General features: G+C 41.0%; 3 protein-coding genes across 4 annotated transcripts in view; 1 reads left to right on the top strand and 2 right to left on the bottom strand.

The window, feature by feature from the left end:
- Positions 1–2,059: 2,059 nt before the first annotated feature.
- On the bottom strand, positions 2,060–7,498 carry zbtb32 (zinc finger and BTB domain containing 32). The gene is made up of 3 exons (XM_070911865.1): positions 6,888–7,498; positions 5,402–5,499; positions 2,060–2,289 (listed from the first exon to the last, which is right to left on the bottom strand). Exons 1-3 carry the CDS (start codon positions 7,496–7,498, stop codon positions 2,060–2,062), a joined length of 939 nt encoding a protein of 312 aa, XP_070767966.1.
- An 11,259-nt stretch (positions 7,499–18,757) lies between these two features.
- Positions 18,758–48,577, bottom strand: aplp1 (amyloid beta (A4) precursor-like protein 1). 2 transcript variants are annotated; one of them, XM_070911368.1, is made up of 17 exons: positions 48,389–48,577; positions 29,514–29,693; positions 28,341–28,470; positions 26,438–26,550; positions 25,777–25,961; positions 25,371–25,681; positions 23,886–24,013; positions 22,578–22,652; positions 22,299–22,457; positions 22,009–22,137; positions 21,575–21,674; positions 21,302–21,469; positions 21,153–21,173; positions 20,985–21,052; positions 20,751–20,816; positions 20,461–20,604; positions 18,758–18,874 (listed from the first exon to the last, which is right to left on the bottom strand). In XM_070911368.1, exons 1-17 carry the CDS (start codon positions 48,452–48,454, stop codon positions 18,776–18,778), a joined length of 2,142 nt encoding a protein of 713 aa, XP_070767469.1. In that variant the 5' UTR covers positions 48,455–48,577; the 3' UTR covers positions 18,758–18,775. The 2 variants fall into 2 exon arrangements, with proteins under 2 accessions (XP_070767469.1, XP_070767468.1); XM_070911367.1 differs by having other exon boundaries at positions 18,776–18,877.
- A 2,212-nt stretch (positions 48,578–50,789) lies between these two features.
- st14 (ST14 transmembrane serine protease matriptase) overlaps positions 50,790–51,204 on the top strand; it is an 18,024-nt gene continuing 17,609 nt past the window's right edge. The window contains exon 1 of the mRNA XM_070911366.1: positions 50,790–50,933. Within this exon, the coding sequence (XP_070767467.1) occupies positions 50,907–50,933 (27 nt within the window). The 5' untranslated portion in view covers positions 50,790–50,906. The remainder of the gene's footprint in view (positions 50,934–51,204) is intronic.

The following is a 51,204-nucleotide window of genomic DNA, read 5'->3' as shown; positions in this document are numbered from 1 at the left end:
GGCCCCTTAAATCATCAAAGGTGCTGCATCAGTGTCTAAATGGATTATCTGTAAACGTGGATTATCAGTCTCTGTGAGATGTAGCCTACTGTACATGTGTAGACACAGGGACCCCAACACAGCCTGCTGAACAAAAAACACTGATCACAATATTACAATTGCTGATGGGCCAGTGCAATGAGAAGGATTTTTGAGGGATAGGCCTACCAGTATATACTGTAGGGTATATTGTCTGAGAGTGCACAAACTCCCTTTTTACAATGTGTCAGTTTACAAATACTATTATTACTCATGTTAGCCACACTCAGAAGTCTTTGAGTCAAGCATAAAGCATTACCATACACGGGACATATGCCAGACTCCGCTTCAGGTTCACTGAGAACAAAATGTTCAGTTCTGTTAAGTGATCACACATTACAGAAGTTATAAAATGTTTAAAGAATGATACATCTGGTGTCCCACTAAACTGCTGCATAAGTGTCTTAATTCTCCTCTATTTAAAGTCTGTTTGTCTGTAATTTGTTTTACCAGCGAAGTGATAACAGAAAATGTTTAACTATGTGGTTGTGGTCAGCTGCTCTCTGTTACCCCAGCACTTCCTTTAACATTTGTGTCTACACGTCTTTTATTAGCTGTACAAATTACAAAAAATTGCCAATATAGCAGCTCTGTATACGCTTGTTTATTTGATGCATTAGTAGTCTAAAACATGGCATATTGATCCAATAAATCCAATAAATGAAAAATGAGGTAAACGTTTATTTGTTTATTTTCCACCCCATACACACTAAGATAATGCTGTACAAATCAACAAATAGCTTTCAGTGGAAATGGCCCAAAAGCTCCACTAAAAGCTCCTTCTAGGAAGCAATGTGCATGGTTACATACTGAATACATACATATGAGGACTTCAGTGATAACTTCACAGTCATATAACTGTGTGGTGCTTGTAGAGATGTATGGCAGTTGCTAAATACCACTAGGTATTTACTTTGGAGACACATTTTCTCACTATATCCACGCTTGTAAAACTGCAACCAGTAAGTAAGGCAGCCCGGTATCAGTGACTGACAATGAAGAAAATCCACTAATGGATGAATAAAAACTAAGAAAATGCTGGACTATTGTTTGTCACTAGCTAGACAGACATAGCTGCTCTGTTATTCTCATCTCAATGAACCAGAGCAGATTAATGATGTCCAGTGACATTTTTAGTCGCCCGTGACATTCCTTATTATGAGTGTTACGTAAATCCAGTCTGCCTTCTCAACTTTTTAATGTTACCATATATAGGATTTGGCTGACTTTTGTCTCACAAGCAGTGCCAAGGCTCAAGGTCGTGCTGGCTGACCCTTTCTGCTTTTCTCTGAGTAAAATAACACAGGACCAGAAAAAGTTCACTGTTCTAAAGGATGACATAGATACAATTTTGATTGAAGGGCTAAATCTTGATGAATGAATGTAGACTCTCTATATGTTCCAGCACTTATAAAAACCATCTTTTATACAGCTGTACACTTAATATCTCCCATTTTGAAATGGTGATGCATTTATTAGCACCTTATACAGAAAAAAAAGATTTTTACAGTGGTTGCCCTCATGAGGGCACTCTAAACCTAGGTCAAACTTACAAAGTTTACACAAGCAGTCCAATAATTATGAGTATAAGTAAGAAGGAAGATACCTGCATCATTTGATGAGAATGAGCTGTTGATGTGGCTTTAATGCACGTACATGACCTAATGTAAAATGGAAAATCAGTACCTTTTCTGATGTCATTGGAAATTAGTGCTGTTCTATAGTTGTGAATGTGAATACAGAGCAGTCTCAGTTTGTACAGAAGTTATTGCAACATATAGCCCCAGTCTGTGCCTCTCTTGCATAATTATAACTTCAAAACAGTTGTAAGCGTTGTTTCAAACACCATCTGGGATTTATCCTTCAGAAAAACAGATGCTTAGCTCTGTGACTCAAATGTAATGATAGCACATGAGAGGTACAAACTAAAGCTACACCTATGAGAACTTTGTGTAGACAGATCTGTGTTGTGAAGCCTGGCTCAGATGTGTGACTTGTACAGGTAGGTGCTGTTGATGCTCCAGTCAGGGGGGAAGTCCTGCTCTGCGTGGCTCTTGACGTGTCTCTGCATGGCGACCAAGCTGCTGCAGAACTCCAGGCATGCCGAGCACCGGTAGGGTGCTGCCCCGCCGTGAGTCCGCAGGTGCTTGATCATGGCTGAGTAGTCCCGTGAACGCTGACCACAGAGACGACACTCGAAGGGTTTTTCTCCTTGAAGCAGAGAGAAGAGGGAACAGGAGGGCCTTTATGTCTAAGTGTAGTGTATGTTTATGTTTAAGTGTATTAATTACCAGTGTTCTACCAATTGTTCATTTTATATATACTGCTACATTACTTGACTGTGTCCAGGTCATTTTTCTGTTTAGGTGATTTAGCATTGACCAATTTACAACAAATGATCTTGCATGCTTTATATTGTTGCTAATCATTATTTATTTTTACATTTTTTACATGCTGTAGTGATTTGGTCACTCCATTACTTACTCAGCGTTTTTTTTTTTTGTCTTAATCCATCACAGGAAATATTTTGCTTGATGCTACTATTGTCAAAGCCATCACTGCATGGCAATACAGTTGTAAGGGGCACATTTTGAATTGCATTACCCTACAGAAATAATAATGTTTTAAAAGTGGTTAGGCAAACATGTTCACCATGATCGATGGATTTTCTATCTCACACAAGTTTCAAGTTTCTGTAAGAGTTTCGTAGTAGTAAAATGAGTGGAAACCTGCCTGGAAGATGTTCAGAAATCTAAAAACACAACAGTGTGCTTTGGAAGATGTTCAGCAGTAATGTAATGCATATGTGCTTCGTAGTGAATTGATTAACATGCAAAAGTGCTGGCCCAGTCCTATATGCTAAAAAAACCCAAACATAAAACAGTGGCTACAAATAATAAAGAGTACTTTTTCAAACATCTGTGAGATCTGTGAGAGTAAGAGACAAGTCCCACTAAGCTAAGCAACCTCAGACGAATCCTACTACTGTTACTTATCAGACATCTAATGCACTTTTTAAAGTCAAAGTACACAAATGCTTTTGTACTGCTCTCGCTTTTTACCTGATGGCCGAGTTTATCTGACTTAACTTTGTAACTGGATTATGGACAAAAATAAATATATTGAATACTGAAATTCCCTAGGGGGTTATTTGTAGTTTTTGCTCTAATGCCCCACAATATGAATATATATATAATATAATGTAAGCTTATTAGCCAACATTGTGGGTAGGCATAGTCTTACATTCTAATGTGTAACCAGTGGGTACTCAGCTGCACCATAGTGTGCTTACCAGTGTGAACTCTGTGGTGTGTGTCCAGTTGATGTTTCAGACTAAACTTCTTGGGACAGTATTGGCACTGGTAGGGTTTTTCTCCCCTGTTTTCTTGTCGATGGGATTGTGGTTCATGCTGCACCACATCTCCTTTTCTGCAAAACCGACACCCTGCACAGGCTTCACCTGTGAAAACAGCAAGATGGGAAAACAAGTGGAGGTGTGAACATTGATGTGACTCCTGCAATGATCTGTGGCTTTTCACAAAAACACCATATTTCAATTTAAAGGTATGGTGGTTCAGTTACTGCAACAGAGTACGATATGGAACCCCCATGTGTTCTTTCATGTTTGCTATGATCAAAAACATTAATAAATGTGAGTTGATTAGAAGTCCACTTATGTGTAAATTATTTTCTATGTGCATCCTACTTTAGTCTTTAACCAAAATGATCAATCACTTGCAATAAAGTGAATTAGTCGTTTAATCGATTTTCAGAAAATTCATTTGATAATTGATTAATCGTTTGAGTCCCTAGTTTCATCTTTCTAGAATTTTCTAGCCCAAACCATCAATCAATTAATTGAGAAAATAATCAGCAGCTTAATCAATAATGAAACAGTGCAATTTTTCAACCCTGCTAAAGGCAACAGTAGCAGTCATACTCAAGATTATAATTCTCACTGACCTCCTTAACATAATATTCTCAAAAAGGAAATTACAGTTTATTGCATTAACTTTAGAATAAAGAGATACATTATTTTAACCACCTTTCAGGGAGTCTATTATTTGTCAGCATCCTGTCAATAGACAATAAATGCAGTTTGTATAAGCTTACTTTCCTGTCGCTCTGCACATGTCTTATTTGCAGCTTCCTATAGTGATTCTTTAAAAATGACAAAGGTGTGATTTTGAGGTTAGGTTAACAACTCTGAAGACTTTCAACACCTTATTTTTCTTTTTAACAAGGGAAAATTTGGGCCTCGTAGTAAAGACAGGATGCTGAAATAAGAAGGGGGTGCTCTAGGGGAAATTGAGAGAATGAGAATAAACCACAACAATTGAACACTCACCACTCAAAACACAGCCTCCTGAGACCTGTTGTCATTAGTATGTTTCCTGTCCAATATTTCTTCAGTTCTCACTTTAAAAGACCTAACATCTTATACAGATGATGCTTTAATTTGCATTGCCATTATTAGTATACAGTAATATAATTTCTGTGGAAAGAAAAAGCAATAAAAGGAGAATGAAACATCACATAGCAGCACGGAACACAGGTGCCTAAATGCTTCGTTTATACTCTTTAAGGTTATGTGCTGTTGTACATTTTATGTATCTATATATTAGAGAGGCAGATTTTCAAGAAGTGGTGTTATTATGTACTTCTAACTTTTAAGTTGTCACACTGCTAACTGCACTGAAGTCACGTGTAAAGCACTGTTCTACCATGGCCTAATCTCTTGAAGCATGAACATAATGTTCCATTGAGCAGAGATATTAAACATCAGATAAACCATGTTTATCAGCTTGATTGTACAACACAAACTATCATACTCTCGTATGCATGTACACACATACACGCATATGCACACACGCACACAAACACACACACACACGCTGTTGGTTTAGCTCGTTTTTTTTGTTATTGCAATGGCTTACATTGATATTACGGTATTATATTGTACTATATTATACATTTATTATAATAAGTCAACATGCATGATTTTTTTTGGCATAGGACAAACCACTGTTTCCATGCAGTACATACTGTACTGCATGTATCTAGCTGTATCTCGTAACCACACTACTGCTCTTGCTGCACCATGCTCTCAAAACCACAACTCTCTTTATCACTTTCCATTGCGTAGCTACATAGCTGAAGTCTGCCAAGGTTAGGGGTCATGGCAAGAACTGTCTTACAATAACCTACAGAGGATAAGCGTTGCTGCAGCCTTGATCTCACTGTATGGTTATAATAGTATGTTCAGTGTGTTGTGATCATTAAAAAACAGTATGTTTTCTGTTTGTCATAATCATGTCATTACCTGATGTTGTGGAGGCTGACTCCCGCAGCACTGGATCGTCACTGCACTGTCGGCAGTCTTTAACTCTCTCTGTGCTGGCTTTGGATACGTCATGGTAACTGCGGAAAAGAAATGATTCTGATACCACAGTTGCAAAAAATTAAACAAATTGTGCTTTTAACAATAATAAAGAAAGTGCTTTTATTTGAGAGATACTTCACTGGATAAATATACAGCAAGTAAAATGTCAGTCTGCATATATGTTACAACGTTATCACAGATTACATCCTTAAACACCCTTTCCTTCCCCTCCATCCCCAACCACAAGATATTTATAGCGCTCGTTCAGGGTAAAAGCTCAATTAACTTGTGTTGAGTTGAGAGTAGTAGGAACAGGATAATGCATAATGACACTGAAGAATAGTTTTTTTTTCCATAAAGACACAAAAATGTTTTGAACAATTTCTTGTGGTGGAGACGAGACCGGTCAAAACACTGAAACACACGGTTTCAGTGGGTGGAAAATCTTGAGTTCTGCAAAGGAGGGGAGAAATTTAGGGGGCTCCCCTTTATACACTGTTTGATTACACTGGAACACTGTACAATACGTGTAAAAAAAAAAGGAGGTGAATCACCCAAAAACAAAGTCAAGTGGGTTTCACACTATTTAGTATCACAAAAGGACAGTGGTAAATACATTCAGAATTAGAACAAGGTATGATTTGTTTTAATCCAACAAAAAAAGTTAAAACTTCTATTTAGATTTATTGGAAAATTAACATGTATGTCTTTTGCTCTTTTGTGCCGTAATTGATCTGAAAACTAGGATTAGGATTTGTCAAAAACAAGAGCTTGACTGACTTGGACTGGCAAGGAAGGGTTAACAGCTGAAACTGCTCTACTTGGAAAGTGCAGGAGGCTCGATCACACACACATCTACCCAAAGTGAGATGTGTGTGTGAGTCAGGCGCTGTAGCTGTCGCAAGGGAACAACTGAGCAAATTAGGGGATTCTAAATGACTCTGTGAGTGGAAAAATAGGGAGACAATGACTGAAAATAAAAAACAGCATTTTCCAAAATCATGTCCGAGTGCTGACTTACCTCGGCTCACTGGTTTGAACGGTCCTAGTAAATACTCTCTGGCTGTTTTTTTTTCTTTTTAACAGGCCTTGCTTGGTTATGCTCCCCATCCCTGTAGACCCAGCGTAAAGGTTTTGTGTATAAGGTGGATGAAAGCCGGAGTAGCCAATCACAGAGCTTGGAAAATGGGAGCCAAGTAGGGGGAACATGTGGGGAGTGGAGAGGGAGAATGGGTACGCTACAGAGGACTGGTTTGGGGACTGAAGGGGGTGAGCTGCAACTAAGTTTGAATAATTCTCTGCTATCTGCCTCAGGGTGTTCACCGAGTTCCACATGTTTGTAGGGAAAGTCCAGGGAGAAGAGAAAGAGGAGCTGCTGCTGGCAGGCCTGCTAATAATACTGTCTCTGTTGTAGGGTGTTGCTGACACAGGGGACAGTCTAGCCTTCTTTCTTGGGGATAGTGGACTTTTGCGGTTCTTAGCGGGATCAGAGGGTGAAAGGTTTTCCATGACAATGCTGTCGCTTGCGTTGTCCCCTGGGGAAGAAGTCTCTTGGAGGTTCTCCTCTCGAACTGGACTTCCTTTTTGCTTTTGATCCGTCTCCTCTGCACTTTTTTCTTCTTCTTTGATATCTGCGATTTCTCTTCCTTTGCTCTTCTCTCTGGCTCTGTAGTGGAGATTGTCCAGATGCTGCCGGCACTGGTCCTCCAGCGGCTGCATCTCCAGCAGCTGAGCAGCTCTCAGCAGCAGGTGCAGGTCGTCCACAGACACCTCAATAGTCTGTGTGTAGGTGAAGTCCAGAACTTGCTGGAAGGTGCGGGGTGAGAAGTACTCCAGAGTGCACTGGACTGGGCTGTCTATATCTTCTCGTGCTAGCTGCTGTGCTAGTCTTCTGCTAGCACAAGCCAGTACTAGCCGATGGGCCCTAAAAGTTTGACTCTTTACAGAGATGATGGCATCGCAGAGCGACCCTGAGCGACGCAAGGCATCTGCCTGCTGCAGGAAGTGGAAGTACTGCGTGTTGTTGATCTGGATCATTTCTGACGTTTGTAGAAATGTAATCAAAAGTCTGAGAAGAGAAAATCAGAGGAGGAAAAATCAATGAGAGCTCCTATCAGATAATGCCCACACTGTGTTAAAATTAGTTCCAGTTACCATGTATGTCACATTTCTAGAAATGCTAAATTGTAAGTAGGAAAACAACTTTGCAAATCAACAGCAGGGATTGGCTTGTGATTAACAGATAATATGTTTCTCTGTGGTTTGTTCTGTTTTTTTTCCCCATCCTTTCCGGACAGCATTACCTGTAGTGAGAGTTGAGTGGGAAGAATGTGCCTGTGAGTTGATTAAATTATTTGTTTATATAGTGACGAGCTGGTGTTGATTAGTTAGATCAGACTAGCTTGCAGAACAGTTAATAAAATGGGTTTTTTTTTATTTTGAAGCAAATAACCCACCAAAGTATTCACATGTTCACAACCAGTAGGATTCACGCAATTTCTTTTTATTAGACAATTATTACTCAAATGTGCGGAAAAACGTCCCTCAATCACAACCGTGTCTGATATCGTGTCTGAATGTCTGGTTGATGTGTGGAAATGTACTCAGTTTTGTGAAAGCTTTGATATTCTGCGCTCACACACACTCTAAAGCCACAAAGCCCTAACAGTATATGAAACCATGACTAATGACTGTACACACGAGTAAACATGAGTAAAGTTTGAACATCAACAACAATAACTGTATTTGGATTCGATAAACATGAAATGCAAAAGTGCGCAGGGGTGCCAAATGTAAATATGTAAGTATGTTACAGAGATATTTGGTATTTTACATTTAAAATTAAAAATACATGGATGAAAACGCTGTGGCTGTATGTCGACACTACCGGATGCCTGAGAAGTTGTCATCTTCGCACAGTCTGAAGTGTATAATGATCTTTTATGATTATACAGTGTGTGGTCGGTTTCTGCAGCAGAGGTCACAAGTACTGTGAGCCATCACATTGGGCCCTCTGATGATGGTGACTGCAAATGGAAAGTAGATGTATGACATTTAGTTGTCTCGTTACTGGAAATTCTTTTAAATGAGCATGCATTTTTGCACGCTCTCTAAATCTCTCTCTTGCTGTTGATAATCAAATGAATTAATTCAAGTTATTGGTAAATGTTACACCAAATTCCAAATAATTTCTGGATTATTTTATGCATATTAAAACAAAACAGGACGTAGCGCTGAGAGTGAAAGTGACTGTAGAGCTGCTCCAGCATCAGAAGGAGAAAGTCACTTAGATTTACTGTATTTGACAAGTGTCAAAGTGACAAAGTGTCAAAAGTCACTGTCTGATCAAAATTGTTATATTATCACTATATATTTCATCATACAACTTAGGCCAGTGTCACAAATGTATTGAGTGACGTAAATACATTTTCTATGCCCAATTTAAATTACTTCCATACGACATAATTGTAATTTAGCATTTTGTACAGTAACGACTACTGTACAAAATGCTAAATTACTATAATGCTATGAATTGTGGTGTAATTGTGTTGGCAGTTGTAGTGGCGGCACCATGACAATAGTAATTTGGCGGGTGGATTCATATGGTGATCTACAATGTATTTAATGATAAATTACAGTAAACCAGTTCTTTTAGCCTGAAATGTGATTACTTTTCTTAAAATTACTTTTTAAATTGTATAATTTTGTATAGGTGCTACAAATGTTCGTACATTGAGACTGTTCAAATTTGACCTGTATCTGTTGAAATGGATTTCAGATCCACCAGCATGGGTCAAATCAAGGAAAATGGTGCAGGGAATCTTGAAACTGTGAAACTGTACCATGTCTGTGTATATTTTTTATGGGACAGTAGTGACAGAGTTCAAGAAAGACCGTGACGCTGCCCGCAATATCCAAACAGTGAAAGCACAGGCCTGATCATAAACGGTGCACATTAGCAACAGAGGTCATAGGGTGCCTTGATACTGTTGCGAGATCTGCACAAGGAACAAGCACAAAATAACCTCAAAATAAACTAATTAAAACCCATCAATTCCCAGCTAATCAACAGAGATCAAAAGAGGGGTTGGGGGAATCATTAGACTATAAAGGTACCCCAACTGTCCAAGAGGTCATTGATCTGGTCTTCCAAGATGAGACTAGTTTGCCATTAGCGATTCTTTTTTTTATTTTGTTGGTCATAATTAGATAGTAGTTATGAGGATTTGTTTTTATGATATAGCAGTGAGGACAGTGTTTTATGGTTGAAATGGTTATATAATAAAGAATGTTCTTGCCATTTTCAGGTTCAATTAAATATATTTAGATCATTGTGGCTGATATGTTTTTATGTCTTAGGTAAAATAGGAGTGTGATAGCAGAGGTATTGTCTCCATAAACGAGTGGTGTAAAACCTAAAAAATACACTCTCCCTGCTCTCTGAAATTAATTAAGGATTTATCATTATCACCCATTTATTAATGTCAGATAGTCTATTTATACATAATAAATGGATCTGTGGTTCAAAATTTGGAATAGACACTTTGTGACCCGGACCATACTACGCAGATATAGAATATGAGCAATATGTTAGATTTAAAGCAACTTCGGTTAACCACATGTTAATGTATGTGCGAGGATATTTTGCATACACTTTAAAAGTGGTGGCATGTGTTGTTGTGTAACATCTCTTTTCATTTGCAGAGACAGAAATGTTGCTGTCTTTCAGTGGCGAGTGGCGCGCCAATCTATGAACTTTAGTTTAAGCTGTTTGTTAGATTGTATTTCAAGTATTGCTACTTACATTGATGCACCTGACATGTACGCTGTATAATCTTCAATTATGCGTTGAAGTAAATCCTGTAACAGTACTCTCCTGAGACTGCTGGCCTATAAATCAATGATTCTGTTGAACTGCATTCTGTGTTATTATGCTTCAAGTCCTTGCCAACCTTGTCTGAACCTCTTATATCTTTAGAATACATTTGTTATAAACTGGCTTGTGCAATAATCAAATCTCCGATTATGCTGCTACTCCTGCAGAGTTGTGACATAGTTAGCAGGTCTTTGAGCTCCTTGCAGTCACGGTGCGATCTCAATGCTTACACAGGGGAAAACCATGCATGCGTATGTCAGATTTACACATCCTTTGACAGGACATGCACTTACAGTCAGCCTCCCCACAGCTCACACGTAAAGGACTGGAGTCACAAGAGAGAGAAGCGTGAATTTAAAGTCTCCACGGGCAACAGAGGATCAACAGCGGTACGCTGGGTTGTGTTTACAGAAGATCACAGAAAACACAGCAAAATAAAAGACCAAAGATAAGCACTGTCTAAGTGCATCGGCATGTGGTTTCTAGTCTCAAAGACGTAAGAAGCAGTGAGCTGCGTGAATGAGACACTTACCTGGTGTTTAGTGAATATTCTCCCTGGAGAATGATGCGCTACATCGCATCATGACTGTGAAGTGACTTGTAAAGTGACATCTCTGTCTGGGTATAGGTTTTGGTGAGGGACAGGGTGGTTTCCTCTTTTGTTTTCACAGTCCCTCCTCTTCAACTTATCTCTCCGTTATTGGTTCATTGATTATGGCGCTGTTTTTTTTTTTTTTTGTGATAAAAGATGGTAACTTAGTAAAAGTAAACCAGGTCTTTTATTTATTTTATTTATAGCATGGAGGCCATTTTACTCTCCAAATTCTCCAATTGTTGTACAGACAAGACAGATATTGATATTGCATGCAAACTACTCAGACAATAGAAGTAATGCATTTTTTGAGACTGACAAATGTGTATTGTGTTATTGTTAATCAAATTATTAAACTATGTGTGCGTGTGTGTGTGTGATTGAGAAAGAGGGAAGAGAGAGAGAAATGGGGGCAGGGGTTAGAGGGATATGTGTGTGCCCTACTGATGCTGTATAGATGTACATGCTGTACATGCTGCCTCCAGCATCTCTAGCTGGTCACTACATTAATAGGCTGTTCTGTGCTGAGACCAAAACCACTTCAAAGACACTGATCTGTGACAGGAAACATACAGACAAAAGCCTGGTGGTACCGATATGTAAGGCTAGGCTTCACAGAAACCTGCATCCTCGAACTAGAAAGCCCTTTCGATATGTCAGACCTCGGTATGAAAACCTGTAAAAATAGGCCAACTGTAGAGAGCTAGCCAGTTTAGAAGACCTCGATGGTTGAGTACATTATGAATCCTTTCTTTGGCCTCTACAGTATTTACCTACTGCTGGACTGTGGACCACTGCAGACAGACGTGTGCAGAACATCAGTGTCACATGACTGATGTAAATGTTATTAATATAATTTGACATAATATGTGTATATTTATAAAATCATTTTGAAAACGTGCAGACTTTATTTGTGTAATCCAGCTGAAAGACAGAGTTAGCAAGTAGCTGGTGAACATAGTGGAGCCAGATATTTCCCTCCTGCTGGATTTGCAAGTGTTGCCTAGAGTCTGTGTTATGCAGGTTGTTTTGAAGAAAAAGGTAGAACTCCCAATAAGAAAAAACAAAAAAACATTATAAGACCTCATAAAGAGAGCCCAATCAGACTTGCTCTAAGTGTAGAAAGAAAACAATGTTGATTACAAACTGAAACAAAAACTAAATAACAACACAGTTAGCCAAATGTGCTCTCTGCACTTTCCTTTTCAACAGCTGGGATAAATTGTTGCCGGTAAATTGCAATTGGAGAGCAGATGGCAGTATTTCTGATGCAATGAAATCTGATTAATGGGAGAGAGTGTAAGCCCAAGTAATATCACATGGCAAAAGCCCTTTGAAGTCACAGCTGGTATGAAGTGGGGAGCAGCACAAGGAATATAGGATGGTGTTATGAGGTAAAATGTTATTGTTCATAGTCAAGATTCTGAAAGCTTTTTTTTGTATGAATTGTTATTATTGTTAGTTTAAGAGAGAAAACAGGTTTCTGTGCTTGCTGTTGATTACCCATTTACTCGTTTACTTTTATTGAAATATATAGAGAAATGATATAGAGTTGACGGTCATCAGCATAGCTGTGACATTGAGTGCCAAATTTACAGATCTCAGAAACTGTAGATTCAAATTAGCAGTGGGTGCAAAATAAAGCTGTGTGGCACACCAAACTTAACTTAAAATAAATAAAATAAAAATTGTAATAATAATAAAATAAAGAATACAATACAATTACAGATAGGACTAAAAAGACACCCGACCATGAATACTAATGTAGTTTTGAAACATACAAGAGTTTATGAGGGTTGATCTCATGCAGATGACCAAAACCAAAGATGTGCTCAGGTCGGTCAAACTGATTAGTGAGAAGGAAGACATTGGCTAGTTCAGTGTAGTTTTAGAAAAATGAAAACACCTAAAACCCAGTTAAAACAGCCAGATGTTATCAGACAGGCAACAACCTGTCAAGTATGCTGGAAATAGATTGCTTTCAGTAGTTCTGATGCACTCATCAAAGTATGGTTTTGGCTATTGGAAATGTGCCCTCTTTAGGTAGCCACTGGATACTTTAACTCACGTTGTCTGCAGGTCTGTTAGAAACGATTGGTATGATAAACCACTGTACTGATTTTCATGTGGTGGCAGTGAACACAAACTGTGTTAAGCTGGGTGACATTTAATCATCACAATTCAAACATTACAATTAAAATACAGTGATTGTCAACACAGCTGGCTCATAGGAGACAGCAATGCCATTGGACAGAATCCAATGCAACTGAAGACTTTGTGATTAAGGAAAGAATTCATTTGGAGGAACTAATATTTGAAGTTGTACAGTTCTCACCAACTGTACACACACAAGTCAACATTATGCTCTTTAATCAGGCCACTAATTAGTATTTGCGCCTGTGGAAAGCGATCTAATATTGATAAGGCTCGTCCTCAGAAGAAGTCTGAATTATGAACTAGATCTACAACATTATGTGTAGGTCTCATTACACTTCCTGTAGATTTATGTGATTAGTCTTTGGAAATGACAAGTGATATGTGAGTGTGCTGGGGAAGAGAGCCTTGATTTTAAATAACCCCACACACTCTATACTCTCAGAGGTTTGCTTAGAAAGCACTCAAGTAACTGTGCAGAATATAGTCTGTATGTTTTATTTGGCCGTTACTGAGAAAGAGAATATACTAGAGGGGGCAGTTCCATTAAAAGAATCGAATCAATCATGTAATTGTGTGGTGGTATGGTTATGTTTATGGTATGTGGTATGTTTGTGGTAAATGCAGCTAGATTTTCTTATAAATCTGCAGCATTTAAACACACATCCTTTAACATTTTGTCCTTTCAACTTGTCACCTACATGATCATGGTACATGCACGTAGTGTTAAATGCAAGGTGGTTTCCTTGTGATCACAGGTTTAACACGTTGATGCACTTGAAGAGGAGCAACAGTGACATTTCAAGTCTTTCTTTTTCTTTTTTTCACCACTTATACATTACGTCTTGTAATGCTGACCATCCAGGATAACTTAATGTGTGTGTGTGGAGGGGGTGCTGACATTTGGGGCTACTGTGACATGAACAGTTATCCTCAAGTATTGCTCAAACCACTGGACAGTCTGACATCATCTCTTCCTCTCAGAGAAATTAGCATTATACCAAATACTTAAATGTCATCTTGTGTTATATGGGAAGGAGACAGCTAGAGCTGATGCATAGGGCTTCACCTACCAGTAATATCAAGACCAGCCCCCCCCTTCACACCACACTCCCCAGCACCTGCTATCCCCTCACTGTCAGTTTAACAATCACCATTCGACACCCTACCCAGCATCAATGCTGACGCACTGAGGTGTCTGTGTGGGGTGTTTGTATTTGCTCGTCTATATGCACATTCTGCATTAGCGTGACCTTCAGCACCCACGCATCTCCTATTATGTAAATGATTTTCTTTTTAAATCCATCAAGTCACTCCTGCGATAACACCTTTGATCTACCTACCAAGGCCTTTTAATCTCTGCATGCAAAGGGGTTTCATATTGTTGTTTTGTTGAATGAATCAAAGTGTTACTGAACTAAACAAAAAAGCACGCTCAGACTGCAATGTGATAAAAGTCTGGGTTAATATGAGTCGTCTTACATTACCACAATGGCGGAATGTGAGCAGTCGACTTCAGAGGAACCACTAACAAGATGACTGATGTGCGCTGGAGGCATCAATGACAAACTGTCACTGTACAGCCACAGAGGCTTTTCACGGTAATCTGGGTAAGCAGGACTACCCGTCAGTGTTGTGGTTTGGAAGAAGTGAACCTGTGCAGGGCTAGGGGCTGGGGCTTGACACTTCTTTGTAATTTGTGGGTGAAGGAAGTGTGAGGCCTGCCCACGCTAGAGACTGTCGGGTGAATTGGTGCTTGGGAACTGTGTCAAAGCAGCTTATAAATTTGTTTTAGCAAGGGTCTGATGTTTATTAATGGTCATCAAAGCAGAAAGTATGTGACTACAATTTGATTAAGATAGTCATCTGCTTTGAAATGACACACCACAGCTCAAGTATATCATTACTCACAGCAATGCATTAAGTTCAAAGGAAAATACTCATCAGTTACTACCAATGACTTTGAGATTATCATGAGTAATTAGACGTACTGTACTGTCTCTGGTGTAGGTTGGTTATCTCCGTACCATTGTTTCAAAATTGAATTCAGTGAAACACGTTTTGTTTCTTCAGTTTTATTGAGGTTAATGAGGTGATATGCATTCACATGTTGCCTTTCCTGACATAGGAAGTGAACTGCAACTTTGGCCTCACAGAAATGACACTGTGGCTTAAGGAGTCAATGAAACTCTATACTGAGAACTGAGAGAAAAGCTTATCGTTCGTCGTATCTTACTTTTGGTGATTTTTATCTTAGAAACTTTTGCTATTATATTATGTCAATGCCTGACATGCGAATGAGCGGGATTTAACATCATTATTGCCATCAGATCACATCCTGTGCACTGAGGTAAACTTGTTTGGGAATTCGGTGGTGAAAGCAGTTGTAATTTATATTGTAATGTGGCAAAAACAAATGGGTACTTTAGGTTTCTTTTTCCAAAGAAAGTCAACTGAAGAGATGCAGGAGAAGAAAAAAAATGAATTTTCCAGTATGAGTAAGTCACACAAGAGTTTCCCACTCTTGACTGTGGCTTTTACATCATAGGGTTCATTACACAGGTTACATCAAGACCAATTCTCAGCCTCCTGCATGTTGCCTCTGTGACATGGAGGAAGTTTCCTAATCATGTAAACATCTGCATGTGTAGAGGTAATTCAATAAGCACAGACACATAATTTTATGGGTCATTCATTTTTATTACACTATTAATTAGCTTGACCAGTTTTAATTTCTCAGATTGCTTGCAAATACAGTTACACAACAGAGAACATTTTGCCAAATTGGAATATCTGTCTGCGTATTTGTGGAGCATGTCTTTGGTTAAAAGGTCTGAATGAAAATGAAGAACAGCTCTCTCAATGATGCTCTCAACATCCCTAGAATCAATGCAGTATCATTGAAATCAGACAGACAGGATTAATGTCTAACATTTAGCAACCTGTACACAAATTGAGTAATTTGGATCTACTTGTGCTTAGTGCCACTCCTTGTCAATTAGGCAGAGGCCATACGTCTGTCTCTATTTCACATTTCCGAATGTTACAAACTTGTCAGTGTTTTCTCATACAAGCCTCTTAAAATTACATTACATGTGAAAAGCATGACCCTTGATCCAACTGATTATTACATATAAATAAAAAATACAGAATAATTACATCCAAAACACAGCATTGTAAAAGGCAAGAATGCAGCAATTAAAATCTCAGTAACATTGTTTATATTTTGTCGGGAAGTAAGGGGACAGACCAACAAAGAAGTCTAGAATTTGACAGAGGACATACGTACAAATGTGATTTGAGTAACTACAGTAAACACCATTCTAAGTCTGCTAAATGCTGGTAGGAAACCTTCAGTGGTTTGGGAAACACAGGCAAGCTTATTCTCATCTATGGTTTCAGTAGTATCATTACAAGATCAACTGACTTAAACTGTGAACATACAAGGTTTTCATTCACTAACGTAGCTGTACAAATTATACAAGCGCTATGACTTCTCTTCACCCGTCATAACACAACCGCAACCTGCAATTAACCTGCCTAACGAGAGAAACCGAAGATTAATGCTAAACCCTAACTCTGATAGTCAAACTCTTTTGCTTATTTCAAAGCAAACTTTACAAAAAAACAAACAAAAAAACAACCAAATAAAAAACACAATTTGTAAGTAAATTAACTTTCCTCAGAATGGACAAATGCAGGTTTTGAAAGAAAACTGCCACCAGAAAGAAATAAATAAAATATGTATTGATTTTGGTATGGATTATCTATACTATAGCACATAGTTAAAGACTGATGAACAAAAAGCAACAACCCACAATGTGACCTTCCTTAACCATGATGGTCTGATAGAATTAAGGGGCTAACGGAAATCAACCTGACACACTAAGCAGTTAACAATCAGCCAGAAAAAAGGGACAATCCCTTTTCTACTTACCTATACAGGGTACTATGTTGATCATAAATATGACAAACTACAATGAGTCATTCAGTGAAAAGCTATTTATGAGGAAAGTAACTTAAATAAAGCATCTATTGAGTACTAACATTCAATGTTGTTGAGTCCAAATTTGTCAAAGTGGCAGATTTAAAGACATACAGCATGTTTTACTACTCTCATGCCTGAGTGTGGTCTGTTTTTTAGGACTTACTACACACACTGACACTTCACATTACTATAGCTGTGGCCTCTTTGCCCTCCGTTCCCTCTGCTCCGTACTGTATAATACGCCTAAGCTTTAAGTTCCTCTGCTCTGATACACACCTGTCCAATGTGACAATGAACAGGCTGCTACAGGAAGTGACGAGAAGGGCATCAGGCATGCAGTCTGTCTGTTGTTGGAAGTGTTGAACTTCACTACTCAGTCTACTAGGGGAATGATGCCTTACTGAAAAGAAGATGGAATCTCAACGTCTACCTTAAATACATTCAGAAAAAGTTACTGTGTCGTTGTCTTGTGCGGGTTTTTACAACAGTCCGTTTTCAATCAGCCATGTTAGGAAAATGTTTCTCCCTCTCGTAACAGCACAACGTACTATTTTTATGTATTATTCCATTACATCAATGCAAATTAATCATAGAAATGTCTACATCTAGTAGTATGTATTTCTTACGTTATTTACAGTGTCCATTTTGAACGGTGACATTTCTGACTTTTCAAAAGCAATGACAAGAACAACACAAATAAATACAGCAGCATCATACACCAAGTTGTCATGCTTTCATTAAAATAAGGGACTAATGATTATTCTGTCTTACAGTTCTTTAGGTAGAAGTACAAATAAGGTATTTGGTATATTTGGTATATTTTGCCAAATAACTAATAATAATATTGAGGGCAGATCCTCAGAAGTCAAAAACATGATGGGGTTTTTTTGTACCACCAGCACATACAGTAGTTCTGTATCGACTAGTGTGGTCTTTTTGGCCTTCCATGTTTTAAATTAAAGCCTAGATGCCTCACACATTCAAAGTAAACACCTCCACATCCTCACTTAATGTTCCTGTCTTAAAATTAGAGGTATCGTCCAATGTTACATTAGCTCATGGAGGTAAGGTTAGTCTGACAAATAGCTTGGTAATTGCCCTTTTATCACTGAGTGGGTTTTAAATTGAGAGTTACACCATCATTTAACTAGGCTGTCACTCACACTCTTCTACACAGATACATTATATCTAACTGTGGTACAATTTGAACAAAGAGACTACTACTGGAAAATAAATACTATAAAGCATTATGCACCGTTCAACTTCAGTTTCTAGTGAGGGGCAATAGGTCAAGTCATGCCACTGGGATGGTTTTCCTGTGTGTGAGGGTGAAGGTTTTCAGGATTATGAAGCTCTGTGGCACTGCTAATGGAAAGAACAATCCTCAGACTCTAACCCAGAGGAGTATTAGATTACAACAGGTGAGTTTGTATCATATCTCGTTATTCACATTCTGGTCATGATGATAGGTTGTTGTTGGTCATTTACAATGGGTTTGGGACATACCCCGTACTTATTCAGCTACTTTATGTTTGCAACACATCATAAATCCATCAAAGGGAGTGTAGCTGGGACACCACTGTAAGGAAGATTGTGTGTGTGTGTGTGTGTGTGTGTGTGTGTGTGTGGGGGGGGGGGGGGGGGGGGGGGGGGGGGGGGGACAAAACAAGTGGTCAGGCATGACTTGTTGGCAGCCCCAGTACCTCAGTTCATCTGTTCAAAGAATTTGTAGGTAGGGTTTTCATAGCCATGGTTTTGCATTTTGTTGAGCTGTCGTTCTTCTGGTGTCAGCATGGGGTCGACCTGCTGCGAGACATACAAAAGCTCCGATTATTACACACTAAATACAAATTCATGAGCAAGGACCACATCATCAACTGAGATGTGAATAAATTGTTTATTAAATATGGAATGTGTGATTGGTGGCCGGCGGATGGGAGTGGTGGAGCAGGATGACGGCTGCAGTGTGTGGAGGCTTCGGGAAGGATCTATCAGAGAGAGAGAACACTGCACAGCTGATGTACAGTCGTTTGGCTTGGGATGGCTGGAAGGCCATGATTTTGATTAACCTTAGCAGGTCCACTAGATGACAGTGGGTGAAAGGTGGTGAGTTTAAGTTTTGAGTATAGGTGAAAACTTAAGTGGTTGCAGAGATGACGCTGCAAGCGAATTGGACGTTCTGAGGTCGTATGCATAGGAAACAAGAAAAAACAGGCATGCAGGGCAGGAAGGTATTTTTAGACATATGACAGGAAGAGTGTTTGAGGTGTGGTCCAGCTCCTGAACTTCAGTTAAAATGATCTCAAACAAAAAAAAAGGAATAGTTTGACATTTTGGGAAAAATGCTTATACACTGTCAGAGCCTGTCGCTCTGATTCTTTGACTGGTTGTCTGCCTCTGCCCATTCCTTCATGATGGGGTTTATGTGCCACGCCAAGAGCAGTATCTTCCTCCTGGTGCTGGCAGGAGGATTTTGTTTTATCTTTAGACAGAGCCAGACTAGATGTTTCCCCGTATTTTCTGTCTTTATGCTAAGCTACTGTAAGCTAACCAGCTGCTGGCTGTAGCTTCATATTTACCGTGCAGATGTGAGAGTGGTACTTCTCGTCTAACTCTTGCAAAGAAATCGAATAAGCAAATGTCAAAGTATTCCTTTATCCTAAAGGACCAGACCAGGGTTTTTTACATGTTTTAGCACATAGAAAATTAATATGCTTTTTACTTTTCGCCAACAATAAAGGTTAGAATGATACATATCCCTCTAAGCAGCCACTGCTTTAGACAGTGTTACTATAGGCAATAACTGTGGGGAGTTGAAGCTCAACGATGCCTTGGCCTTACTCGTGTATGTTACAGTTGAAAAGGAAAAACTTCCACAGGACTCCGATTTAAAAAGTATAAAACAAAGTATTTTTATTCAACAGTCTTGTAATAATTTCTTACAGGAGTATAAGTTCTCCTAAACTGTACTACGGTAAGAAAACCGCGTGGAATCGTTATGAAGTCACCTAAAGGAGCACAAGAGACCTATTTCTTTTAAGGTAACAGTAACCTACATCGCCTTCCTAACAGAAAGCTTAACAAAAGCTTATTTAAAAGCGTTGCCTTTCACAAAACATCATGCTTACATCACATGAATTAAATCAAATGATTATTTGCTGACTTTTCACAAATTATTATTAACTTATTCAATGAAATCCCAAAGTATTAAACAAAATACAGACTGTACCTATTTATCTAACTAAAACATATATAAACATATATAATTTGGCTCCCACAGTAATGTAACATATACACTATTTTTAAGGTAAACTATAAAATGTAAGACCACAGGTGTGGTCCTTTAAGGCTGCTTTTGGCTTAATTTAAAGGCCTATCTTGGGTCGTACCTCTACGATGCCATGACTGATAGTGCCGTATGGCTTCCTGCGCACCAGCAGCAGGCTGATTACCATCACCATGGCAATTGCCACAGCCACCACCAGCAACCCCACCATGGCGCCACGGTTAAACGTCTCCAAGGCATCAGGTTGCTGTGGAAAGAAAGAAATGTGCAGTGAGACACTAAACAAGGAAGACATGTAGGGACAAAATGAAATAATTTGAATTTGAATTCATGCTAATTTCTCAACTTATTTCTTAACACAAGAATGTTATGATGCTTATACTCAGCCCATACCAGTTCATCTCTCTCGATCTCAGGAGGCTTGTTGACTACCTGCTTGAGCTCCACAGAGGTGTTGATCTAAGAGGAGAGGGAGTGTGTAAGAATAAGGGAAATACTGGGACACAAAAACATCGAAAAGATAACATACAGACACAAAGCAGATATTTCTGTGTTTAAGCACACTGTTAATTGAACTGGGATGGTGTCTATTTGAAATATCACCAGACTTTTAAATGATCATCTTACCTTTTCCTCGTATTCATAAGTAGGGCCTCTCTCAGATGTGGTATAATCATATTCGTCGACAGCAGACACTAAGGATGGCGACAAAAATGGAACACAACATTTAGCTGGGAGGAAAAGTAAGAAATACAAAACACTGCAATCATTGTAAACAGTCAAAGTCCAGCTCACCTTTCTTATTAGACTGCAATTCTTCAGGGGAAAAAAGAGGGGAAAAAAGCATCATTAACAACAGCAGCCGGTGAGAAGGAGGACAATTAGGACGGACTTCAGGATGTTGAATATGTGGGTGTGTGTATGAGTACTATGTGGATATATACCAATGCGGGGAGGATAAGGTCTGTTCTGAAAGGCTCTCTCCTCTTCCTCTTCATCATCCTTTTCCTCCTCGCTCTCAGCTGGCAGAAGCTCCTCAGTAGTGCGGGTCTCAGAGAAGGAGGTGGTCATGAGCTCACTGATGTCTCCTCTTTCTGCTTTGACCAGCTCCTCTAAAGATGATACATATATAAAAAAAAAACAGACGAAGAGTTCACACACAGGGGTCTGCAGATTTGAAGACTGATAAAATGATGGGTAACAGTAGTTTAGCTTACGGATATCGTTGTGCAGTTCCTCAGCCAAGGTAGGATCCTTGTACAGCAGTGCGAGACTCTGGTTCATCCTCTCCTCAATTACATGGAGATGCGTGTACACCTGCAAATTATAAAAATCCATTCTGCTTAGAATTTTTACCGAGAAAGGGCCAACATAGCTCAAACAAAATGAGCAAATGAAAAATGAGAAGTCCAGATAGATTTTTTTTAATGAAGTCATGAGGCTAAAGCTGCTTTTGAAGTCAGCAAAGATTGGCTTTGATCTAAGTTGAATGAAAAGAAGATTGGGAGCAGGTTCAGTATTTGTTAACTTATCTGTGGCGTACTAACTCGTTCCACCGTCAGCAGAAAGGAGCCTTGCATCTCAAAAACACAGGTGTGTGCTAAAAAGTATTTCAGAAGCATACACCTCACGCACTCTCAGACACACACACCTGGAATTTCATCTGCTCAGCCTTCTGGGGGTCGACGGCCACAATGTGCTGGTAATGCCTGAGTGTGTGCCTGCGGTCCTTCTGCTCAGCGGCCATGTATCGCTTCAGAGCCTGCAGCACGCGCTCCGGCTGGAAGACAAAGTTGAAGAGAGTCAGGAAATGCCAGACGGTGAGACAAATAGAATAGACCCGTAGAGAAAGAATCTAAAGCAGATTTGTGATTGTTGCCAGGTTTAACTTCCTATTTATGTTGTTTTTCTCCCCTCCTTGGCACTCCATGTTGGACTTACCTGAGGGGGATCAAACTGTACGGCAGTCAGGTAGTTCTCCAGGGCCAGACGGCGGTTGTTGTTGAGGATGGCCTCCACTCTGGCAAGATGAGTCTCCACCAGCCGCTGCCTCTCTCCAGCAACCTGCTCCTCCAGCGTTTGCAGCACAGACTGGAAGTGCTGGTAGAGGAAAAGTGAGTTTATAGACGCAAGGATGAGTAAAGCTGGTGCTACATTGCCACAGGAGAATTGAAGCTATTGAATAAAGCCAATAAAAAAGGTTGACAGACGTCTGCTTACCTCATTCAGGGCCTGTCGCTCTGACTTTGGCAGATTCTTTGACTGGTTGTCTGCCTCTGCCCATTCCTTCATGATCTAAGGAATCAAAGAGACATGATATCTGTTTATTTTTTATATAGTCTCACATACACTATCTAAATAGGGTATAACCTGTATAAACAGCACACTGACAAAGGCATGCAACATGATTTGGCTGTACAGCTGTAGAATGTGTATAAGTTGTCACATCATTTAAAGTGCACAAGGAGCAACAGTGCACCGGTTAACACAATGTCACTAGTCTTCATTCACAGTTTCGACATGGTGTGGTTTTAAAAACTTGGACGTTTGGCTTGAAAGAACAGTTAGACATTTTGGGAAATACACTTATTCGCTGTCTTGCTGAGAGTTAGATGAGAACTGACACCAGTGTCTCATATAGCTCATATCATGTCTGAAGGTAACAAAATCCACCTACCAGCACCTCTAAAGCTGACTAATTAACTCGTTATATCTTGTATGTTCAATCCGTACACAATGCCAGAGTGAGTGTTTTACGTGCAGAGACAATTTCTTCGTTGTGCGAAGGTACTTCCTGGAGTCTCCTCTGGTTGCCAGGCAACCTCACACAAGACAAGACAATACTGCAAAATCGGCAAGAAAGCAAATAAGGGTATTTCCCAAAATGTTGAACTATTCCTTAAAAAACATGGGGCAATAGCTCCTGTAACAACAACATATTTTATCACCTCAAAACAAAGTTATGAGGAATGTTTGGTATAAAAAGAAAAAGCATTATGTCGGACTTACTGAGTTGTCCTTTTTTATATAAAAGGCTAGTTATGAAAGAACATTAAACACATCATAACTATGCATCTGTAAAAAGACAGTGCCCATCGAAACTGTTCAGCAAGATATTTGTGGTGTGTGATACCACAGCCAAAACCCAAAGCAGAAAGACAATCTTGATGTTTCCAGCAGCTGTCTTGAGATTGTGAGTAAAGATACAGACAGATGCAAACATAGTCAGATGTGCAGTGTGATTAACTCTTAACTTCATGTATGAAACTCTGCCTCCACAACCACTGAAAAATATACTATTATTTTAAATGGTTACTATTCCTGAGTCTTGTGCTGCATTAAAATCACATTCTATTAAAATTATAAGAGGATTAATTAAACACTGATATACATTTTAGGTCATACCACCCAGCTCACATGTATGCATAAGTGAGAATTAGATTAGGGAGTCTCATCCCAATCAACTGTCCAAAGTCCAACCTGCAAGCCAAGAAACTATTAGCCTGCTCTCAGCCCTGTGAAAGTCACCTCATTGATGCGCTTCATTCTGCGCTCCTCCAGGTCTGTCTTGGCACGCAGGAAGTTGGCATGCTCAGTGTCGTCTACCGGCCTCTCAAAATAAACGTCAACGCCATCTGTGGGCCGAGGTGTAGTCACTAGATGGGAAAGACAGAAAACAGAGGTTATTACTGTCAAGCTGACTGCAAGAGCCAGAGAGCAATTATCCTGTAATTAAAAGAGCAGCCCTGGTCAGGATGTGACAGAGTGTGCACTGACAGAGTAGCAAGAGAGAGGGAAGGCAGTTCTACACAACAATAGGAGGAGTGGGAAAAATTAAACAAGCAACAATGGAAAACTACATCTGTTTTGTGGAGGTGGAGAGAATTTAGATAATAATTCTTTATAACCTGAGCAGAGTACCAGGGAAATATACATTATTTTGTATAACATACAAGATTAACCATTACTACGGGCTCTCAGGCTTTCAACTAATCCCAAATATTGGAAAAAAGAGTTTTGAAATTACATTCTGCTGTGAGATATTCTATCTGGGTAAGAGACGGCATACTCTTCATGGTTTTGAAAATAAACACGTGTTCAATATTATTGTAAATAATGCAGCTCTTACTAGGACATTGATAAAATCAAACATTCCAATGGTTGAGGATTAGTTAAATGCAATTCATCATATTTTTGTGACTTTTGCTTTGAGGCTCAGGACAACTCTGAAAGTTGCTGGGAGGCCTGGACTGACTATGTGACACCATCTGGGTTAGACTTTTAGTTCCAGTACATAAACTCCACTTGTTGTAATTGAAATAAATGTTATAATGTTGAATGTAAGAAACCCTGGATAAGTAAATATCAACATGTGCATGCAGCAAGCAGTATGTCCTTGTTGCATTACATTTTTTTCATATTTACTTACTTACAAACTTTAAATATATTTTCCAGATGTAAAGTGATAAAAAACAATTACCTGCTGTATTACATGTATACGTGTAATGACTGTCCAAATAAAAAGGAAAATATATTGAAAAACAGACAATAGCAAGAGTGTACTTGTACTAGTACTGTTGAAAACCTGTGACTACACCATAACATAACCGCTTTTCTTTCAATTGTTTCCTACACAGACGATGAGAACTATCATAGTTACCTTCCTGCTTTTGTTTGAAGTTCATGTGTATAGTGGTCAACTGTTCCATTTACTACAGTAAATGGAGGTTGCTGTGGGTGTGTGATAGGCACCAGATCTAGCTGACACAGGCCATGAGGTCAGTGGTCTGTGCAGAATGATGGGAGGCTGAGCTGGAAAGGAAATGAGCACCAAATACAGCTCCCATATATATTTAGAAAGAGACACTTGTGTGCATGTAAGTGGCATGCATATACCACCTGCATGCATATGTGCAGAGTATAGGCTGACACTCACTACAGGCCAAGAATTAGAGAAAATTCTTGGAAAAGGATAATCAAGAAAAGGATTAAGAGAAAAAATGAGACACTCACTGCTGTCTCCCTTCATCAGAGGTGCAGAGGTGGTGGGTTTGTGGCTTTTCTCATAGTAGAAGGAGTCCAGATAGTCTGATGTCTGGTAGGGACCTGAGTCAATGGGGTATTCATATTCCTCTTGATCTTTCACAGCTATTGCCTCCTCCTCTTCCTCCTCTTCTTCCGCCGCCTCCTCCTCCTCCTCATCAACTTCCTCCTCCTCTTCCTCCTCCTCTTCCTCCACCACTTCATCGTCCTCCTCTTCCATATCGGCCTCGTCCATGTCTGTGTCAGGAGAGGGGCTTGGAGTTGGGGGAGTCACTTTGGTGCTGTGGAGAAGTGGAACAGTCATTACTCTGACAACTGCCAACATGCAATGACTCACCGTCCAACATCTGCATGTGGTCAAGCTGAATCATCTTACATAGAATTGAGCTTCCCGCTGGTCTGTGTCTGAGGAACAGCAGGGACGTCTCTTTCCTCTGTCTCTCCTTTACCGCTGGAACTCCCTCGGCCTGGACAGCACACATACTCGACCCCCCGGAAATGGTCTCCACATGGCAACAGCATCCCATAGCTGTGGAGCTCCAGATTGTCTGCAGTGCATTTCTGAGAGGGAGGAAATCAGGTCCACTAAGTTAAAAACACAATGTATATTGAGGTTGAAATTTCTATTATAGCATATAACGCTGTAAATTCTAATTATAACAAGACAGCATTCTGAATATAGGAAGTTGACAGGAGGTGATACGAAGGCGTGTTACAGCTTGAACTCTACCACCTTTCTGCTCTGTAACACCTCAGGTAGGAGAATTGGTGAAGTCTACACAACACGCCACTGTACAGGCTTGTCTAGTCTAGTCTGCTATTGCTGCTGGGGTTGGCTACACAAGAGGTTTTGAAACTGCACTGGAAAGTTCACTGTGTACATGAAAAGTTAAACTTGCAAAATGCACCAGTGGACAGTTTCATAAAAATGACCCTCCTGCTTTAACGTGGCTGTAAACATTTCTTTCCCTTACTCATAGGCTTTCATTCCACAGTTTGAAACATCTAAAAATCACACATTTATCTGTCTTTCTCACCTCCTTAGCAATGTTGTGCCAGTACACGTAACTTTCACAAGCATCCATCTGCTCCCGGTGGAGGAAGCGGCATCGGTCGGGCACCAGCAGGGCCTCGCTCACATACTCGCCCTCTGCAGCAGGATTGAAGAAAGGGTGAGGTCAGCGTAAGATGATTTTAAACAGCGTGAGTATTAAACGAGTCAAATTTCAGACTTGAGTAGACCTCGGTTCTGTATTTGAAAATGAAACATCAAACAGGACTGTGCTTTAGGACAGAAAGAGACAGAAAGAGAGTGTGTGACTGAACATGAGCTGCGCGATACAGAGAATACATGAAACAGAAGTGTGATAGAAAACTAGAATAGTAGTTGGGGTGCATAAATTAGGGCTGACAGAAAGCATAAATGTGTAATGCACTTTGCAAGCACTTTGAACTGACAAATTGCAGCTACAGTAGCAAGTCAAGGACATGAAGTAAAAATGTGCTTTGCTTAATAGACCACATTTAATACAGAGATCATAAATGCAGATGACTACTTTGTTTCATAAAATAAACCATACATAAATTAAGAAGAGGTTTTAGTCTATATTTTACATTCATTTGAAACCTGTTACAGCATACAACAGCATTATTACATGCTGTTCTTTAGAGCTCATGCATAAAGGAAAGTGTTCACCCACACAACAGGTAGTACAGTAGAAATCAAACAAGCTAGAGCCAGTTCCACAGCGCTGTGCATAAGAATCACAATGCTTCATGAATCCAGGGTGACTCACTGTTCATTACTCATTCATTCATTCAATCAGCCATTGTTAGCCTCTCTGCCCCCCTGGTGGCTTACAGCAGGCACGGCCTCTCTGCAATAACTGCACATGGTGCTTTATGTCTGTTAAACTGCACATCCTGCTTTGTATCACTGTAGAAAGTAGAAAGCTCTGGCACTGGGAGAGATGAGTGAAATCAATGTGAAGTCATATGAGGTACTGAAATTATGCTTATCTTGTTAGCTTACGTATTAGTGGAACAGGTAAGAACAAATTCATGTAAATTCATTTATTTGACACAGAATTATGGTTTGTGTCACACTTAACTTTATTCAATATACTGCATATTATGTAACGGCTTATTTTTTTTTAACTTTGCTCCTGAAATCTTGACTACATGTTTTGCCGTAGACTTTCAAAACTAAACTTGTGGTCTGGCCTATTGTATCTTGTTTGACAACTCCGGAAATATGGTTATTGGCTTTCTTGTAGAGAGTTAGATAAAAAGATTGATACCACTGAGCAAACCAGATGTAACATGTTATTATTTGTTTAATTCATACAAATACTACAATGTAAAACGTTTCATTTGTCTGCTTTTGTTTTGTTCATTTTTACACATTTTAATTAGTGAGTTTTAGAGGTGCTGGTAGGTATATTTTGTTACCGTTGGACTGAGCCAGGCAAGCTGTTTCCTCCTGTTTCCAGTCTTTGTGCTAAGCTAAGCTAAGCTGAGTTAACCGGCTGCAGCTTCATATTTAAATGGACAGACATGAGAGTGGTATCGATCTTTCCATCTAACTCTCTGCAAGAAAGCCAATAAGAGTATTTCCCAAACTGTTCCAGAGGGGTGTCCTGTTGGTCTAGTGTTCAAAGTAATGTCCCTGCTTTGAATCTGGTTGGGTCTCTCTCCCCTCTCTGTTTCAACTGTCCACTATCAAATAAAGGCCAAATGCTTAAAACAAATCTTAATTTTATGAAACAGATTAATCGAAGATCTAAGATCTAGAAATATTAAGGATGCTTCTTTATGCTTATTTATTCTATCCAATGTCACTTGAGGAGGTACTTTCTCTGCCAGAACACACAGGAAATCTAAACCTATGTATTCTTGGTAGTGTTATTGTCTAATGGCAGTGAGGTGTGTTGTTCTTACCTAGGCAGCGGTAGGGCAGGACTATGAGGGGGTGTGTCTGCCGTTGGCCCAGACCTTTCTTACTCCAGGCGGGGATGGTGACAGGTCTTTTTGACTCCTCTATATGGGAGATCGGAAGTGCTGGGTACATCTGGACGTACAGGTACATGCAGAGACAGCAGAGACACAGAAACAGATAGATGGATGGACAGAACAGAGGGATTGAAGACAAGAGGGGCAGTGGGCAGGGAAAAATTGGTTGGAGATGAGGTTCCGGGATTGGTTGAAAGGAGTAGAATAAAAGTAGCAGGATCAGGGAAGAAGAGGGGGAGAGCACAGTCAGTGGGGAGAGGACTAACAAGGGAAAGAGTCATGCAACATATTCTCTAACTACTTATACGAAGCTGTGTGAGGCCTTTGTCTGAAGCCACGTTAGACATGGCATACAGAAGTTATCATTTCAGTGAACATTGTTGTCTTTCAATATTTCCAATTTCACATCTCACTACTTTCATTTAAAATGTAGGCGAATCATTTGAAGCACAAACTCATAATGGACGTTTAATAGTGAGAGAAATGTAGCTGGCCCAGAGTCTGAATGCACACTAAAATGCTTCTTTCACAAATGTCAAGGAAAAAAAGGGAAGCTTTTGTGAAAAGGCCATCACAGATGCATAATGTGTCAGCTAATCGCATTACAGTCCATTCAGGCTCATGGCTGCTGCTCTCTGTAGAAGCTAGGCCTACTTTGACCTCCAGATGGCGCTTGGTCGCCTTTACTTCAAGTAAATACATCTGAAGGTGGAGTATGTGGAGAGTATGTGTACCACTGACTACCTTACAGTAGATGTTTAAGAGTACACACATCAGGTAACAAGAGGAGGAAAAATGGATGGTGGCACAAATGAAATACTGAAATATTCCAACAGGCCACCATCACTTCACTATATATGGTTAAATATATAGATTTATAGGAGAGGTGTTGGACAAACCAAATTAGAGAAAAAGAATATGAAATTTAACTTATTTTTTCTACTTCTTCTACAGTGTCTTTTTGATTTCATGCTACTTTCTCTCAAAAGCAGCTCCGGACTACTTTGCCATTACGGTTGATTTAGAAGTATTGATCCAGGCTGGTGTTCATTACAGTTGTTCATGTTTATGTTATTTCCCTTGCAAGGTTCAGGACCCTACCTCCTGACAGTAGGACAGGAATTCGCCGGGCTCTTTGAAGCAGCCCTGGCGGCCCTGAGGATCCGGCTCCCACTGGCCAGTCTGTAGGTCCATGTGCAGGAGCTGACGGCCACAGAACATGGCAATCTGTGGCTCTGCCACCTGGGGCCCTGGCCCGTTCACCTCAGTCATGGCCAGAGCCTAGAGAGCATAGGGAGGGGAGGGGAGAGACACATGAGAGGTGAGGAGGAGTCGATACAAACACAGTGGCACATAATAATGTGTTTGAAGCTGATCCAGGGCGGGTAGACCACAGATAATTCCTAAATGCACTCCAGCACTATCCCACATTAGACCAAGAGTGTGAGCTAGGGTGCAAGACTGAGAGTGAGAGAAAGATTGAAACAGAGAGGCGAGAATGTATAGGAAGAAAGAGGAAGCTAATGCACAGGTGAGTTGAGCTTTAAGAGAAAATCGGCAAACCTAAAATTCAGGAAAGATCCATAGACGACTCCCTGTTGAAGTGACCCTGAAGTGAAGAGCCAATAAAAAGCCTGACTTACTGAATGGTGGCCTATGCTCTCTGTTTGCTGGCAGCGGACAAAAGATGGTGGATGAAGAAGAAGGTGTAGAGCAAAAACATACATGAGTATGTAAAAGACTGTCTCCCCCCCTCCTCCCCTTCCACTCCTCCAGCGGCCTTCTAGGATGTTGTTATTGATCACGGGATATGTTGCCTCTGCCTGGGGGAGGGCCCAGGAGACCCCGCATAGAGGAACAAACAGCAGCTAGGGCTGGGAGTCAGGTGTTAATACAAGCTCATTGACTGATGGGCCACTTCACTACATTAACACACAGCACAGACAGAGAGAGCCCAGGGAGGAGTAAAGGAGGGGAGGGGTTAGGTGGGGAAGAAAAAGCTCTAAAAACAGCACAGACAAGGACTTCGTCAAAATTAACATACAAAACAGAACACATGACAGCAGCAAGCCCTCAAGAATCATGAGGAAGAACAAAAGTATATCATGTTCCACTGGATGTCTGAGTCATCTCTGGTGCAGAAATGAGTTGTATACCCGAGATGTGCACGCAGTCTCCTGCAGGTCACTTAGCTCAACTAAAAGCTGTGGGTTTCTTAGTGCATCGTTTGACAGTAACACTCATGGTAGAGAACATGCGATAGTGTTTACTGTCCAACTCTGAAACTCATCAAAAAGGCATCCCGCACCCTGGAGCCTCATGTATAGCTCATATCCTTTCATCTGCGCTGACAGACAGACAGATAGACCTACTGACGACAGACCAGATGAGCGACGCTGAGCCAATTAGAAGGAAGTTGCCCAAAGGGAAGAAACGGAGGAGAGAAAATATGGGAGAGTGACGCCTGATCAAAGGGAGGCCCTGCTTTGGCCGACCGGAGCTCAAGTGTTTGAAGTCCTAATTAAAATTCATACAGAATAAAATAAATATATAAAACCCCTTTGAGTAAATGTACAATAAATATAATAAGCCCTGAGCAGTCTGTGCACCATAATTACGCTAAGAGGAGTTTGTGTTTCTGCATGTCCTAGCAGATTTCTTACAAATTACGGATCTACTTTTCATTACTGCTGACCATTTCCCAAAGCATACCAGGGTTTTTTTTTAATTTATGAATGCCTTTTAGGCCACAGTTTTTTCAATTAATTTCAATATTGTTTGAATATCAATTAGCAAAGGCTTACAAAGTAGCTTGAGACAGATAATTCCTCACAGTGAACATCATCTTTTTTTCTAAACCACTTTCAGGCTCATGGGCTGTAAACATAACGCTCACTTTTATATGTTTTCTAAAGTTATCATTATGTGCTAGTTGTAGCTGAAAGTCTGTCACATGCAACAATATAGATTCAAAAAATTGCTTTCGTTGCTTTGTTTTTTTTTAAATGCTACAAAATTGATATGTTCCTTTTCTTGTTGTGCATGTTTTCCCATTGTTTTGTCTTTACAACAAAATTGCTCTCTGAAACAATGCGGCTTTGCTGCCAGTTCTAAAACTTTGGCTGTCAGCACTTGCTGACACCTTCACTGTGATGGATTACCCATCTCAAGCAAGTTTCAAGTCCCTGCAAGTTGATGACTGTCCCACAGGTAAACAAATGGAAACAATGGCTGCTCTGAAGGAAAACATATTCAGAAATCTAAAATAACTTTAGTAAGCTTTGGAAAACTGTTCTCCTAGAGTGAAAACTGAATGACTGTGCGCTGGATTGGAGCTTTTTGTTTGTTAAGTGTATTGTTGGATAAGCACAAGAACACACTGCTGAAGCTGCTGAAACAGTCTGTCTACTACAGCTGCTGAGCTAATGTCTAAATAGAAATATCTCTTTGACTCAGGGAAGGTCAGTGCCACAAAGGAAGAAAAAAAAAATACTTCCGGATATTTGAGAAGATAACCTGGCAGCTCCCCCTGGTCCAGCTCTCTCTTTCTGCCTGCTCTCCACTACTGCACTTGCAGAAAATCAATGCTGAGCGACTGCAACTGTATCGCCACGTTCCCCCCAATCAATAGTAGTCCATCAGGAGCCTGAGGCCCTGACCTCCAGTACAGCAAGGCAGCACACCCAATCTCTAGCCTGATCTGGGACCAGATTAGATCTCCCTCTCGTGATGACCGCTAATAAGAAATACAGTTTTAAGACGTACACTTGTGGTCTGTTCCTCCACGGCAGCAAGAAACCTGCTTGTTTTTGACCCAGTTCGGAGTATGATCACAGACAGGCACAGCGACAGCACCACATAAACATCACTTGGGCTGACGTCACACAGACCCACTCTACTCTGCTCTGCTGTGCGAATGCCCCACAGTGCCTTTGTAGGTGTTTCATTGTACTGTGTCATTGTATTCTCACAGCAATAACAGAAACTGTCGTCAGTCATTCCCAAAAATTGTAAGAATACTTTTAGGAAGTATCAGTTGCTGGATTTAAATGTATTTTGTGGTATTTGTCATCTTTATTTACAAAGTGCTTCATGTAGATCGGTCAGATTGTGGGACTCTTTTTTGTTAAAATAAACACTGACTTGGGAAATGAGTTAAACGCAATACTGAGGAGTCTGGGAAACATCTGGCAAGACTGTGCTTGAACCCGGGCATGACGACAGATGTCTGGTTTCATTCCAGTAAACGTTGTTGTTGACTGTACTTGTTTCAAGAACATACTGTTTTCATTTGCTTTGTTTATTTGATCATGTTTTAGTCACATAGAACCTTGATTACTTGCTAAACTAGATAGCATTTACAATGAAGACAGGCAATTCCATTTTAATATACACTTAATTAATTACATTATGTCTATCATTCTTAAGCCCTAGATCACATATCACTGGTGTTTCTGTGAAATCAACTCCAATATCCAACCAGGACAGAACTGCACAACCGTTTATGTACCAGAGTGCTGTTGTCTGTGCGACAGGACAGTGGAGAGGATCTGCCAAGTTGCTAATCTTGTTTAAATGGCAAACTGGTCAGTCAACAAGAGCAAACAGAGCAGGGAAGTTATTGCGTAACTAGGTATGATGTTTACAATAATAAAAAAAAGTCTGCACACTGTTCACCACCTACTTTATTTCCTACGCTTTCAGGCATACAGATCAAACATACAAACTGTCTCCCATATCAAGTACCAATTAGTGCAGCTGAGGTGAACAATAAATAATACATTTAACCATGCAAGCAACATGTGAAATATTTAGTGAAATATCTGAACTACTGGAATGGTTGCCATGAAATGTAATAGAGACATTCATGGTAATCAGACAATGTGTCAAAATGTGGCGATCCCTTGACTTTTCCTCTGGCACCATCATCAGGTCAACATTTGAATTTGTTTGACCAAATATCTGCAGAACTAAAGACTGTTACGTGCTAATTAGTGAATGTGGGCATGCTAATACGCTAAACTACGGTGGTGAACATGGTAAACATTGTTTAACATCAGCATCGTCATTCTAGCGTTAGGGTTTAAGTATAGCCACTACCATGGCTGTAGATGATTCACAACATATATTTAATATTACTGAGCATTATTTTAAAAAATGCTTTAACTTTTATATATTTTATAGTGTTCTCAAATGAACCAGAACAGGCAGGTAATGTTTACAAAAATTCAGAGTACAATGTGCTTTTCTCACGATGCTTTGAAGCCTTTAGTTAGACACGTCGCTGTATTCACTAGATACAGATTAAATAGACACAGACAATAGACCTCTGTTGTGAAGGACAGGGCTTTCATTCATAGCTAAAAATAACTTTTGCTACCAGTGAATGAATTACATTCTTGTGCCTTGATTAAGCTGTTTTGTCCCTGTTTTCTATTTACAATTTATAGCAGTAATTCCCTTTGGACAGACAAACATGGTCACAGATTTTCAGTGTCTTGGTGGTACGCAATTTCGTTTTTGATGCCAATAACAGTTTAGAGTGTTAAAACTCTTGTGGTGTGAGCACGGCAGTGTAAGTCTCTGGACATTCCCCATCTCCATCAGGAGCTGAGGCACACTGATCCAGGTAGCTCCACAATAATGTTCACAATCTGTCAGCAATTATGCTTCTTCTCCAGTAAAGCTCAGGCTGCAGAGCCGCTCTCCATGTCTCAGTGAGAAAATATTGTAGGGTGGGGGGGTTCAGAGGTTGGCAAGGGAGTGCTGTTCAACCATCCTGAGTCCCACATATCATGTCCTAGTGCTGATGAGGCTGAACAGGCAGACAGCCCAGAAGCCTGTCAGCTCCCCTCTGCGGAGTATGCTGCATCATTAATAAAAGTGAACAGACAGAAAGCCAATCGATGCTTAATATCACCAGGTTCTTTGCCTCCGTTAGCTCCCTTGATATTCTATTTTTCTCTGCTCTGCTTCTCCATATCTGCTGCACACTGACTGTCCTGCATCACTTTGTACCTCCACAGTCACCATTACAGAAAGCATCACAAGGAAACTAAGTGATCCCTCGGAGACGAGAACATACTGTGCGCTGGACCAGAAGTTGAGGGACAGCTGATGCAGATACAATAATGTTTAATTATATTTTCACAGATATCCCTCTAGTAGAGGAAATGATGCTGCAGTATGGAGCACCCAAAATAAGAGCCTACAACAGATTTGATCTTGCAACATAAATACTTCAGGGCTGAGTTTGGGCCAGGCCAGTACATTTACATGTTCCTCCAGCGTCTTCCACCCTGTTCTAATTAAATTTTTAGCACCTGTTCCACCCTTATGTTGCAGGATGACTTCATCCTCTGTAATGATGCAATCTCCTGGCCCTGGCAGGCAAGCCAGAGCAGTAGAGGCGGAGAGGAGGAGCCCACCCATCATTTGTCACCTTTTACAAGTTGCTGCCAGACAGTACACTGGAGAACCATGCCATAAATGTATCAGAGGCTTCACGAAGATGTGTAGTGCTGTTGTGCAGGGAGCAACACATCATGTTATGTATATAACAGGGGTCTTTGATATCTTAAAGCATTTGTACTCCCTTGCATACAATTGTAATTAATGTGTTCTGTACTTTGTACTTTGCTTTGTTACCTTACATGCTCTAAATTATCCGAGTTACATGTATGTATGTATTTGTGTTAGTACAAGGTGAACATGTGTGTATCTGTCCATATGTTTAGTGGAGAACATAAGCAACACATGCTTATGTTGTTTAAAGCAGTATACAAATCCACTCAAAATACACCGGCTAATAGATAAACAGACTCTCTGGTTAATTATCAAATGTCAAGCAAGCTGCCTATCATTTACCAGAGACATCAGACCCCTGAGGAGCTAATCCCCACTTAGCAACAGGGATCTGGGATGTCCCATCTAACGAAAATACCATATAGTGACAATGTAATCAAACAACCATATATCACAAAGAGTAAAAAACTTCCAGGATCTGCTTTGGTTACTGCCTTTCTATTATATGATGGTGATTTGACATTACAGAACTTAAACATATGCCATAGGTTAGGACTTAGCCACCGGGTATCAACTGGAGAGTTACGATTACAGCAGGGGTTCTGGCACATCTTCACCTACTTGCAAGGTGCATGGAGAAGGGACGTGGTCTTGAAGTATCAAAGCTCCAGGCAGCAACACTTCTACATTATACATTTGATCTCTGCTTGAGTTTACATACTTCAAGTCATTACATTTCCCAAGAAATGCCATAAGGTTATGTTGGTGATGCATGCAATTAAAAAAAACGAATTTGTTACTATTAAATCTATCTGCAGTGAGTTCTGTACCGTGCAGACTAGAAGCTTTGTCACTTCTGGTGTGAAAAGCCTTGTTGGCTAGTATTGCTCCTGGTTAATATAACATTATGGGCTGGCCAATTGCCATCACTCGTGTGGAGAACACACCCACGTACAAATAGGACTCATCGATGCATAACCCATGCATGTATGAAACACACACGCACACACAAACAGGCCTTCCTGTGTGTGTCTTTGTGCTTCTCCGCAGCACAGATGGCTGAATAGTGGGTGTCTTCCTGCTCTCTGGGCCCCTCCTTCACGCTTTCTCTATATTCCCCTCTCTTCGCTCCCTCCAACTCCTCTCAAGGCTGAGCTCAAGCCACCCCAGCCGCCCTATCCTTGATATCCCTCTTGTCTCCCTCTCCCTCCCCTAACAGCTTTCACACAATGCCTGACACTCTGCTGTTTGGCCTCCCTCCCTAGGCCAGTGCTAAATGGCCAGATAGATTTGGGAGCATTCATCATTGTAATCATGTTGCTTAATTATTCATAGGCTCCATCAGGCCTCTTCCTGGTGTGGCATGTACTTATTAGAGAGTAGCAACATTAGTCTGCCAGACTCACATGGTGCAGAGGGGACAAAGGAGGATAGAGCAGGTTAGCTCTGCACATTGACACTCATTATTATACATCTCTGACTAATGGCTAATTGAAGCCATTTATTTTCTATTCAGAAGAGACTGATGGGCAGAGCGGAAAATATTGCATTGTGTTTTATATATTGTTCTATAGCTTCCTACTGTAAACCACATACTGCTGTACAGTTGCTTATTAAATACTAAACTGGATGCTCATTTCAATACTTGATTGCCAACCATTATGACAGTGGATTTTGTTTGTAAAGATGCACAAACATCACAGCCTTCTCTAAATCAAGCTTCATCAGTCCAGATTATAGCTGTCCAGCCTCCAGCTGGGCACACTGGGAGCAGATGGCCCCATAATCACCAGGGTTCATCTAGGTCTTAAACAGCAGCCAAAACCAGCTCCCAAAATTTCATTTAATTGCAAGTATAGCTTAAAATACAGGACATGTCAGATGGCATCTCTGCAAGAGACTCCATAGATCTGGCGGCTGGCAGTGCCAACCATTTCAAGATTGTGGTTATTTTGGAGTATGTTTACTCAGAGCTGTGCCCGCTGGGGTCTGTTTGTATGAGGCATATCCTTTCTCAAGATTTTAACCTATATCTTCCCAACTGGCACTCTACAGGCTGCTGCAGGTAGGGAATAGGAGAAAGACTGATTCCTTTCTTCTGTAAAGGTCTCTAACACCTCCTGGAATCACATGACCTTAGTTGGATACAGTTTCCCCTGATGTACGATAGCAACATGGGACTCAACAGAAGCCCCATACCAACAGGAACAGAGACTTCACCTTTTCCAGCTGGGACTCACATGACATACACATATATCCTGCTTCTCTCTTGCTCTTTCTTTCTTTATAATGTACTCTATAATGCACACACCTGAGTTTTACTTCCATTGTGCAGGCCATATTGTTCCAGTTATGTTTCCTGTGAGCTCTCTCGCCTTTCAGCAGCATCCGAGGTAAAACTAGTCAAAAATGTCCAGTGCAATCAGAAGAACAAAACAGGAAACTCCCACAGACAGATTTCATGTGTGGTGTTCCCAGCTCTATGGAAAGGCTGTATTAAGCAATATACAATATGAAACAAGTGATTGTGAAACTTGTGTTGAATAGACCAGGCTGAACTTTTACGCATGTTGCCTCTCTGTTCCACCCACACTTCAACAAATGCTTCTTCTGAGTCATACACCATAATGACGCCACACTGTGCATGTTTTTTCCCAGAAAAGACAGAAACACAAAGCATCGTTCATTTTCACCATCCTCCCTATGCCACCGCCTCCTGCAGATATGTGGGAGACAAACAGCTGCGTAGTAACGTTTCAGAAATCCAGCCAGAAAAACAGAGAGACCGAGAACATTAAATGCCAGCAAGACTCTGCTTCTTCCACACAGCCAAAAAACGAAATGATTTCGTCTTCTGGTAGCATTGTTGATGAATTTCTGCTGTTACATAACACTGCTGAACCTCCTTCACAGTTAAGCAACACAACATGGGAATGCCAACATGTTAATGCCAAACACTGTGCGCCTCCAGATATCATTTCAAGCTGAAGAGCTACCTCGGAGGATTGAAGGAATCAAAGGCTTAGCGGAGATTTGAGCACTGCAGGTCCATCTGAAACATCCTAATGTCAACACAATTGCCACTGAATCAGGGATTTTCTGCAGGCAGATTGAGATTGACACAATGCAAACAAGCTCTCCCAATCTGTATTTATATGGTAAATACATTGAAAAGGCTTGAGTCATATCTGGGACTCGAAGGTTCAAATTTCTATTAGTGAGTGAATGTTGTGCTTTGTCACAGCTACAACGTATTAAACATTAAGACAATTGTTTTCTGCTGGCTATTGTTGCCTTTTCTCCCACGTAGTTCAAATCCTTTTGGCTCTGATAAGTAAAACAGCATATTTTAATAACAAAAAACGCATAATTACATCAAATCATCATTATCCTGAGGCCACAACAGGACAAGAGCAGTATTTTTTTTCCCCCTTGCTTTGAGTGTTACGAAAAAGCCTCCCCCATTTAAACGACTGACAGACTGGCTTTGAGCTGGATCTGTGAAATTGGTAATCCACCCTGGAACCAAATCCTGAATTCAGCAGGTTAATGGAGATTAGGAAGTAAAACAATTTTCAATTTCAGACCGAGGACATATATACAAATGATCTTTATTTTACAGTCGAGTGAGGTATCGCACAAGTGTGTAGTTTGTGCAGGGGGAGACGAGACTGGAGGTCTTAAAGCAACAACATAATGTCCTTGTGCACATTGTAAGTAGATTAAGGCAATCTGAAAGCCTAAATGAGGGCATGTTTAGGTTAAAAGACTATAATAATTGATCCACTTAAGAGCAGACTGTCTTTCTACGGTCTCCCTGACAAACAGCAGGCAGCCAGCATCAATAAGATCTGACGCTTCTTCTTGCTTCCTTCTTATCTCACACTCTGGGCCTTTGCTGCCTCTCATGCCCCTCACTCTGCCTTTGACTCTTTTGCCTTTGTAGCCGATCTGTACTGAAGTCTTTCTTCAGTATTCTCCTTTGGAACCGCATGTCATCTTTCCCCCAGTTCTACTTTTACTTTCCTGTCACTTCATGCACTTTTTGAGTATTGCACATAGTTGGTGCATGTACCCTCTACAGATCTGTCTATCTAGTGTTTTCTTGACACTAACAGCATCATGAAGTGAGGAAAATCACCCTGAAACACATTCAATTGCTTTGGAGCGGAAATCTTTAAATCAAATGATGTGTCAAGTTCATATTCTTTTCAGGGGTCCTTTGGGACATTCATGCATTTCATCCATATGACATATGACCTCTGATGCTCTCTGCACTTTAATAACACATATATGTAAATAGGCAACTGTTAATCTGGTAATCTCTTCTGTCTTGTTTCTGCTGTAGAAGTATTCTATATCTTGCTTTTTTAATGATTGTAATGAATTGAGTCTTTAAATTGAAGCATGTCAAATAAATAAAACCGTGTTGAACTGAATGTGCATGTATAGAGCAATAAATCAAGCAGAGACTTTCAGCATCCTGGGCGACAGAGGAGGGGGAGAATGGAGAGGGAATAGGGGTTAAAACATTCATACATCTCTCTTATTTATGCACATATACAATTCTGATCACATCGTGCCAGCTCTCCGGGGAGCCTGTCTAGCAGATGCATCTTATGGAAATTAGGCTTTGAGGTTGCATGTATATGTTGTGTGAGCCTCACGAAGAGAAAGTGAGGTAAGAGCACAGTGGTGTGAGGTTGTGTGTATTTATTAATATTACTATTACATGTATTTGTTGAGGTGGGGGCATGACCAGAAAGCTAAAAGCATTAATTGATTATATTTATTAGTGGCAGAGACCCCAGATCCATACCACAAACAATACATTATACACCACATTACGTGTAATGTATGTATATATCATTTAACTCAACTTCACAACATGTTGGGTCATTGCTTTAATTCAGAGGCATGTGGTATCACCACAGTGGGAACAAACTGGTCTTTAACTCTCAGCGAGGGGTCGAAACGTACACCATCGCTGATAAAACTGTTTCATCCCAACAAACTGCAAAGACATATTGAGGGGATGACCTCTTCCCGGGTCTCTCAGACAGTGTGTTGCCCTGCACAGCGTCTCTGGCCTACTGTTCATGGTAATGAGGTGCTCTGTTAATGAACAGCAGGATCAACAGCTTATGCCGAGTCCGCTGGGGCCGGCTTGCCACTTGTACAAAGCAAAAAAAAAAAAAAAGACAAACAGTGCGCCGCACGGCTGGTGTCGCTCTCCCACATTGTCGCTCTCGCTTCTGCTCACATGTCGTCGTCTTCATCTGTCTCACTTGTTCCCATCAAACCCGTAAACACACACACTTTTTTTAAGCCCTCTCCTCTATGTTCTCCCTCTCAGCATCACTTGGCCACTGAGGGTGGTTTCCATGGTAACACCACCCACAGGAGTCGGCTACCTTCCCTGTTGTCGTAGCAACTGGTTCCCTACAGAATCTCAAGCATGTCACTCAGTCTCTCTCTCCCGCCCGTTATCAGTCTGCCTCTCTCTCTCTCTCTATCTCTCTCTCTTTCTCTTTCTTGCTCACGTGAAAGAGTCCCCATATGTTACGTTTGACTTTCTATCCTTGGCAAGTCGCTGATTGCTGGCTTAATGGTTGGTTAGCTATCTCCATCACTGTCTGTTGGTTGTTTACATGCCGCTTAAATTACTTACGCAAGATTTGGCCCTGCTGAGTTGGGCTTTTTGTGTCTCTTCAGAGCGAGCAAAAACTTAAACGTTTCCCTTATAATACTGTACAAATGTTTCTACTATGTCAATAATGTCTATCTAAAAATGTATATAGTAGTGCATATGACAAATTGTCATCTAAATATGAACAGTGACCTGGTGGCATCTGACCTTCAGCCTGCAAATGTACACATATAACTTCAAAGACAGTGATATAATTGATAATACTATAATATTAATAAATTAATAATAAAAGCCATTAATCAAGAAAAATGGAAAACAATTACTGGTTTTAGTTTCTCAAATATCAAGATTTGCTACTTTTTGTAGCTTCCTTGTTCCTAGATTCCTTGTGTCATATAACGGTAAATTGAATATCTTTGCACTGTTGGTCGGACAAATCAAAGTATTTTATATCGATATATTGGGATCTGGATTAAGTGACAGCATTATATTGGACTCTTTTTGATGATCCCACTCTTGCTCAATAGCTGCCCTTGGTAAATCTCAATGTGGTGAATCAGTTTCTGACTTACTGATTAGTCACATGTTCCCCTGCTTCCTCTGCTTCAGGGCCACACAGCCTGCGTGTTATCTTCCCATTGCTTTAACCGACTTCAACTGTCTGTCCTTCCCAGACTTCCTTCAAGTACCCACAATTACATGAGTACATTTGAATCACCTGATCATCATAGTCAGTCAATCAAGACATACATGATGAATCACCTAAAGTTAGCTTAAGTACCATGGTGGTGCAACTACTCTTCTAGCCTATTCTAACAAATGCTAATCTTGAAAGCACTGCAATACACAAGTACTTGACATTGCCAGTAGCACGAGAAAGCACAGTTTGACAAATCCACTAACTAAAAATAATAATGATAACTGAGATCATGTCGGGCTGACATGTCCTGTCTTGCTTTAGCCATCTCAGTGTTATTTTAGACCGGGCCACTCTGGTGAGATAATGTGTGCTGGCTGTGCAGTCTGCCAGTCTGTGCTGCAGAATCACTCAGTAGATTAAATATTAGTGTTATCTCATTTCCTCAGGCCATAAAGTCTCCACTGACTGTCCAACTGAAGGGAAAATGGTTTAATCATTGAGACAATCTGTACAATAGACCCCTCACCGGGGCCTGAAACCTCCATTTGTGTTTTGTACTTTTATTACATTCTGTTTCCAAGCCACCACTAGACTCATGCGAAGTATCCAATTTGTCAGACGAGCTTGGGCGAGTATTGGCTGTTAACTGGCACATCTTGGCCTTGGTGAGCACAATGACCCTGAGCTGAGGAAAGAATGAAATACTATTTGTCTCCCCCCTCATCACTGGCTGAATCCTAATCCTCAGCAGCACCTGAGTCTCTCTATCATCTATAGCTCTTTGTACCACCAGCCTAGTTGTTTACAGCAGGCATGCCATCTGTGTGTACTGTGTAAAATAGAGGCAGAGTCAACTGCAGGCAGCCTTTGGAGAATCTATGCTGGGGTTGCTGAATACTGAGCATCAAGTCAAATGTTGTGGGAACATTTTGTCTCAGGAGGGTGTGCTGGAGACTCCTTTGCAGGAAGTGCACACTCCTCTACAAATTCCCAATCTAAATACCATCCTAAAACACATTAGCTAAAATAAACAACTGCTAGCAATAGAACAAAAAGGTCTCTTTTCAGGTGATAATAAATGCATTCATTTATGTGCTTAAACTTAGTTGCCTAACAGTTCATTAAATGTCCAAAACAAGTACTATCAAGCTAACTTGCTTGCACATATACCTCATAGCTGAATGCAACATGTTCACACCAGCTGTCTGGGCACTGTCAAAAAGCATTCTGGGAAATTTGATGGTATGTATTAAGGGGGAATGGGTACAAACAACAGGCAAATTACAACACAAAACTCACAAAATAACTCCTTCGTTCATGTTGAGTAGTATGTCTGAATGATTGAATATGTGTTTAAGAACATTAGTAAGGTGTAGTGAGAATAGAGAACCAGCAGATGCAAATAAAGACAGTCAGTCAGTAGCAAAGTATAGGAAAAAATAACAAAACGAAGGGTGAGTTTGGAGCATGAATTATTCAAGAACAATCACAAGGAAAGTGAAAAGATGTCACTGGCCACTGAAAGCTGCTGAGGCAGATGGAGGAGCAGTGTCTGGGAGAGTGGGTATGGGCGGGGTAATGAGCGCCTTTGGGATGTGGCAGGGGGAGAACAGAAGAGGCTGGGGCAGAGACAGAGAGGAGGGATGAGGGGGGGAGAGGCAAGAAGGAGACGGGCGTGGGGGATTTTCTTTTGTGTTCTGCAGAGGCTGGGGAGTGGACCTGGAGGGTGGTAAGGGGGGGGGGGGTACATAAAAACCAGGTAGCATGAAGAGAGGGGACATGCATCGGAGCGTTGAGAGGGTGCGTGACAAGTGCCAAAGCCCCGTCGACGAGCGAGAGCCCAGACCTTTCCACGGCCTTCAATAATTGATGCAGCTTCTGCAGCGTGCCATCTTTATAAAGCAGCAAGTGTGTGGTGGATGTGTGTGTGTGTGTGTGTGTGCTTATCTGCGTGACCCAATTGTGTGTATGTGAGTGATTTCCTACCCATCAATACCACTGTAACCTTTGTTACATTTGGATTAATGTGTGAGCTTTTATTCCTTCTGATAGAGCTGTGTGTTTTGTAGCCAATTGTGTGCAAATGATGGCTGAGCGAAAAATGACCTGCCAAAAAGTACATCCATTTCCCTCCAGAACGACTTCCAATGTTCTTCTGCAGAAGGTTAATACTGGCCTGATCAGTCCCAGTGGACCCAACAACCCCACACTCTCTCAAACCCTGCATCCAAGGCCGTTAAGGAAATTTGATTTTGCAGTCCTGCTTTCATACAACTCAGTGCTCCACTCTGGCCACAGCCCCCCCCCCCCCCCCACCCTTTCTCTGTCTCATTTCAAGGCCACCTGTGAATACATGTACATGACAGAGATGGATCTCTGTGCTCTCCCAGCTGCTCGGGCTGAGTAGCAATAGGGCTGGGTTCCCTCCATTAGCATGCACTCCACCCTGCAACCCACATAACATTCTACATGCTCTACATCACTTACACTCTCTCCCCTCCTTCACCCTCACGCTCTCCGTTTCTCAAATCAATCCCCTCTCTCCCCACCAGAAATCTCTTTCACCGTGCTCTGTCTCTTTCCTCCTGAACATGGAGGACAAGTGTTATCGCCTCACTGCAGATGTTTTCGAGGGGGGGGGGGGGGGGGGGGGTCCTCTGAAAACTCCCATTGGCTGCGACAGGACTAAACATCTTGCTTGGCCCTGGCATTAAACTTTTCCACAGAAATCCAACCCATTAGGGCTTACTGATATCTCTGCCCTGCAAGACTCCGGAGAGGAGCCACAGCTGGATGTGATCAGGATGGCTATGCTAGTATCTCAATCCCTCTAGGTGGCACGGGACAAACTCATGACATGCATACACACACACAGAAAACACTTGCACACATCCAAACCACACAGTGTCATCCAGCTTTTGCAGGCATAGGTGCAAGCAATCATGTTTGATCTGCAAGTACTCCAGGCTTGAAATTGCCCCATAAATCTACATATATGTTATATCTGACATTCAGAACATGGATGATGAAAGGTAAAGTAATCTTTGGGAAACTTAAAGTAGCTTCAATCTAAATTCTTCTTTGATGACATTCCTTGCGTATTATGTGTAACGTAGAAACAGCCACGTGTGTCTGGGAAGCCAAAGAAATTAAGTCATCAAATGCAGTGCATCAGGTTACGCATGACAGGCTATAGAGATGACATGAAGTGATGAGCCTTGCCAACATTATTAAACTCTGAATAGGGAATTACTCCCTCTCCGACTGAGACGCATAATTTGAAATATTTCAGAAAGGCCAGAAAACGAGATTGAATCATCGAAACCAGGATTTGGCAGAGCTTCCCTGAACCTGTTGGGAGGATGCCGTGCAAATGTGCAATTAATGTCAATTTATTTTCAGCAGAAAAGCTGGGAGAACTCCATGCCTGAAGACACAAACACAAATGTATACTTTCTTCATTTCCACCCCAGACTCTCTAAACGCCTATGAGCCCCCCTTTCCCCCCAATAACCCTCTGAACCACACAACACAAGGCACTGTTTCAATGTTACGTCGATTGCAAGAATGGCCGAAAGGGTGTACTCATATACTTCATTAGTTTGTCACCTCTAGTAACAGCTCAATTGCTGAGGCACATTTACATCTCTCCTTTGCTCCGGTACAGTGTAGCTCTCATTTCACAATGACTCTGCAGGATTTAATCCAGGTCCTGTGTGTGTGTGTGTGTGTGTGTGTGTGTGTGTGTGTGTGTGTGTGTGTGTGTTGCACCTTGGAGAGGAAGCAGGATACAGAGAACAGGGGGAAAAAACATGTGACACAATAAAATGGTACGTTTTATGCCCACTGGCACACGGATATAGTAGAGAATAGTAAGCACGCGGGAATCCATTAGTGGAACCCGATTATCTCTTGGCTCTAAAATTAATTAAGTGAGTGTAGGGCAGAGTGTGTGTGTGTGTGTGTGCGCGAGAGAGATCTGGTTGTCCTTATCTTTTTTTTTTCTTGTTTATTTTTTTTTTTAAACAAATCCTCTTGTGTTATTGCATGGAAAGGCAGATGGGGGTGGGAGGTGCATGAATCTGTATGGCTGTATTCCAGCACAAGGCCTGAAATTGCTATTGGTGGGGATCTGGTGGGGGGGGGGGGGGGTGGGGTGGGGGGGGGGGGGGGGGGGGGGTTGCACAGATACTTTGTGACTCACCATTTTCATTTAATCTTCCACCATACTAAAATGTGCTTCCTATCCTTCTACTCTTTCCTTCCCTATTCTCTCCCTCCCTTTCCTCCCTTTGTGCTTTGCATCCTTCTGCACCTCCTGAAAGCTGTAGATACAGTAGGTTTGTTTCTCACTACTGTTATTCTGCAGCCTCTCTGGCCTGGAGTGCTCAGGCTTCACACCGCAGCCATTTATCTTGATGAACACAGAACTGGTTGACTAAAGCCGAGCATACCTGTAGTCCCTAGCCCACCTTTTATCAAATATGGCTACACACAAGCGCCGTGATTGTGTGATTGCTTTCTTAAATCGGATTTCCCTGTGTGGGGCTTTTGTTGAAGCAAAACGTGAGCTCACTAGCTGCAGTCTGCTGCTTTATGTTTTGTTGATTTGTGAGTAGACACAATATCATTGTGATTCCCTAATGTTTGTGATCTTAAAGAGCAGGTGGTATGACAATATGTACCGCATTTTGCTGAACCATTTCAGCAGTAGGAGCTGTTTCTTTAATATTTCTGGTTGTATTAGACCTTTGCAGGCAGTGTTACAAATCAATGACCTGAAATCCTCTATAATGGTGCATGACATTTCATATAATAATAAGAGCTGAAACAATTAGTCGATTAATCAATTAGTTGATCGACAGAGAAATAACTGGCAACCATTTCGATAATCAAATAGTCACTTAAGGAATTTTTTAAAGCAAAAACTAAACTCTTACTATTTTCTAAAAGTCAACTTAATAGGTTTTAGATAAAACACCTGATGTGCCAAAAGATGTTCAAAGGATAGCGAACATCTATGTCATCTCACAGTATATATTGTTGTATTGCCCACCCTCAAAACTATAATGATTTGTTATCCATATTGCCCACTCCTATTATAGATAAAAGTAACCCCCATAAATGCTTTTGACGCACAAAACCCAATACATTGAATTTAATCCAAACGTCTTCTTCTCCATGAATGTCTGACTGCATGATATACGTTTACAGGCTGCCCATGAAGGTGGTTGTTTCTGTCATCTTTTCTTGCACGACCTTTCGCATCAGGATGGGAACTGTTCAGTATGTCAATTAGCTAAATGCTTTGACTGCTGCGACACGTCAGTGCTATTACCGCTGAGCTACCTGGGAAGCCACTACTGGACTCGACATCCGTGACAACCTGGTATCAATGTGTCTGTCTAATCATCAACAACAACACGGGTTGATGCAGAATGTGTATTTCAGCTAAAAAAAATCATTGTGCCTTCACTAATCCAGAACACTGATTGAAAATTGAATTTACAAATGTGATTATATTCTGATTAGATGTTGTCCCAATGTACTAACAAATTTAAATATCACACTATAAAAGAAAGAGCAAAACAAATTTGTCCAATTCACACATTTCTGCCGGAGGAATGTTGAGTAAATTAAGGGAAGCTGACAGTTTTATTAGGACTAATACCACTATAGTAATCCAGCCAGCTAACCCTCTCACAGTGTAATCTTCAGCGTAAACCTTCATGGGCAGGTCTCCTTATATGAAGCTAAAGCCTGTTCCTCAGCACAGTGATAATCCCACTAAGGCTCTTAGAGAAGTGAAAATTATTTCAGAATGAAAGGAGAGGCTTTATGACTGTTACAGAATCACTGTGGAAGATGGCTAATAAATAAACATCTCACAAATCCTCTTAGGAACTTGGGGAGACTCAACAGTCAAGATGCCCCATATTCCATGTCAGACGCTGTAGCAGGAGCAGCTTCATTCACTCTTCATCTCCAGGTGGAAAAGTACATTTGACCTGAGCCACAGCTCCAGCTGGGACATCGTGACTCATCCTCCCTCCTCCACATTCACACGCACCTCCAACACCCCTCCCTTGCTCCTACACACAAGTGGCCATGCTCCAATCTGGGGTTGTGGGTGGGAGGGGGGGGGGGCAGGGGAAGTGATGGATGACTGAAAAGTTATTACGAAATAAAGACCGTCAAACTGTGTGTGTCTGCTGAAAGTCGTGATGAGGCCGGTGGGAGCAGCTGGTGGCCCATTGATCCATCGCCCTGTACAAGAGACTTTCACTATCTCCTCACTAGCTATTGATGGAGACAGATGCCAATAGGATGACCCCGTATCTCTCATTATACACTCTGTATCACACTCAGGCACTGCATGTCCAATGATATATCAAAGTCATCCCATCTTGGATGACCAAGTTATTCGCATGCATTTTACAAAGGCAGCATAGAAATATAGATATAGGTATATGAATGAATATGAGCCTTAAATTCCTGATTCTCACTGCAAGATTCAACTGGGTGTTTTCTAATCTAATCAGTGCGTCTTTAATGACATGTAACACAGAACAGCAATTGAATATGCATGACTCCATCCTGCTCAAGAGCTGCACCACTCCTCTAAAAAAAGGACGGATGCGAGGTGATTTCTTCCTCTGACAAGGCCAGATGGGACGCAGTGAGATGGGTTTTTGATCTCCATCCTTCCACAGAGCAAAAGGCCTGTGTGACATTCCCCATGCTGTCCGTTACAGGCCCAGACTTGACGCAGCGAGCCAAACACACTGTACAACCACATCTTCATGAAGCCTCTCGTACTGGCGTCCTGAGTGTGAGCTTCCATTGATATCTTATCACAGTATTTCAGATCCTTTCACCATCCCTGCGTTTGTGTAGTGGACGCTGCGTGTCATTACTCTTGTTGACATGGGACTGTGCTCGCGGATGCATTTACAAATTAAACCTGCCCCAGATAAGAGTGCGTGTCAGCAATATGGAGATAGCAGCAGCTGTGTGCGTGGCATGCGTAATGTCGAACATGAAGTACAAAAAATAAAATGCAGCGTTTGTGTCCAAAAGTCACATCGACATTCGGCTAAAACGTGCAGCAAAATTGCAGTGCGCCATCGTTACACATGATTCAGATTGTGTTTCTCTTACCTCGACGTTTTCCCACACGCAGTAGGACAATACAGCCATCAATATAGGTATTGCGGTATGTCCCATTTTCTCGCCTTTCTTTTGGTTCTTTTTTTGTGACGAAGTTGCTATTGTAAAATAACTGACTCCAACATACGCTGTCTGGTTACATCAGCTGAAAGTGATGGACACTGCGTTCGTCGGCGCCTTCCTGCGATATCTCCTGCGTCTGCGTCCTGCTCGCTCTTGCCAGCGGGCTCTTCCAATGGCAGCCTGGGATTTTCTGTGGATGAGGTCTGACAGAACCAAGCCCTGTTTCTGCGGGTATTTATCACGGGCTTCACTCACGGCGTCCTCGCTGTGGCTTAGTGAGGAGAGACATCTGGTGGCGATGGGCTGAGAGTGCGCATGCAGGCTCGCACGCTTGAGTTTCATGAGCTTCTGCGTCAGTTTAAAGGGGGAATCCACCCGCAAATAGATCAATATTAGCTACTCACCAGTTTTAATTTGCCCTTTGATCCCTTCCACACACGTTTTTGAGAGATATAAAACACGCTGCCTTGAATGATGTTCTGACACAAAATAATTCACTTCAATTCTTAAAACTACACTCCACAATCCATGAATAAACAAACATCTTTCATTTAAAAAATTTAACTGCTTGACACAAAATGTCTCCTGCCTGTAAGTGCACTGGGAGCACACCATGTGACCACGGTTAGCATTCAAACTAGTTCAGAATAGAACACATGTTAAACTCAGATTTGAGGTGAGCACAGAGAAACTTTGCCCCTTCAGCAAATGTGAAAAGTTGAATCAACTCCTCTCCAAAATAGTTTCAACCAAAACTGAACCTTATAAACTTCATGAAGCTCTCGTTTTTGTTATTTTCTTTTTAAATACTTCAAACCTCTGAGAAGACTTCAAATGAAAAAATCTGAGAAGAAAAACTCAGCCTCTGGTTGAACTATTCACAACTCATGTCCACACACTGAGGCCGAAGCCTGTGCTGAGTTTCAAGTAGACGGAAACCACTGGGATAGCAGATGAACAACTACACATGCAATCCAATGAAACAGCCCTTCATTAAATACAACCTTTATGAAATAGAGAGGTGTTGGCTTAACTATGTTGTTTGTTTGTTTAGTTGTTTTGCTGTATTTTATGGTGTTGTTGTATTCGATTGCATTATATCAAATGCTGCTCATGATCCATTTTTTCAAGTTATGTAAGTGGAGTGGACAAACTGTTGTACAGCACATCAGGTTTACACAAACACATAAAACCTCTAGAGAGCATCAGGACTCTCCAAAACGAGATATCATCATTGTACCCTACTCTCATTATTAGAGCACTGGGAAACAAATAAACACAACTCAATCAATAAATACATGCAAATATAAAATACCAAAATACTGTAAAGCATCAGGAAAATTACTTTGTGATGTAAAATCCTTATGTTGATTGTAATTTATTGTGTATAAAGTAATCTTACTGTGTAGTCTACATTCTGGACGTATTTGCAATAGTCAACACAAATAAAGGCAAATGATTTTGTGATTTTTTTTTTACCTGGCTAAAATGCTACTATTTACTACTATATATGTCATATGAAAAGCAAGTGTTCTTGCTTTCCGCCCAAGAAATCTTGCCAAATTGGGCGACTTTCCGCCAATGTAGGTGGCTGTAGGATGGTATTATTAGCTATTAGCTTGGGTGGGTTTTCTGGCTAATGAATACGTTTTTGAACCAACCTGGCAACACTGCCCAAGTAGGAAGAAGAAGTACTGAAACTGATCGGAGACCGACCGACACGGACAAAACACGTCATGTAGTTTGATTTCTTAGCCTGCTTGCTTTCCGTGGTTGTAAATATGTGTGTGTGTGTGTGTCAAACTCCCACACGGACAACAGTGGACAGAAGCAGTGCGCCCATGAACGACACCAAAACGTGATAGAAACTCTCAGCATAGTTTTTTGTTCGTGACAGTATGACAGTATGACAGTATGGCGGATAGCCTTCCAAGATTCAATAGCCCCACCTAGTGGAAAAGTCAGTGCTCAACATCCGCAAATGGTCAGCCGGGGAAACACGCGGAGTGGAACTATAAAGAAAACAACTACCTCCGACATTCCTGCAGCAGGTGGTTCACTGAAACAAGACGGTTACCCTGCACCCTTTACATGTCAGTGAAGACACGGGGGTCGTTGCTGGTTGTGGTCTTCCACGTCGTTGAAGGACAGTCTGACGGAGCGTGCTTTTACTCACTGAAGCTACAACGCAGAAGCAGCAGGTATGTGGGCGTGGCTTCCCTCCTGCCATAGGTGTGTGAGGAAGAGGTCGTCTCAGGTGCTTCAGCAGTCAAAGCTCACGACGACACAGAAAGAACCAGTGACACTTGGATTTAACTTTACCGACTGCAAATATACTCTCCTGTACTATTTCAAAACACTATAAATTCAGGATTCATAACTTTGGGGAACTCTCCGAAAGAGTTAGGAAGTTACAAAAGGACTTCGTTTGGAGCGTTTCTGGAAGATGCATTCCGCCAGATATGAATACGACGTAAGTTTGGTCTATTTTCACGTTTCTGCACATTATCTTTGGAATCAGTGACAATGTGCCTTGTATTCTCCCACAAAGGGACATACGCGTTTACTACACAGCCAAAGTGTGTGTTGTTTTCTGAGGGAGTTGTGTCTGTGTGTGTTGACACGATGAGGCCTTCACTCAGACATTTCAAACCCTGATAGCTTTTTCTCTGTATATGTGTCTGGGCCTCTGTCGTCCCAGGAGCAACACTCATGTTAGGATGGAGTTTTCCCTCTATAATGGA

This window comes from Enoplosus armatus, chromosome 9 (assembly GCF_043641665.1).
Source record: "Enoplosus armatus isolate fEnoArm2 chromosome 9, fEnoArm2.hap1, whole genome shotgun sequence".
NCBI classification, from domain to species: Eukaryota; Metazoa; Chordata; class Actinopteri; order Centrarchiformes; family Enoplosidae; genus Enoplosus; species Enoplosus armatus.
This window is presented reverse-complemented; position numbering and strand designations above follow the sequence as displayed.

Bases quoted from the DNA above. Each gene is read 5' to 3' on its own strand.
- zbtb32 (XM_070911865.1), bottom strand. From the start codon at position 7,498: ATGATCCAGATCAACAACACGCAGTACTTCCACTTCCTGCAGCAGGCA. The intron at 5,500-6,887 runs GTCAGCAACACC...TCTTTTCCGCAG, and splicing joins AAGGCTAGACTGTCCCCTGT to TTACCATGACGTATCCAAAG. The intron at 2,290-5,401 runs GTAATGACATGA...CTCTGCTTCAAG, and splicing joins GTCAGCCTCCACAACATCAG to GAGAAAAACCCTTCGAGTGT.
- aplp1 (XM_070911367.1), bottom strand. From the start codon at position 48,454: ATGGGACATACCGCAATACCTATATTGATGGCTGTATTGTCCTACTGC. The intron at 21,174-21,301 runs GTATATATCCAC...TTTCCCCTGAAG, and splicing joins ACCTTATCCTCCCCGCATTG to AATTGCAGTCTAATAAGAAA. The intron at 20,605-20,750 runs GTATGGGCTGAG...TTCTTTCCACAG, and splicing joins AGATCGAGAGAGATGAACTG to CAACCTGATGCCTTGGAGAC.